The 72089-nt window shown below is 35.7% G+C and overlaps 2 protein-coding genes across 4 annotated transcripts; one reads left to right on the top strand and one right to left on the bottom strand.

The window, feature by feature from the left end:
- The first annotated feature begins 3426 nt into the window (after positions 1–3426).
- Positions 3427–22373, top strand: LOC121252565 (nuclear cap-binding protein subunit 2-like). Of its 3 annotated transcripts, none has more exons than XM_041152266.1 (9): positions 3427–3579; positions 3736–3861; positions 5227–5450; positions 15829–15967; positions 16047–16080; positions 17314–17424; positions 21211–21258; positions 21379–21485; positions 22015–22373. In XM_041152266.1, the coding sequence occupies exons 2-9, from the start codon at positions 3844–3846 to the stop codon at positions 22087–22089; spliced, it is 756 nt and encodes a 251-aa protein (XP_041008200.1). In that variant the 5' UTR covers positions 3427–3579; positions 3736–3843; the 3' UTR covers positions 22090–22373. The 3 variants fall into 3 exon arrangements, with proteins under 3 accessions (XP_041008200.1, XP_041008201.1, XP_041008202.1); XM_041152267.1 differs by having other exon boundaries at positions 3428–3579; positions 3723–3861; XM_041152268.1 differs by having other exon boundaries at positions 3428–3579; positions 3831–3861.
- Positions 22374–30245: 7872 nt separating this feature from the next.
- On the bottom strand, positions 30246–54325 carry LOC121251629 (26S proteasome non-ATPase regulatory subunit 2 homolog A). The gene is made up of 25 exons (XM_041150916.1): positions 54040–54325; positions 53691–53791; positions 46855–46975; positions 46671–46730; positions 46372–46439; positions 46072–46114; positions 45629–45694; positions 45511–45549; positions 45306–45388; positions 44528–44642; positions 44174–44248; positions 36383–36541; positions 35270–35377; positions 35092–35196; positions 34872–35012; positions 34682–34786; positions 34214–34435; positions 33890–34003; positions 33326–33541; positions 32746–32805; positions 32489–32602; positions 32307–32392; positions 32041–32149; positions 30621–30799; positions 30246–30492 (listed from the first exon to the last, which is right to left on the bottom strand). Exons 1-25 carry the CDS (start codon positions 54127–54129, stop codon positions 30417–30419), a joined length of 2655 nt encoding a protein of 884 aa, XP_041006850.1. The 5' UTR covers positions 54130–54325; the 3' UTR covers positions 30246–30416.
- Between the last annotated feature and the right edge of the window lie 17764 nt (positions 54326–72089).

Raw genomic sequence — 72089 nt, forward strand, 5'->3', positions numbered from 1 at the left:
AAATGATACTACTCTAAACGAAAATTGCTAAACACGAAAAATGTTGCAGCCAAAAATGCTAAAGATGCTAAACTGCTAAAGATGCAAAACTGCCGAGAACTAAAAAAATATGCTGAGCAAAAAATAAAAACTGCCTACGTCTCAAAACAAAATCCGCACTCCTGAAAAATTGGGCTCCTACCTTTTCGTTCTACGTCGCCCCTTACGTGCCCGCTTACCCAGCCAAAACTGACCCAGCTGAAATGAAGCCTCTGTTAAGCGTGACTCTGCTTTCCCCTTGCTGCCGAGTACACCCATGCCTCTTTTTGTTCCAACTTGTTGCATGTCCAGCTGCTTTTCGTGCGTTCCACTCTGCCACTAACCATCCGTTGGCTGTCTCACTCTCCATCCTTCATGCTTAGCACACTTCCTCTTCCAATAATGCCCTCTACTCTCATTCTTTTCAAAAATGCCCTACACATATAAGTATGACATGAGTGTTTAATTATTTTAGAGGCAAATATGAAACTTTTGTGTGCAAAATATTGGCATCAATTGATTTGGAGCCCGATACTAAAATTTGATGTGTAATTAAGTTGCTTAAATCTTATTTGATGAAACATATCATTCACTTAAATAAATTAAATATGCATTTCCAACACTTTATCACACTCCCCAACTAGCTTTTTGCTAGTCTCTAGCAAACAATACGACAAAAAGAAATGAAGGATGAAGCTGCCCTCTAGATTTACTGAACTCAAAATTCTCTACAAAAGATCAAATCCTATTGAAGTCTTGGGCATATGAATGTAGTCGTGATACCATGATGATGACCACATGGAACATATACCCGATCGCCTTGTGCAAGTGTGTGCAAACATGAAAAATATGTACAACATAAATATCACAGTGAAAAAATAGAAGGTAGTCAAACTAAGTACCATAAATTTTTAAACAACAGAACAACCAGAAATAAAGTCCTCCAAGAGGTTAAGACAGTCATCCGACTGAAATAAAGGGAAGGAAAACAAAAGTCCAATAACAAATAATGCAGAAAAGCCTGCCATCACTCCTCAGGTGAGCTGATCCCTCTGACTCATACCGTTATTCTGCATCAAAGTTTACAATTCTATGAAACGGAACCATAGGTAGGAATACAACAAGGAGATATCACAATCTCAATAAATAAATCAACAAAATAACAACTAAGAGATTCAAGTATGAAATTATATGAATAAACAATGCATAATAGTCATGGAAGCAAAACCCCAAAAATATCTATTTTTACAACTATCCCCAAAAATGCATTTATTAGAACCATTCATTCCAAAAATCTCATTTGTACCCAAACACAACCAGTTATTACTGTGTACACCATGGTCTCCCCTCAGGACCACCCGCACACCCTGGCTCCCTTGTCATACCACGGGTAACGACCGTACGTGTGACTTCGTTACTAGCGATGCCCAACTTCATGCCCGGCTCGTAACGTACCCAGGCATCCTCTAACCCTCACCAGTCGAGGGGCTCCAGAGTCGTACCAAGAGCGTTACCGTCTTGGTCGAGCTGTTGTCGCCCAGCGACAACCCATAGGACATCACTCAGTTTTACACACTCTTAAGTGACTAGAGGAGCTCCACCGAGATAATACCCTATCTCGGCTTGGGATCGTGACATGCATGCACCCACAAAAAATATATTTACCAAAAATCCATTTTTCAGATTTCGCAGCATAATATAGAACATAGCACAATTGAATAAATCATAGCAGATATCAATAACAATAATATGCAGATGCATGACATATAATTTATTGGATGGCATGGCATAGCACACAATAGTCACACACAACAACACAACAGTCACAAATTCACGGTTTTACAAATCCCAACTACACACGTTTCCCATCCTCCATCTGGCCTTTGGCCTAAATTCTGGCAACAACTACATCAAATAATCCCAAGGCCCTTCTCAAACACAACTAGATTGCAATAAAGTTAGTGATAATTTTACATTAGAAATTCAAGGGTCTTGCTAAATAGTTACTTACAATACGGAAGACAAATATTCTGGATGATCACTCGTGATGGTTTACAGGGTCCCAAGATAGATCGAGTACGGGCGTCGCTACGAGGACGGACAAAGTTGGTTAGATTAAAAACTGGTAATTTGATAAAATGAAACACAAGGCAATAAGCATAAAGGCTTATTGTCGTGGCATTTAGAGGGGCGGAGCAGTGGTAGCATGCGGTGGCAATGGTGAAACTAACTGAACAAAGGGGTTAAAAATGGGTTTCTTTTAACAAAGATGCCAGATCCGACGTGCTAGTGGGTGAAGGTGAGGATTTTCATGGTGGGGTGCGATGGAGCACTGCGGGACAACGGCTACGGTGAGCTTTAGCTCATGAGTTGGATGGAACCCAGGGAAGGTGACGATGGGAAAGGGAAGTGGGGTACACGGGGGTGGTTACGCGGCCACTAGAAGACTACTAGGAGTGGTAGCGCACGGTGGCGCACAACGTCGTTCGGGCAAAATTAACCCTAAGGGTTTTGTAAAGCAGATCAGAGGGTGGGGAAAAACTAGAACATGATTTTGAGGGTGGAGGAAGCCGTTTGAGGGGTAGCTTGAGGGATGAGGAGCTCGACCTATTTATAGGTCGAAAGGTGGTTCTCGGCAATCACAGCTGCGACTGTGATTGGGGGTGCAAGGTGACACGGGCTTCACAAACATCGAACGCGTGGTGTGCAACGAGTGGTAGGCAGTGGCGACAAGTAGTTGCCATGGCCGAGGCTACACGAGGCACTAGACGAGGAGGCGAATGGATTGGGTGAGGCATGCGGTGGAGGCAGACGGGAAGGATGGTTGCTGCGCGAGAACCACGTGGTGATGGAAGGAGTTGTTATAGTTCACAGGCGTGGGAGGAGGAAGGAAGAAGAAGAAGAAAAGAAAAAGGAAAGGAAATAAAGAAAGATAGGTGCGGCGTCAGTGGGGGAAAAAGAAAATGCTGGGGTTTTTCACCCTACATGCCAAAATGACATCATTCTAGGGGAAAATTTTTTTCACTTCCTCAAGCCACTAAACGACGCCGTTTTGACAGGGGGGGTTGGGCTCCTAGCTAGCCCACAAGCCGAGCCCAATTCTCCTCTTTTTTAGACCTAAAAATTGGCCCACAGCCCCTACACAACTCAAAAGCCCACAACTATCCAATTGGACTTATAAAAAAAATAAATCCTTAAAGAAAAGAATAAAACACAATAAAATAAGATAAAATAAAATAAAACACACTAAATATTGGGTCTCACATATGAATCTTCGATTGGCTGATAATGTTGAGCCAATTAGAAATGACAAATGACTTTCCTTAAGTTTTCTAATTGCGATTTTCTTGATATTTAAGTATTAATTTTATAATTAATCCTACGATTATAAGTATATGGTGCTATCCTTGTTTGTTAGGAACCAGCGTACTCCACTACTCCCAAGCAAAACAAACACGACCGGAATCGGGAATAAGGTATTCTCGACTGTCTCTGCGTGCCCTGGTCGTAGCCTATTATAACATCCGCAGGAAAGCTCGGAGTGGCGATAACTCGTCTTCCGACACCTCCTCCTCTCTCTCTCTCTCTCTCTTTGAGTGTGCTTCTTCATTAAAGATTGGTTTTTGTGAACCTTGGACTTTCTTTTCGTTCCTGAAACAATCCTCACGAAGTTCGATAGGGAATGATTATTCATAACAACTACAGTTAATTAGTGCAGATGGTTTGTGAAAATTATTAGGCAGATCGACAATTTGTGGAACTATCTTTCTATTTTCTAATTTTATTTTTTCAGTCGGAGCAATCTGCTTCAAGTTTCGGAGGGCGATGGCTTCCCTTTTCAAGGTAAACTCCCTGCCCTGCTTTTTTTGTTTTGTGTGTATTTAATGCAACTTCGTGAGCTTCATCTCTCTGTTTCTTAACATTAAAGATGATCATGCTCGTGAAATGTTCCAATAAAAAGTATGGAATTACATATGTTTTAGAGTTAGTTAGTAAGGCTAATTATCTCGCGTTGTTTGGGAATTTAAACGATAATTTGTCTGGGAGTATCAAAGAAGTCCTGTGAATTGAAGTGGGATGTATTAGTTGGAAGTTACAAGGATCCCAATGTCCTTGCACTTGTATTTCTTTTTTCCCCGAAGAGTAAGCAACATTCTTAGATTATGTTGTGCATGATTGCATTTGGAGAGGGCATGTGCCGTTCTTCCAAAAAACTTGGACCTTGTAACGATAGTATCTTTTTACGGAATCCATGATATGCTCTTATTTCTACCTTTTTATGATGATTGTCGCTACTGTTGAATTACTTCTAGGATCAGGCTTTTTCCAATTGTTCTATTTATTCTAATGGATTCCTCCGTTATATGCAGTGAAAAATATGAATGAGCCAATTCAGATTTAAAGGGCCAACCAAAACTAGCGCTTATGATTTATAGTGCATCTGCGTTAGGTTGCTTATTCAATATGCATGCCATATTTATTTTGCTCTGTGTGTGTGCATACAAATTGAGAATTTCCACCTCCCTCAATATCCCACTCCCTCCCCCATTTTATCCTTGGAAAGACAAATTATTCGTAAAAAATATAAAACATAGAAAACGCCCTTGAAAATTAAAGAAACTAATTTTTAAATGAAAATATTTAAAAAAAAAAAGAAAATTAAAAAAAAAATTGAAAAAATGTTTTTAGAAATAAAGACAGTTTAAAATATAAAATTATTTATCAAAATATAAAATTTTTAGAAATTAAAAATAACTATTGAAAAATATTTAAAAAACATTATTTTTTAGAAACAAGATTTTTGTCAATGATTTTTTTTTTCATATTTTAACGTTGTTAAAAGTTATTTTTTGAAAATAAATTATTCATCACATATTTTTTTAGTGTATTTATACTTTATAACTTTTTATTTTTTTTTTATTTTTTAAGGATATTTATGTCAAATTTCTAATGGAGGGGCTACATGGAGATTTTTTGGTAGTTCAGCGAATAATTGTCAACATTGATAGTTTAGGGGGTGATCGCAAATTAGGTGGTAGTTTGAGAGGGTTTTTGATTTTACCTACTTTTTTATTACCATACTATAATGTGCTTAAAAAAGACCATAATGACAAAACTGAAGTGCTATGTGCTCCAACTTACTAATCATTGTTTATTTATCTGCCTATGTGGCTGGCTTACTGATAATCTTATTTTACTTTATTTTAGGATCCATCAAAGCTTTCAGCATATAGGGATAGAAGATTTACTGGATCACAAGAGGAATTTGAACATGCACTTCAGACATCAACGACTGTGTATGTGGGTAATATGTCTTTCTATACTACGGAAGAGCAAGTTTATGAGATTTTCTCCCGAGCTGGGGAGATTAAGAAGATAATTATGGGTTTGGATAAGAACACGAAAACACCTTGCGGCTTTTGTTTTGTCCTGTAAGACTTCATTCTTCTTCATAATGTCCAAATTTTTGGATAAGAGTTTACATGGCAGGAGTTGTCAATCTTCCTTGAAGTGTTGCCTTTATTTTTCATCTGCTAAAACCATAGATTTCTTTGCTAGTTTTCTTTCTTTTGTGTCTTTTTTCTTTCTTTGGGTATATTTCTCTCTGTTGATCTGTACGCACACTGTTGATGCTTCAAACATGAGGATTAGGGAAAGCTCCCATTAAAGGAAAAAAAAGGTTGTCTTACTTATTTGAGATCATGGTTCTCTTGGAATATAACCATTTGAATTTGAATACATATTTTTAACCAAAGCTAATTGCAGAGATATGATAAATTTTTTTCAATCTTTATCTTACTTCTACAAAAACATATCAGTCTTCATGGTAAAATTATTGTGATACCCCGAATTGGATATCAATCTTCATGGTAAAAAGATGAACTGCATTCATCTTTACCTTCAAAATCATGTACACCTATAAAAAAAGAATATTGTGATACCCCGAATTGGTTGAGTATAGGAAGGCTGTGAATGGGGTCCCATATTGCTTGGGAGGGAGAAGTTCAAGTTCTTTATTATGATTCCAAGGGACTATAGTTGTAACCTTGACTAGCTCTTTTGGAGTATGGGCCTAGATGTGGCTTTGGGCATTGCTTGGGTTGTTACAAATATAAAATGAAGCCCTGTCATTCTTTTTACCATCCATAAAACTATTCTTTAAAAGTAGTCCTGCCTCTTGTAGATCCAATGCTGAAGCACTCCCTTTTAAAACTTAATTTTACACCCTATGCATAGATTGGCATTGGGTTGAAGCCAAGGTGCCATAAAATTTGAAGTTCTCTTGTATAAACTGTGGTAGTGCATCTTGAAACATGCTATTTTCTTGGGTTATACAGATTTTTCTGTTTCTTTTCCAAATCTGTACTTGTAAAAATATCACAAAGCTTGAGATCTTATACTGATGAGTCCTGAGATTAGAGTTGATGGTTATTCATATCTACTGTTTAGAATATTCTATATTGTATTTAAACTTATTTTAGTTCACTTCCCTAGCACCTCTTTATTATACTTATACTCTGCCTGTTTATGATTTCATAAGCTGTAATGGTGTGCTTTCTAAAATTTTCCAAGTTGCTATATGCTTGACCACTTCGAGTTTCCAAGTTAAACTTTTGTTGTTTACTGCCTGTCAACTCATTTAAGCCAATGTTCCTTAGAGTTGACGGTAGCATGAATGGAACAGTTAAACATGCAAATATGATTAGCTATAATCAACTTGATATTTACTTGAATTTGGCAAATAATCTCTTGAATATACTCCAATTTTAATATAATATTTATATATGTTTACCAGTTTGAATATAATATGTGCCTTTTCTAGTTGTTCAGGGCTGGTTTGTCTAAGTTATTAGCAAGCTATTTTTGTGTATGTCTAGTGTCTCAAAAAATATATATATATATATATATATATATATATATATATAGTTTGAGCATAAAGAATATTTCTGTTAGAACTTTTTTTTTTCTTTTGTATATATTTGCTATATCTCCTGTGTGGCGGTGTACTAGAGTTTTGTCCTGTTTGTTATCTTCATGGAGTTTTATTTCTCTGGTAAAGAAAATCAAATATAGCATTTCCTGCATGTGTCCCTACCTGTTTCATCAAACTTACTCAGGCATAACTCATTTATATGATGTGAATTTTCAACTGAAATTGTTCTTCTTTGGTGTTTTCCTTCATGTCCAACCTTTTAATGTTGGTTCTTTTTTCATGAATTGACCAAAATAAACTATTTTTCAAACTCATGTATGATGCATCCTTGTTTTTTTTTAATAGGTAAACGATTATATTATATTAACAAGAATAGGCTTAGCCCAAGTACATAGTATACAAGAGATAACACCTATTTAAGAAGAAGAAATAGACATTAAAATCTAAGCCATTGAAATCTACAGCTTTTTGTCTTCGAACGCTCTCTGTCTTCAAACGCCCAGTCATTTCACTCTTGCCAAATGCACCATAGAATACATATAGGAATCATCTTCCACACAACTGAAATTTGTGGAACACCTCCCAGATTCGACCAACATGCTAGAAGTTCGACTACTGTTGCAGGCATAACTTAGGCTAGCTCTACCTGTCTGAATACATTGACCCATAATGCTCTAGCAATCTCGCAATGAAGTATAAGATGGTCCACAGTCTCGTCACTTTGTTTACATATGCAACACCATTCCACCACTATCACCTCGCGTTTCTATAGATTATTCATCGTCAAAATCTTTCCTAGAGACGTTGTCCATGCAAAAAAATGCAGCCCTAGGAGGGGCATTATTTCTCCAAATTCTTCTCCATGGGAAGTGATTATTCTGCAGTTGTGTGAGGGCCTTACAGAAAGAACGAACTGAAAACATACCTTTTTTGGCAGGTATCCACCACAAAGTATCAGTTCGTTGAGTGCTCGGTCTCATGGAGTATAGAAGTTGGAAGAAATTTACAAAATTGCTGACTTCCCAATCTTGGGCCGCCCTAGTGAAGCTCACTTTTAGGGCTGTAAATGAGCCGAGTTCGAGTGAGTATGGGGTGTGCGAGCTCGGCTCGTTCACTACTCGAGTCGAGCTTGGGCTCGGCTCGTTTATCAGCCGGGCCTATAAGAACGTCCGAGCTCGGCTCGTGTACAAGGGAAATGAGCTCGAGCTCGAGCTCGGTTCTGTTAACGAGCCGAGCCCAAGCTCGACTCGAGCTCGGCTTGCTAATGCAAAATTTTAGTGAAAATAAAAAGAAACAATAAAGATCAACCAGAAAGGTAAAAAAAAAAAAAAAAAAAAACCACTGCGATCTGAATACGATCTCTTCAAATATATCAACATATGTTCGGATCTACAGGAGAATAAAACCAACAATCGAAATAAAAAGCTTTTAAAAAAAAGTACATTAACTCAGATCTATAGGAAATAAAATTTTCCTGCAGATCCACGATAGAAGAAAAATCAAACAAAAGAGAAAAAGAACAAAGAAAAGTTAACAACGCTGACATCTAACACAATCTCTCAAAATATATGAAGATCTGTTCGGATCTAGAGGGAAAAAAAGGCAACAGGAATAAAATGAAAAAATTGTTGACACTAATACCCACCCGTTTCCCAGCCGCTCCTCATGTCAAGCATGGCTTAACGCCATCATCACCAGCTGTGCAGATGAACTGCCGCACGATTTTCTCTCAATAACCTCTCTCTCTTCTCCCTCAAGACATGGCTCTCTGTTACAGTCGACGGCTTGAGAAGTAAGAAAGGCTAAGTCTTGGAGAATTCGGGAAGGAACAAGACGAAAGGGATGAATAATCTGGTCTGAAGTCTTTTGGTGAAAAAGGTTAAAGTGAAGTGCAGTGGGATCGTAGCCGTTGGATCATGCACTGGGAAAGAGATGGAAATCACACGTGGAAGCAGCAGCACTAGTCTTACCTATGTAGTGGAATGTGGAAACAGTGGTGTGGGGAGGCTAGACTCTAGAGTACTTGGCCTTTTAAAAAAATGTGGAACGAGACAAATATACTTAGTTTTAGGGGCGGTGCTACTCCCGGAGCTCCCGCTAGTAGTTTAGGAATTTTTATTTTATTTCTTTATATGTATTTTTTTAACACATTTAAATATTTTTTAAAAATAAAAAAATTTATAATATTATTAAAAAATATTTACTTAATCATTAAGTAAAAAATAAAAAAAAAATAAAAAACTTACAGTAATAAAAATTGACGGTAGAAACAAATGGTAAGAATAGTATTTTCTTAATTTTATAATATGACTTCGGTGGCATCTCATTGATTCGTATATATAATAAAGTATATAATATTCATGCTCTATATATTGGAATATTAAATAATAATCTATAAACTGATCGGAATAAATAATACATTAAAGCAACACTTGTGTGCAAAAAGCAGGAAAGAGTTTACTACTTTATCAGCATTTATATTTGTAATGTCTATTATATCCTTTTAATAGTTGTCATCATCCCATTGGTTGATAATTATATTTGTATATATTTATAATACATTTAATACATAGTTATAGACTATAGTGATTTAGTTATAGTGATTAGTATCACTATAATAATATATTGATACTAAATATGTATAGTTATAGACTATAGTAATTTAGTTATAATGATTAGTATAACCATATAATAGTATTAATATTAGAGTATAAGTATTAGTTATAGTGATTTAGTATAACTATAACTATAGTCTATATTAGACTATTAGTATTAGTTATATGTTAGTATTAGTTATGGTGATTTAGTATAACTAAGTATAACTATAGTCTATATTAGACTATTAGTATTAGTTATACTTTAGTATTAGTTATAGTGATTTAGTATAACTATATCAGTATAACTATAGTCTCTATTAGTATAACTACTAATGTCTTATGTACTTATCAAAATTTAGTAATAATATTTGAGTTATTTTCTTTCTTTTTATATATTATATATAAAACTTATATATATAAAATATTTTGTATAATATTATTTTTGTATAAAATTTATGTATTCATCATAACTTCTAGTTCTATAAGACTAGAAGTTAATATTATAAATTTATATATTGTATATGTAGTGGACTATAAGTAAGACTAAGTCTATATACATAATTATGAATATTATAAATTATATATATATATATCTAACTTTTGGCTATTATATATATTGTATTATATATGTATAAATATATACAAGTCGAGTCGAGCTTCATACGAGTTTGTTCACGAACATTAATCGAACCGGTCGAGCTTTATACGAGTTTGTATCGTTTAATAATTGAGCCTAATTCTATGTTTACGAACGACCCATTTAATATTTGATTCGAGTCAATTTCGAGTTTAATCGAGTCGAATTCGAGCTGCCTATCGAGTAGCCTGTTCATTTTACAGCCCTGCTCACATTCATTGAAATAAGTCACCATCCATCTCCATGAGGTCTGCCACTGAAGCTCCTTTCTCACGTGCAAGTATGAACATTGTATGAGTGCTTGAGAGCGTTATCTCCACAACATTTGTCATGCTAGAATTTAATTCTTAAGCCATCTCCCATCACAATTCTAGCATGACGGATAAACACTCCTCACCCTCGTCTAATGTGCTTCCATATACCCATGTCATAAACCCCACGTACCTCCCTAGAGCACCAACCCCTCCACAAGTCTCCATATTTGTAATTGATTACCGAATTCCATAAAGTTTCATGTTCCGTATTGTATCGATAGAACCATTTCCCAAGTAAAGCCCTGTTGAACACCCTTAGATTTCTAATTCTTTTTTTTTTTAAAAGTAAAAATATTGTATATATTAAAAGGAGAAACCAAATACACTGAATGTATGCAAGAAAACACCTTGCCCAAAATGACCCAAAAAACCCATAAAAAAAAAACTCAAAAAACACCAGACCCGACCCCAACCCCTTGTTTCCCATAGAATTAAAACTCTACCCGAACGCCAACCCCAACACTTTGATTCCCGTCTTCACAAATTTCCCTCGGATTTCTAATTCTCAAACCACAAGAATAGATTAGGGAGCATATCTTGTTCCACTTGATCAAATGGAATTTGAATTCATCCCCAAGTCCACTCTAAAGGAAATCACGTTGTAGTTTCTCAATACGTGTCGCCACACTCGCGGGGATTGGAAACAAGGATAAGAAATATGTAGGTATAATGGAAAGAGTGCTTTTGATTAGAGTAATCCTACCACCTTTCGATAGATACAATCTCTTCCAATTTGCTAATCTTCATTGTATCTTCTCAATTACTGCATCCCAAATAGTTTTAGCCCTGGAGGCGACCCCCAAGGGAAGGCCAAGATAATTCATAGGGAGAGAGGAGACCTTACAATCAAGGGTTAGCCATCTGGAACCAACTTTGACTTGGATAAATTTACTTTCAACCTAGATATAGTTTCAAAGCAAAGTAGAAGTGCCCTTAGTACTTGAATCTGGTTTAGATTTGTCCCGTAGAAAATAAGGGTGTTGTCTGCAAACAACAAATGAGAAATGTGAAGAGTACCTCGATATATATCACCAACCGAAAAATCAGCCAAGAACCCACTGTTAACCATCGCTGAAATCATTCTGCTACACGCCTCCATGACTATGACAAAGAGAAGTGGGGACAAGGGATCCCCTTGCCTTAGACCTTGGGAGCTGTTAAAAAAACCAATTGGGACTATAAAACTAAGAATCGTGCCGTTGATATGCACCACCTAATCCATGTGCACCATCTCTCTCCAAAGCCACACCTCCCAAGCAAATACAACAAGAAATTCCAGTTAACATGATTGTAGGCATTCTCCATATCAAACTTGCACAAGAGACCTAGATTACCGGATTTTAATCTACTATCTAGGCATCCATTGGCAATGAGTACTGAGTCCAAAATCTGTCTTCCCCGTACAAATGCGTTTTGGGGTTTCGTAATGATCTGCCCCAAAACTTCCCAGTTGATTTGCAAGCATCTTGGAAATAATCTTATACACCCCATTCACAAAGCTAATGGGCTGGTAGTCCTTAACTTCCGATGCCCCAATCTTCTTGGGAATAAGTGCAATAAAAGTGGCATAGAGACTTTTCTCAAATTTTCCAACTGATAAAAATTCATGAAATATCTTCATTAAGTCCTCCTTCACCATTTCTCAACAAGATTGGAAGAAGCCTATAGAAAATCCATCTAACCTGGTGTTTTGTCTTTTACCATCTTTCTCACCACTTCATGACTCTCGGTCTCCTCAAACGACCTCTCTAGCCAAATGGCATTCAACTGCTCAATGGACTCAAAAGCTAGCTCATCAATCTTTGGCCTCCACCCCACGGCCCGGTAAGCAACTGCTCAAAATAACCAGCAACATGTTCTTGAATCTCAGGGATATCCGTGCAAACAACTCTGTCAATATTCATCATCTCAATGGCATTAGTTCTCCTATAGGAATTTGCAACTCTATGAAAAAAATTTCGTGCACACGATCTCCTTTCAACCACAAAGCTCTAGAGTTTTGCTGCCAAGAGATCTCCTCTAATAGGGTAACCCTCTCTGGTTCTGAAACTAGTTCTGTCCTTTGAGCAAGTTCCTCCAAAGAAAGGGCCCGTCCCTCTTGTGCCCTCTCTAGCTCATGAAGCTCCTCCAATAGTGACTTCTTGCAGTTGCCTATATCTCCAAAATACTACATATTCCAAAGCTTTAAATCTTTTTTTAAACCTTTCAATTTACCTGCAAAATTGAAACTAGGGGGGTACCTTGAATCTGATTAACCCGTTCAACAAAGCTTTCAGTTTTTAACCACATATTCTCAAACTTAAAGTATCCCCTTCCACCTTGAATACCTCCACAATCCAACAAAATAAGGAAATGATCAGAACATAGGCAAGGCAGTCTTTTTTGACATACCTTCGGGCAATGAATTTCCTACTCCGAGGAGACTTAAGGCCTGGTTTGATTACACAAATCAAACCATCTTATTTTATCTCATCTCATATAATCATTACAACCCCAAACTCTCGTACAAAATATAATAAACAATTCAACTTTTTCAAATCCCAAAACAAAAATTATATTATAACAATATTTTATTCAACTTTCAATTTTTATCTCATCTCATATCATTTCATTTGTGTAATTAAACGAGGCCTAAGAATTTGTTCAATCTAGACTATGTCTGGTTATTGGACCATGTAAATGCACCACCTATAAGAGGAATGTCCACCAATCCCAACTCAAAAATACAATCCGAGAAACTCGATATTGCTGGCCGCTACTTGCTATCTCCCGATCTTTCACTTGGGAATCTGACAATATTAAAATCCCTTCCTATACACCAAGGAAGGTCCCACAAGTTGTGTAACCCGGCTAACTCTTCCCATAGAAAGTTTCGACTGCTGTCCAAGGTCGTCCATAAATTCCAGCAAAAGTTCATCTAAAACTATCCTTCACATTTTGAAAAGAACAAGCCATTGTGTATTCCCCTATATACTCCATTTTTTCCACCACCCTTCTATCCCACATAACTAGTATTCCACCAAACGTCCTAATCGAAGCAAGAAAGACCAAATCAACATACAGACAGCTCCACAAAATTCTAATGATGTCCCTTGGAATATTTTCCATCTTGGTTTCTTGCAAGCACACAATATCCGACTTCCACTCTCGGAGCAAGCTTTTTATCCGCAAGCGCTTATTAACCTCATTAAGCCCTCAAATGTTCCAGGAAATAATCTTAGGCTTCATAGAGACAATGTCAACCCCCTCTCTTTGGATCTTGCTCTACTTGAACTGCCCTCATAATTAATCGACCAAGTTAATCTCCTGAGCTCCCTCTATTTTTTTGAACAAAATTTCTTGATCTGAATATTTCCACTTTCAAATCTATCACACTTAATTCCCACACAATGCTGGATTTCCTGCACCTTATCCATAACCCAGTCCGAAACAGTATGCTGACACGGAGGTAGAGACTTCAGTGGTATAGGCTCTTCATCCATCTCAACCCTTTCCCTTGGTGCCCACGAGCATACTTGTCGCCTCCTCAGCAAAAGAAGACCTGCATTCCCACTCAAGAAATTCACGCACAGGGTCTGGTATTTGTAATGCTCCTTCATTAACATCCCCGATGCCCCCACCCATCGCAAGCTCTAGTTCCCCTTCATCTATGCTACCACTCAGCCCTTTCTGTCCAAAAATTGCAGGAAAACTATCAGCCGACAAGAAGGGAGGTGGATCTTCCGTGTTCAGTACTGTCGGCTCCACCACAACCATGCCTGCTAAATACCACTAGAAGCTCCACCCCCCTCATCTATGCTTCCCGTCGGTCCTTTTTGTGGACTCTGTGCCTGGAAACTGAACGGCCGACGGTGAGGGGGTTTGGAAACCCATGTCTGGTGCCCAAACTACCATCTCTATCGACTCCACCACTACCGTATCCTCCATCTCCTCCACCGCCGGTGGTGCCTCTGCTTGCGACAAGACCATTGGGATCCTCTCCGACGACATTGGCTGGTACCCAATTGACGATGGGCCTGTGTCACATATTTCCGGTCTCCTTTGTATAGGGCCCACCTCCATTGTGTCTCTGTAAGCCTACTAAACCAGTGGCACAACCTAACCTCACTGGACCAACAGCTCCTCTCAAGCTGGCCGACATGTCAGACCTTTCTCCCGGCTTGATATGTTCACGGGACGGCACTGGTGCTTGCGGTTGTTGGAGGACCTACCTGTACGAACGCATGTGAGGTTGGTTCAAAGCCACCGTCGTTACATGCGGTGGCGTATGAACATGTCCACCCTCTCTTCCAGCCTCCCTCATTGCCTCCATCAACTTCATCACTTTCCATCCCTCTCTAGAATGAAAATGAAATTCTGTCGACCGCCACCTCCATACTCCACCAGTGCCATGTAATAGCCGTGGGAGTCCAAACATCTCTGTGCAATGAAACCCGATGAGCAGTATAAAACTCTCTTCTTTCACCCTTCAAGTAGTCCTCCAATGCTTTGGTGAACTAGAGTACCATGGCTAACCCCAAGCTCATTCCTTTCACAACTCTCCAGCTCCTCTTAGTAATGTGCAGATATCTTCCATCCCTTATTACCTTAAATACCTTTGATTCAATTACTACCAGTTTCAGAAGACCCATGTTCCTTCCAAAATAACAATCTCGCCGTCGATCGCCCTTAGCCACCATTGAAATGTTAAGTGTATAGGGAGGAAAAGACTAAGTGTATGGAGTCAATATCATGTTTTCTACAAACACAAAAATAAAATGGAAGTCTATGCATCCTTGTTTTGGAATCAATATTTCAATTTGTCTATTTGATAATTTTGGATGGTGCTGTACCCAAATAAGCTTGTGTGCTGCCCATTTCTATAATTTTAGTCTATTATTGGGGAGTTGCTAGTATTATGTTTATTTCTCTGTCATTAGCTTTTATGTTAATGTTATTCTTTGTGCCATTTGTCATCAATTATATGGTTGATTAATTGGTTATGGGTGCAAACAATTTCTACTTGCCTAGGAGTTGGTTCAAGTGGTAAAGGGCCTTGGTCTTGGGGTTATGCTCCCCAGGGGTCTAAGGTTCGAACCCTAATCCTTGGGTGCTAAAAATTTCTAGGGGCCATGTCCTTTCTGTCTAAAGCCAATGATTTACTTGATCCTTGACGTGAGTGTGTTACACATATCTAGACTTTAATTGGGTAAAAGACATGTTGCGTTTGCATGGTCTCTGGGTTCCTCTTCATTTTAAAAAAATTGACCATAACCTGGTGGAGATGGATGCATGGAATGTTTGGTGATTACAACTAAAGTTCTTTTTAATCATTAAGCTGTCTATTAGGTACTATTCTCGAGATGACAGTGAGGATTCATGCAAGTATATAAGTGGGACAATTCTTGATGATCGCCCTATTCGTGTGGATTTTGATTGGGGATTCCAAGAAGGAAGGCAATGGGGCCGTGGTCGAAGTGGTGGACAGGTGAGCTGCTGTGGTTGCCATATATGCCCGAATTCTACCCTCAATTTCTTTAATTGAGTCATGATTTTTTTTTGTGCAGGTGCGCGATGAATATCGTACTGATTATGATCCTGATATCCTCCTGAAGTCTGATTTTAACATATTTTTATCATATTTATAATTTTCTACAATATGGTTTTAGGCCATGGTACTGCTGATCTTCCTGAAAGTGTTTAGGAACTTGTTTGTTTTGGTATACTTGAACACGTGATAGTTATTATATTCAGTCAATATATTTTGCTTTTGCTATTTGGTTTCTGATTCACATGACTTCCAAGTATGTGAGAAGTGGAAGATTCATTCAAATTTTAGCTCATATACACTTTGAAATATCTATCTTTGCGAATACATATTTGATATAGAGGCTAAATGAATGGATTGATAGACAAGCTGAAGGTTATGCTATTTTGTGAATAAGTCGTTTTGTTACCAAATAGGTTATGTCATGCTGTTATGTAAAAACAGGATGGAAATTAATTTTGGTTTTGTTCCAAACCTCTGATCCAAAGTTAATTAATAATTAAGGGAAGTGAAATATTTTGGAGGAGCTTAACCCATACACATTATACGGAGGGTAGTTAAAAAAATGGATAAATATTTTGAATGACCCGGTTACCCCAATGCACATTATACCATTTGCAGCAATAATGCTCCTTCCACTTCATCTTCTCTCATTCTGCCTCCTATTGTCCACCGGTGCTTTATTATGACATATTCCTAGCCCATGTAGTCTTTACCATCACCTAGATACTATTGTTGACTTTGCACCGGCCAAACCAGCTATAGTTCAAATTCTTGTTCCTTTTTGGTTAACCTTCGTTTTCCCCATTTCCCAACTGTTTTTTTTCCCATCATATTGAGGCAAAAGACTTGATCTTCAGAAGAAACTATTTGAGTATTGAATTTTGATCTGATTTTTAGCCTGGTGATAACAGATCAAAGATAATTGTTTCGATTTTGTTTCTATTAATTGGATATAATTGACTTTATAGGTAAGTTCTTCTTGTGCTGGAGATATCGTTAAAGTTTGGGATTCTTGGCCATTTGGATGTATGTACAAGTGGATGTTATCTCTTTCAACTAGAACATATTGAGTTCTTTTTCTGTACTTTGTTTGTTTGCATTTTTTATTATGCATGCCTTATGTCTTGCAACTAATTTTCATTTGATTGTGCTTTCAAAGAAAAATTGTTTCATAATGCTGATCAATTGATGCCTTTATATGTTTTTATTCTTAATCATTAACTGGATAAGTTTTGGACGATAAATTTTGGACAAGCTTGATCAGTTTCCTTAACATACCATACCTAGAGGCGGTTATGGAAAGTTAGTTCAGAGGGAGCTGGAAGCACAAAGGCAGCTTGTAGATTATGGTGGCGATTCATTGGGCTCTTTCCCACCAGTTATAACACCTCAGTGTAAGTTATTCAGAGCTAATCAATATATAAATGTGTTGCTTATAAACTACAACTATAGTTTATAGTTGATTGTCAGACTTTTTTTTGTTGGAACCATTGCGGTCTTTGGCTTGCTTAATTTCTGCATTTAGAACATTTTGGCCACAAGTGTATTTTGAATTAGCCAGCTTCATAATTCAATAGATGCTTAAGCACTGACTGGCTGGTTGGATGAAGTATTTGTTAAGGTGGTAGGATCACCTTGATCAAGAATACCCTCTCTAATATCCGTACATTTTCCTGTCCTTGTTTTTCCTACCAAGGAGCGTGGCTAATTAAATGGAGAAATTATAGCAAGATGTCTTATGGAGCGGGCTAGGTGAAGATTTCAAATTTCAGTTAGTAAACTAGGCCAAGGTGTGCTCTCCAATATTTTAGAGAGGTTTAGGAGTTCGGGACTTGCTTTTATTCAATCATGGCCTTATAGAAAAGTGGCTTTTACGTTGTATCCAACGTGAGATGGAGGCCTCATGCCAAGCTTTAGTGGGTAATAAATTCTGTTGTGCTTGAGGTGGGTGGTGTTTTTTTTTTTTTTTTTTGAAGAGGTAAATTGGCCAATATGGAGTGGGGGTATAAAGAAAAAATCAGTAGAGGATGTGGGATCCTTTCTAGTCCTAATAGACTTAAGATGGGTGATGGATATAGGACTAGATTGTGTGGTGACATGGTTCTCATAGAAGCTTTCCTATTGGTGTATAGTATTGCACGTTTAGCAGACTTCAGTGGCTAATCTATTGGAGTTCCCCAATGGCTCCCTTTTGTGGAATGTTAGTTTTTTCAAAGTTGGTCATCACTTAGTTTTTCAAGGTGGATCATCGCTGGGAGGTTGATGCATTCATAGAGTTCTTCAATCTCTTGTATTCTACTTGATTATGTCTTGAAGGTGCTATTAGATCCATTGGCCTCTTTCAAAAAAAAGAAGTTCATTGTTCCATCTTTCTCTAGGGCCTTTATATTTCATAATAGTAACTCCTTCCCTTGGAGGAATATTTGCCGAACATGGCACCTCTAAGAGCAGTGTCTTTTACCTGGACAGCCTATTTAGGAAGGTCCTCACCTTTGATAATCTAAGAAAGCATCATCATATTATTGTAATGGATGGGTGCTGCATGTGCAAGAAGAGCTGATCACAATTAACCTATCAACTCATCGCATCCAATTATATCTAAACTATTCCTGATTATTCTAATAAAACCTAAATCGATGAGAGATCTTTTATATCCTCAAGTCTCGTGCAGAATCTGTGCTGATTAATTACATCAAACCTGGAGTTTTGGTTCATATCTCTATCCTTGAATACCTAAGGTTATCCTAAACATGGAACCTTGATTTCATAAAGTCTCTACAAATTCATATGCCATTATCAATAGGGAAATATCTCCAAAGAATCATTTTCTACAGTCAAAAGATATACCTAATCTCTAAGCATTTAAATCTCAACCTCACTTGTGTTTAAGCTACTAATTATAAATATAAAACAACCTTTAAACCTAGCTTGAGTCATTTCTTTCTGAGACCTCGTAATAATCTCCTATCTAGTTATTCACAAATTGTAAGAATTTGCATCCTATCCTAGCAAATTTCTTTGCTGTCTTAAACCTTTAGTATGGCAAAACCTTGCATATGAGAGATCAAGCGTATTCTAAATCATACATGTACTTAGTTTGCTAGGTAACTTAAATTTAGTGTCATGAAAGATCAAATTTAACGTGCATTTCCTCGAGGGTATATTGATACCTATTCCTCGACATACACTTTATATATATATATATATATATATATAAAAGTAAATTCCTCAACATGCACTTATTGGACTACAACTTAATATACTTGTTCATGAATTTTGTCTACAGTTATAAAAAAATGCCGACAATCTTTAAGAGTAATGTTCTTCATCTGAAAGAAACACTAATGTTTATCCTCCACTTAACTAATAGGCTAGTGATAACCTATAGATCTTATGCTATATATTCACAAATCTAATAACCATTGGTGAATGCCGCAAAAGAAATGCACTTTTGCGGCAGCTTGGGCTTCCCTATTCCCTGGACACATCTGTTGTCCTCATGGTTAGAGCTGAGCACCGAACATGGTAATAATAGTATGATATTTACATATGTTAATACCATTATTAGTTAATTTATATTATAGAGTATATTATTTTATAATAATTAGCTCCTATTTACTCATAAAAAAAAATAATTAGCTCATACTATTTTTGAATTTAACTAACTATATAAGTTATAGTTGTATAGAATATATATGATGAATGTATAGAAAAATTCATATATTTTTATAACATATGTACAATATCGGAGTTGAAGGTAGAGGGAAAAGTAGGAGTTAGAGTCAGAGCAGAGTTGGTCAAACAACACCTCCGACTTTGACTTTCTTGCTAAAAACAAATCCTACAATGACTCTGACAAGACTTGTCGGAGTCGGAGTGGAGTCGGATTAGGAGTCAGATTTTCAGATTTTTGCTCGATTCCACTCATGGTAGAATTTGCATATTCTTTGCAATGAAGTGTATCTGTTACCCCAGGATTAGCACAATAAAAAATCAGCACTATAACATATCAGTATTACATTAACTATATACCTATATAAAATAATTATTACATTTAACTCTAATGTAGGCCAGTAAACATCCCAAGGAATATTTTACCCATAGCTATCTTTCCTTTTTTCTTAGTTGATCCTAGCTTTTGAGTCTACAGATCTCTTACACTTTGGCCTTGACACCAGTTTTGTAATACCCCTCCCAAGAAGGTTAGGAATGCTAATTTACAATTTCCGTATCAAAGATAGAAGCCTAGATTTAAAGGAAACATTAGTTTCCTTGAATAGAAACCCTAGAATTTTGGGTGTGATACAAATGAAGACAATCAAAGAGAGAGAGATACTGAGAGTGGTGTCCATCATGATCCAAGAGCTTGGCAAGAGTGACCAGCAAGAGAGAGATACTGAGAATGCTGAGTGGCAGCGAGGGGCTAGGGAGAGGGGGCTTTGAGAAACCTGGTGGGGGAAGAAAAAGAACCATAATTATAAACCGAGATAGCTGTTATAAATTTCATACAACCCGCCATCTGCCCGCCCTGGGTGGACTTTTTAAGTCTCCCCTACCTGCCTGGGTTAATGGGGAAAAATCTGCCCATTACCCTGTGGGCTGAGCACCACTGGATCAGCAAACTGAGCCTGCTAGTTGCAGCCACTGCCATTCACGGACTGGCCCCCAAGCTGCCTATATGGTTGTAAATGAAATACACATGGTCAAAATGAACTTTCTTAATTTGTTTCCATGTACGATTGGATTTGGATATATAAATTTGCAATTGTTATTGAAGAGAAGTGCGCAGTAGAAATTGGAGGTTCAAGCATTATGGACAAAAGGCTTACTGGATGTAGTGAAAAGCATCAGCCATGAAGAAAACAATTGTTCAAAATATTTTTTCAGTTGATAAATTATTTACCCTGGGTCACTTCACCCATCTGGATTAGTGCTGTTTACTTGATAACATACAATCACATATGCTTTCCAGTATTTTCTTTGGTCATACCATATGGTCACTTAGCTCTTAGAAACCATTGGTTTAACAAACTGTCATGGGTTTCTTTGGTATCCCAAGTCTTGCGCCAACTAGGTTTTGCATGTTGGACCCGTAGCAAAGCTTCATTGTTGGAATAAAATTCAATATATTATGCATATTAATTTCTACTCTAGCAACCACTGACTGTTTAGTCCTACAGATGGTAGACGCGGCGGAAGCTATGGTCATGGAGGTTCTTATCGTAGAGGTAAATCCTTTTTATGAGCGCCCCTATTATAACTATGCCACCATTTGTGTTTTCTTGTGTTTGTATTCCGTCAGACTTCTATACATGGCTAGAGATTCTTTAATGTCTTTTCTGAGGCAGATTACCAACGAAAGCGACAACGAGATGATGACCTCCACGGGCATGAGACCTCAAAGAGAACTTCAGATCATGAATCCCGGAGAAGCTCTGACTATGACTCCAGACCGGTAATTTCCACATGATGGTTTTAGGCCCCATTTGGTTGGCAAACTCAGCTGAGATTAACTCAGTTCAGTTTAATTTTAAGTTGAATCTAATATTCAAATACCCAATTCTCAAATTACTAAACTCATCTCAACTTAAAATCTCCTTATACGTGGGATTCACAACCTTTTTTTCAATTCAACATTTCTTTACGCGTGGGATCCATAATTTTTTTTAACTTTCCATAAATATATCTAAACTCATCTTAACATTCAAACATATTTAAACTCATCTTATGTGGACCCCACAAAACTCACTCTACCATCTTAACTCAGTACTATTCATAAAGAACTCAACTCAATATCTAAACGTACCCTTATGCACTCTGTTGCAGAATTTATTGAACTGAAAAAGAGGAAAACCTATGTTGCTAATCTGCTTCCATTTCATTGGATTGGCATCAAGGTGGCAGCGGCCACATGCCGCCGGATTTGGTTGCCAAATTCTGGCTATTATTGTTAAGCTTAATTTTACAATGTTTTGATTTGACAGGAGAAGAATCCTCGGTTTCGTGAGAGTGGTGACTCTGATGATGATGAGGAAGATGGCCTGAAGAGACGATCTTGATAAATAGCCAGATTCTTTCTACGGTATTTTGATAAATAGTGGTTTTTTATGGGCATTTCTGTGCTCATGTTGAAATTTTTCGAAATGTGGTTCAACCGTTTAATGTAATAGTGCTACTGTGTGATAACAACAGATCGTTCTGTTTTTTTTGTTAAGTATTTTTTTTTTAACCCTAAACTCAGATTCTGAAATATTTCTGGGCGGCAATTTATGCCGAAAGAATGAACGGTGCATGTACCTTAAGAAATTACGGGTTAAGTATAAAATTTAGGAAAATTCTAACTTGCCCCATGCCTCTTCATTTTGACTGCTAATATATATTTTTAATTTCTTTTTATTTAATGATTAAGGAAATGACTATTAGTGAATTTAGGTATTTTTTTTTTAAAAAAATATTTTAAAATATTTAAAGAATGTTTGAAAGAAAAAAAATTTGCACGAGCGGTACGCCAACTGTAAACACTGGACGATTGACTAACACTGCCCTAATATTAATCTATGAATTTCTTTTCTTTAAACCTTTTATTACATGTATTAAGAATGATTGACTTAGGAGTCATTTGTGCACTTAGAATATTTTAGAATGTGAATGGTAACAAAATGATTTGAGTTGAGATCTTTTATTGAATTTTGAAAAATGAAAGAGAAAAAAGTTAATTAAAAATATTATAAAGTTAAAAGATTTTTTTATCTTTGTTTTGTTTTGAAATTTGGGAAAAATTATATTGAGTTTTGTGTTTGGATAATGATATGTAATGATTAGATGAATACTTTGAAAATTTAAAATTTAAAAGTATTTTATATTTAAGTGATATTTGAGAATAAAATTATGAGAAGTTTTAAAAATATTTAAAAATACCTTGTTATCCAAACAAGACTTAGTCACTCCATGTGTGTTATCAGTAATAGAAATAAAGATAATATAAAAACAAAACAAATCAACAACCATAGGCACATTCACTTGTTCAATTTCCACGTCTTCTAATATCATATATTGGACATAACCTAGCTCTTTGAAAGTACTTTGTTGATCACCCGAAAGCAATTTTTGTTCTTTTTAATTATCTTCTTCAAAACTCGTTGACAATTTGGAAAATTCATTGACATTTGTCGAAGTTTATATAAACTTGTATGCACATTTCCAACTGATATAGCGTAAAAAAAATGGTATTTGGGATAAATTGAACCCTACCTATCTCCAATATTGTGGAAAAATCAAAGGGAGAGCTATGACAATTTTTACCATCTGAATAGTAGACTACCATAAGTGCATGTTTGAAATTGCAGTGAAAAATATAGTTTATAGCTTATAACTTAAGTAATAAGTTCTACTATTAAAAAGTTATTTACTATTTGGTAACTATATGTTTAAAGCACTTTCAAACATATTACATTTATTTGGAAACAGATTAAAAAAGTATTTTTTGTAGTTGAAATAACGATTATTTGATTTTTTTTTTTAAATTATGACCATATCCTTTGAAGTTTAACAATTGTAATTATTTGAAAGTTGTATGAGTATTCTCACCCATTGACAATTTTTTTAAAATTTGAATTCGAATGATGTTTTTTCTCAAACATACTTTTGATGTTTTTCCTCAAACATGTTTTTTCGAAAAATCCGGAATGTAATTCAAATTTTAAAAAGATTGTCAATTGGGAAAAATATTCATACAACTTGCAGATAATTAAAACTTTCAAATTTTTAAGGATATAGTCATAATTTTTAAAAAAATCAAATAATCTTTATTTCTACCTTAAAAGGATATGTTTAAAAGTTTTTAAACATATGGCTATCAAATAGTACATAACTTTATTTTTAATAGTAAAACTTATTACTTAAGCTATAAGTTATAAGCTCCAAAACTGTAAGCTTTATTTCTCATCGCAATCCTAACCAGGCACTTAATTTTTTACTAAAAACCTTTTAAGACTTTAAACAATTTTTAGGACTCACAAGCCCTAAATTGTGTAGAATCGCGTTTCGTTGCTCTGCACCATCCGAGAAAGAACCTCGTATTATCTTTCTTAAGATTATCGATTAGGGAAATCATTAACATATATAGTCAGATAGACAGTCAGAGACAGTCCATCTCGTTTGGTTACACAAATCATCTCATCATTACAACCTTTTCAAACTCTTATACAAAATACAATAAACAGATCAACTTTTTCAAATCTAAAAATCAAATAATATTAAAAAAATATATTTTAACAACGTTTTATTGAATTTTTAATTTTTCTTTTATCTCATCTGTATAACCAAATGAGGCCAAGTTGATACTGAAACTCAACTCTTTCATGGCCCACCTCCCGGAAGTGTTGGGATGGAGGTAGGGTGGGTAAAATCTGAAAAATTTGAGGATGTCAGATGCCAAATCCATTGGTGCTGCCCGTCGTCGATAGAGGCATGGGGACATGAAGGCACGCTAAGCTAGGCTGTGAGTGAGCCTTGGTGCGTATTGCTTATTTTATAGCGATTCTTCCAACTACAGGCAGATTGATGGCTTTGGACAACTATGGGGGCATTGTGTGTAGTAATACCTAAATTCGCATAACAGACCAGAGTGAAGAAAAAAATTATCCCCGGCCCACGATGGTGAGTCGGGCTTCGATAGGATGCTCTTCGCATTCGTTCATGCATGAAATAAATAGAAAATAAGTAAATAGAAATAAATAAAGAGAGACATAGAGATTTACATGATTCAGTATAAAAGTCTACGTTTACGGGTTGTGTAAAATCTACTATGATTAATGATTTTACAATCTTTCATGGCCTCACATATCACTCAAATCAATGGATGAATTTAGTTTAGGCGTAGAGAAGTCATCCCGAGCCTGTGGAGAGTCCGTCCTTCATTTGTAGATATATCCTCCTTTTATAGAGATCTATTTTATTCCTTAGCTTGTGAATCCTTTTTCTTTTAAGAGCCTCAGCCAACTTCATTTGATTTATCTCTTCTTTGTCTTGTTTCTTCCCTGCTTTATCTCTTCTCTTATTATTAATGATAGATTTTTAAAAGGCTGGACCCAATCAATTTAGTCTCTAACAATGTGTTTGAGTCTGGTCACCAAAAGAAGGTAGTAGATTGGGTCTTAGCAAAGTTATAGAGAAACTCAATTAAAAATAAAAAAAATCTATAAAAGCTTCTAAACATATGGGGGAGGGAGTCTCCTGCAAGGAAAAGGTGTAAAGGAGTTTTGTGGTGTTTCGGCACGAAGTTTGGACGAGAGAGGAGTAGATGCTAAATTTGATGGAGCTGAAGAAAATCCAACTATTCACATGCCAAACACTTGTTAATTAGTCACTCGTTGATCAATGGATAGTGATATAGTATTGTTGAGTTAAAGACAATCAATGTATTGATAAGTACATGAGTTTGAAGCTTTTATGGTACATTTCCATGACCAAGTTGTGGATGAGGAGACAGTAGCCACTCATGGGTGCAGCGTAGGACTGCAACCTAGCTAGGGAGACTTGAACTTTGAGGACCTATTGCCCAAAAAGTCTTGTATGTAGGCAATTGGTCTCTGCAAACAAAAGGAATTGGACGGCCGAATAAGAGGAAGTTGGAGTTTTCGGCCAATCGAATTGGACCGGCCATGTAGTCGATCGAGTGGCTAAGACACCCAACCTGTTGTGTTGGAGGATCGACTTGTCCAATCGAATTAGACTTGTCCAATATGCTACGTTTGATACTGTGAATACCTCAGCTATTTTCAGAATATTTAATTATTATTTATTATTTTATTATTATTTATTTTTTACTACTGTTCAATATTTTATTATTATTTTTTCATTACCTTTTTTTTACTATTCACAACTCTTCTCAACACTTCATAACTCTTCTCATTACTATTATAATAAACAATTCATCTCATTTCATCTCATCATTACAACTTTCTTAAATTTCTATACAAAAATATAATAAATAATTCAACTTTCTCAAATCTTAAAATTAAAAATAATACTAAAAATATTATATTTAACAATATTTTACTCAACTTTCAATAAAATATCTCATCTCATCTCATCTTACCTCATTGAACTCTTTATCCAAACCCACTCGGTTGTTTCTTGAATATTTCTAGAAAGCACTTGACTGTCTAATAGCGAGCCTTTGTTGGATTGTGCATGAATACTTCGACAATGTGAGGGATCAGATAATGGAGTGTTGCTAGTACAATCTTTTGCTTTGTGAGTCACAGGAGTTGGCATAGGTTATGATCTAATCATGATTATAAGGCATAATATTCAAAGTCATAGGAGTTGGTTTGTTGATACCAACTTTGGATTAAGTGAGCATGCGGTGGTGAGGGGCGATAGATATGGGGAAAACAGTGGTCGTACCTAACCCTATGTGTTTCCACTATCTTGAAGCCTCAACAGCACATCTTTCAAGTCCTAACGGGTTCCTAGATATATACTGCACTCCATTACGCAACCTCCAAACTAAATTCAATGAAACTTTTCTCCATCAACACTACAGAAATTTAAATTACTTTTCTTTTACAAATCTATACTAGTCCTTGTTATCTTTGTTGGTAGTGGGTAGTGGGTACCCATGACCCATATTGTGTTTACATGGGTGAGAAAATTATTATTTAACTCCCCACTACTAGAAGTTAATTAACTCTCCACCATTACTACTTAACTTCAAAAAAATTAATTAACCACCCATGAGAGTACATTAAAATAATAAAAGTAAAAGGTGAACATACAAAAAGAAAAGCTCTCCTCTCTCTTTACAATTTTCTAGAGAAACCATCTAGTGTGAATTTTTTTTTGGATGATTCTAGTAGCCTCCTAAGTGTTGTAAAGGTGCAATCACTACAATTTGACATGGACTGTAAGACGAGCAAAGATCCAAGCTTGTAGGAATTTCACTTCTTGAAGTAATTCGAATTAACTTTATGTAACATTAGTATCAGAGTCTATGCTGCTTGTTTTCACCCATATGAATATGATTACATGTTCTTTCATGCTTTGTAATGAGTTTAAGAGCATGTAATTGATGATATGTCATAATTGTTTGTGTTTTAAATTTTTTATTAGAGGCTACTGTATGACATGTTTAATGTTGAATTTTCTATATGAAAACATTCTTTATAATGTCATAAACATGTCCCTTAAATTTGATGAAATTTCGTTGCATGTAGAAGAAGAAATCCGAAATCCTAATTTTAAAATTCATGTTCGGACCATGAATTTGAGCCAACTTTTAATTAAACAAGTCCTATTTTTTGGAAACAAATTTTATATGGTTAGAAAGCTGGGTTCATAAAATTTAAATTGACATATCATACGCTTGATTTAGACATAATATGAGTAAGTTATGATCAATTGAAAATGGATGGTTGAAATTGAAAAAAATCAGAAAAATTGATTGAGGAAGAAGATGATGAACAATAATTTTTACCAGTCCCACTCTCAGTCTCGGAGAGTGTAATCCACCATTTTGATCTCACTTTATCGACACACATACGCATTAAGATGACTGAAATTTGTGTTTGGATATCAGAAACCATCGAGAATGACGGAGGTGATATACACTCTCTATCGCGACAAGTGAAACAAAAGCAAGACAGTCTCTAGGGCCAAAACGAAGCCCACACGTGTAGATGAAGCGTGGGGGCGCGTGCGGTGGCATCCAGTATCCAAATTTTGTCAAGTGTGGCAAGTGTACTATTGTATTGGTGTCTAAAGTTTATTCATAAATTTTTTTGTTGAGGTAGAGTCGGAAAAATATTTTTTAAATCATTTTCATTAAAATGCTTAAACTTTTTTTGATAATAATAAAAATCATTTTTTGGGACACTTGTCATACTTCCTCAAGTACAATTTTTCTATGTTATATGAACATTTATATAGATTATTTTTTTATGCATGTATTGAATTGATATTGTCAAATACATGTCCATAATGAATACGTGGCCCTAGATTTGATTACCTAATAAACTCTTCTCGTTAGTTGAGAATGTGGGTTCAATATCCATTGAACTATTGTGCATACATTTATGACTGGATGTTTGAGTTCATTATTTTGTAACTAAAATGGATAAAGTTGACATTGGTAATTTGTCGCGCTTATGTGTAATGTATATATTTATTTTTATGTAAATGGTTAAAGTATAGTTTATAAGTATATCGATGACGTGAAATCCCTATTTGTTTATTATTTTCCTAGAAGATTTGTAGTAGGAATTTATTTGAAAATCAAATATTCGGAATGTAATTTTATTATTGAAGCCATGTAAAGAGATGTGTTTCACATCTATCGATATACTTTAAACTCACCTTAACATGATATACCAAATTACCAATGAGGCTTTGGGTGGAGCTTATGCGCAATGTGTTTAATGCAATGATTATGGATTTTTCATATTTAATGAATGGATTATACGTGCATGAGTTTTGAGTGTTTTTTTTAACTCTTTTATAAATCTTATTCAAAATTAATTAAATGTGTTATTTTGACTTATATAGTGGAAGATGATTACTATCTTTTCACGAATTTTCGATCTCAATATGTAGGAAGGAATTCCATAGTCTAGTTAGATTTTAGAATTAAATAAAATATATATTAATGTGAATCTCGCACAATGAATGTATTGATAATGACTACTAAGAACGTAGTTGCTAACCTTACTAAAGGAAAGAAACTGGATGGGACCAATTATGACATGTGGTATAGAAAAATTCAATATTTGATTAATAAACAAGAGGTCCTAAGAAATCTGTTTCACTTTATGATACAACTTGAGAAAGGGAATACTTCTCAACATCGTCGTGGTATTGAAACCTATTAGGTTTGGAAAAAGAAAGATCGGTGCATGCGCTTTACCATACTTAATATCATGCACAATGATCTTATTGGGGAGTTTGAGAACTGCCCAAGATATGTAAAACCAGCTGAAAATTACCTAGGGGACATCATCTACTAGGCTCCGTGCTCTCACTTTAAGATTTGAGCAGTATGTTATAGATCCTAAACATATCATGACTGAGAATTTAAAGTTGATGTTTACCTTGACTCGTGATCTAAAGGCTGGTAGTAATAATGTCACTAATGAACAAGTTACCGCTGTGATATGATCTTTGATCGAGTCAATATGGGGGCAAATAAAACTTGTTTTGACACATAGTGCGAATATTAAGACTTTTGCTGATATACGTCGTCATTTGGAGTTAGAGATGAGTCCTATGGAAACAAATGAGTTTTAAAAATTAAGCGCCTGACAAATGGATCAATGGACAAGTAAAAAGCCCAACTTATGCCGAAGAGTTACACTCAAACAAAGGGTATATATTATGAAGAAACATTCTATTTAGTGAGATATGCTTCCATTCGCCTCATTCTAGTTATAGTTGAACATATAGATTTAGTACTTTTCCAAATGGATGTGAAAACTACATTTTTTAATGTAAAACTTATAACGGCCCAATAATTCAAAGATTGGAATATTGAAAAATTATATTGAGCCTAAATTGTATTCAATAAGCTATATTGGATAAGCCTACAAACTATAAATCTTTGATATTGATTAGGAGTTTTAGTTAAATTCAATAACTTGATTAAATCTCATTTATTATTTATTAAACAAGTTAGACTCCTTATAAAATTTAAAGGTCGGTTATTAAAAATTTATTTCAATTTAAATTCCTCGCTGAATCCCTGTAATTTTATGATGTGATCGATCCTACACCTTCTAGAAGGGGAGGTGTCATATTTATTATTATTATTATTATTTATTTTTAACGGGCAAATCTTTACACTCGTGAGTGAGAATCAATATCTCAATAGTTTGACTATTGGTATTAACAGACTTAATTGTATGTTTGAATGGAACTGAAGTTTAAGCCATAACTCAAATTCGAATTGAGGGAGCACCTGCAACTTTGTCATCCAACCCCTTCCTATCCAATTCCAGCAGCTACTGTATGCAACTTCCAGCAGCGACACATTCCTTTCAAAAAAAAGTGAATAAATATGAAGCCACAAGAAGCACATGCACCCCAAATGGACCAACGGTTCCATTAACTTTGATCTTAAGTAAATGAAAAAGAAAGGCCATACGTATCTCAATTCACTTAGAAACCTGCTGAGAGATTATCTTCTAACTGTCTTAACATTCAGAATTCGGGAAAAAGAGGGGAAATGAAAAGAACTTTTGAAAAGTAGAAAATAAAAAACGTCAATTATCGACAGCATTTTTGTATATAAATATATAAATATCATACAGAATAAAAGAGGATGCGCCTCAATTTTACCAATAAATCTGGTTATCAAATCTTCTCAGATCTCATGCACTTGTCCAAACCAACTCTAATGCTCTTCTCTGTAGTTTGGGTTCTCTTTTAAGATTACAAAGCCTTCAAGAATGGGCGACAGTGGTATGTATCTACAAAAACAAAAAAAAAAGCGTTTTAACTGTTAGTACGCAATTTAAATAGCAGAAAGGTTATAGAGCCACCTTCTTTCTTCTTTTACATATGAAAATCCCGAAGCCACTTTGAAAGGGTTGCTTACTTCTCAGTAGCCAGTTCTGCTCTATCACCAGCAGCCAAAAGAACAGGGGTTGAGTGTGTCTGGAAACCAGTTATTGTCTTGGGACGACCTGCCTGGCCAACAACGTCGACGGCTTGGCCCACCCGAACAGGTACAGAAAGAGTTTTGAGATTCTCATCCACAGTCAACAACATTCTTGGCTGTCACAGCATATGAATAATTAACCATGACAAAAACTACAAAATTCTTTTTATAAGAGAAAAACTAATAAATTACAGGCTGAGAGCCTGACACCTATATAATTTCTAAGGCAAAAGAATTGCTCCTATTGAGCCATATCATCCCATTTTTCTGATAATTTTGAAATCTTAATTCATTTTAAACATTTAATACATCTCAACTTTTCAGCTTCACATCATCCTATTCCTTCCATAATTTTAACATATAAAATAATATTAAACATTAAACTAAAAAAAGAAAAACAAAGCTTAAAATTCTCCCAACCTTTAGGTTGTCTCAATTTCTAATTCTAAAAAATAGCTCTTACCCTTTTAGTTCTTAAAAAAAAAAACAATATACTCTTTCCAAAACCACCTCCTTGAAGGCTTCACCAACAACATTTTAATGGATTGTTTTATTTCCAACTTTTAAGTTGAGAGGGAAAGCTTCTTTTCAACAATTATTTTTCTGATTTATTAATTTTAACCCTCTTTGTCCATCTTTACCCAAAAGAAAAAAAAAATCAATTTTCTCAATCCTTCGGTCTTCTCTCTGTCCAAATTCTCTTCCTTCAAAATTTCAACCACATTTTAGTGATACTTTTATTACAAGTTTCTATTGGGTAAATATTTCATTTTTCTCCATTTGATTTAATTCTGAGTCTTATTTGGTCAAAATTTAAGTCCCATTGGCGCTTTGTTTCAATAATAGTCCATTTCCTCGATAATCTAGGATCAAGGATTTGCAATGCTTTCCTAAACACCCAACCACCCCCCGCGGGTGGGTTTCTTCACTATGATTCCCAGGTTTAGACTACACTGTAAAAGTAGAAATCTCAATATTTATTTCAATTGCTTGGCCTTAAAAGTTTTGGCATCTATGAATATTCGAGAGCTTACAAGCCAAGAAACAATTAGCCAATGTTGCTATGTTGGCTTTATTATTCCTTTTCAATCTTGATTCTTTCTCATGTTTTTTTCACGAGGTTAAATCTTGAATTTTCCTGGCAGTTCTACCTGTTCCTTCTTATGTTCAATTTTGTACAACCTACATCCACAAACAACCTTTTTGTGTTTGGAAATATGGAATCAATAGTCACCACATGAGAAAATTACATTTTAGAATCAGTTCTATTCTCATGCATTGCACTACTCTACGACTAGTTTAAAATAAAAGGCATCCACCAAATTGAAGAAAAAGAGGAAGCACAACTAGAACCAACCTGCATCGCCAAAACAATGTAGTAGAGGACATAATGATATTTTCCCAAGATGATGGCTTTCATATCAAGGCATGCATGCAGCATGGTTATTATTCCAGCGAGTGCCGTCCTGTCAGATGAGAAGAAATTATTTATACCTGTAATGGAACAAAAGGCTAGGGAAATCGGAAATCCACCCTCAGCGACTCAATAATTGATCACTTACAGAAGTGAAGGTAAGATATTTAAAATGAATTGCAAGGTTTCCCAGTAGAAGGATTACTTACGGGGATAGCAGGAACCGTTCAGAATGATATGGATTGAGAGTCAATAAGCCCTTCCCTAAATGTACAAGACCTTGAGCAATTCGAACCTGCAAAATTAGCAAGTGTACCAATCATTCTCAATGCCATCGAATAATGTAGGGACAAGTAACCAAAGAATCATAAAAAGAAAAAAAAAACATTACACAGAAAAGAAGGCTGGCATCTTTGTAGTAATAGCTTGAAAGATTGCGAAGCATGCCAGCTATTCTAGCATTGTTGGTTCCTGCACCTATTAAACCTAAGGAGATTACAGCAGCCTGTGGCATCCAAATAAATATTTTTCTTTTTATCAGCAGCATCCAAATAAATATATTAGCCTCAAACATTAACCAGAAAAATAACAATTTAAATAGATTAATAAATAGTTCTAATGACCAATTAACTAGTTCAAGGATATTACCATTGCTACTTCTGAATCTGTATCATGGCTAAGTCTGCTTAATGTATCCATAACATTGACCTGACCAGACAAGCCAATCAACAAATTGGTAAGCAACTAAAAATCATGAAATAAGACTTATCTTCAGCAGCAAGCCAATTCAGCGCAATATGAGATCACTGACTACACTTAACGTAAGCATTTAAAAGAGATTCAAACAGCTAGCACATATCAAAGTCATATTTCCTTGAAGTTGATGAATAGTAGATCACAAACTTAAGGCAGAAAGCAACACTTAGAAGCATTTTAACGAGTCAATTGAATTGAATTACAATCTACCAAACGAGTTCTATTGATTTACTAGTTCAACACTTAGAAAGCATTTTAATAGCCAGTTATACATAGTCAAACCAGTTAACTGGACTGATGAGTATGCTTATCTTTTTTCCTTCTTGATAAGCAGTGAGTAAGCTTTTTTATTCACACAACCAGCTATTAAGTTATCCCATTCTGAAGGGACAATGCAAAACACCTCCGCTTTAGAAGAGGACTCAGTTGACCAGACCGAAGGGTAATCAGCTGGAGCTAAAAGCATAAATACCTTAGGGTTTGATATGCAAAGGAGCCCAAGAGCCAAAGGAACAGCATGACGGATGTTCTGCTCGCCATATTGTAAAAGATGCTCTAATGAACGAATTGCCATCTCAATCCCTAATTCTTCAGCCATTGCTACCATAGCAATTCCAAGCACAGCAGGACCCTGGTGGGTTTCAGCCTTGTCAAGATGTTGTGAGCAATGACCCAGAAGGTTTTGAACCTTTAAAGAAACAAGAATCAGTTACATCGTGCATGTAAGAGAAACTCATATATTATATAATTGAAAAAGGAAAAGAGCAGTGCTAGGCTGCCGCCCAGCATTGACCGCTGGGCGTGCCGCCTAGCACAAATTCATCTTCTCATTTTTTTTCTAATTTTTTTATTCATATTTTTTTATCATTTTAAAACATTTTAAAAAAATATAAAAAAAATATCAATACACTAATAGCTACTTCCTTAACTATTAAGTAAAGAAAAATTAAAAAAAAATTAAAATATATGGGGTGTCAAAATGAGGTGTCAAAGTAGTATTTTCCAAAGGAAAATTGTACACAGTACAATAGAATACCTTGAGAACATTCCCCGTTCCAGCATAGGCACATGAAAGTAGTGTCATGTCACAGTATTTTCTAATCTTTTCATTAAAGGTCTTGGAAACTTCAGCCGTTGCCTCCACACGTTCCTGTTAGACACCAAAGAATGATTGTAAATTTGTAAATAATCAGAATGCTAGAACTGTTCGTCCAATATTCTCACATTGTATGGCATTTTCTATCACTGAAAAAGTTACCATGGGATAACAAAAAATATTCAAACAAAGCCATGATCTTAGATATATTAGAATATCATCAAGAATAAGTAAATAAAAGCCTCTCAAGGACTAGCAAGTTACCTGCTTCCCAAGGTATAGAAGACCAAGGCCAAGAGGCAAAAGTCGAGTAAGTGGCTCCCCCAACTCTGACTCACTTCGGTCCATCAATGCAAATATAATTGCCTGAGCAACCTCTTCATTGCAGGAACCCACATATACCAAGCCCAAAGAGATTGCAGTGAACGCAATTACATCAAGGGGAGCTTTGGCATCATTGAGTATGGGAGCCAATTTACTGCGTATCTGTAAGAAGTGTAAATAAGTTACATTTCATTTGAAACACATTATAAACCAGATAACAACACTTTACGGTCCCAAAGTTTACAACTGACAACATCTTTCACCCAAAAAAAAAGACAAAATAGTTTTCAACTACTCATCATTTCATTAACCCATTACTATAACCAGCTTGCTGTGTCCAAACATATATATATTTTTGGAGTATGCCGTGTCCTAAAATATCTATTGATAAAAACCAAGCTACTACACCTGCTCATTTTGGGAACCAGCATATGCAATGCCAAGGCCCATAATTGCACCAATTCGAGTGGATGGATCTTCTTTATCTACGTAATCACCTAGAAGTGCCAGAGCCTGATAAAAGAAATAGAGTAAAAAAGGAGATACAATTCAAGATCATGTGTTCTCTGTGCAAAGGAAGATATTTAATGGAACTCACAGGATCACAATCATTCTTGATACCACAATTCACAATCCCAACTCCTAATAATGCACCGGAAATAACATGGTTGTCACTTAGGTGGAAGTACTTGTCAATTTGGGCAAGTCCAGCGTCAACATCCCACAGTAAAATCATACTCTGTTATGACGAGGAAATGAGAATCCAACTTACAGGTTAAGGTAGTAAGAAGAGATAAACTGGGCAGCAAAAGACATACAAGACTTGCTGCAGCACTAGTCTTTCCATGTTCTTTATTTTTGAAAAGCCAGTTGGCAGAAGAGCCACCACTAGAATTGTCTGATGGGACTGTCATTAACTTATCCTGCAACAACAACAACAATCAATATCACAAAAATTCGCACCATATATTATTTCTCAAGCCTATAGCACATTACCTGACCAAAGCCAGCATTTACAAAAGCATTAACAAAGGTGGCAGCAAGGTTCTGTCTAGCCGAGTCAACACTTGCACCAGCACTAGCACGGCCATCAAGCAAGTGTGCCTGAGAGAATACAAGAGAGCACATTATCAAAAGGGAACTCACATTTATCTTAACACATAATGAGCACCTAGAACATTTCTCTCTCTCTCTCTCTCTCTCTCTCTCTCTCTCCTTTTGCTCTTCTTTTCTTTTATATATACTAGGGGATGATGTCACATCAGGAGATGATGAAATGATGATATTCAAAGACTTGCAAATAGGATTTCTATGCAATTAGATATTAATAATAAATGAGTTTATTAAGAAAAAAATTACATATGTAATGCGCAAGAAGGAACAAGGAGACCACCAAAACAATAAATCTATTGTACACGGGCTATGCCTATTTCATTCGTATCAATAAATTTACTCTTACTTATCCAAAAATAAATAAATCTATAGGCAGCAACCACTTCTAGATGGTGCCATAGCGTATTGGAAGAATCATAATTGACCAAAATACATCACCAGATACATAGAAGAACTACTCAATGAAGATGCTTTTTCAACAAGGTCTTCAAACAGAGAAATCACAGCAATCACCTACTAGCTTTCATCTTAACCTATAAGCAGACACGTGGTTTTCACTAAAATGTATGTGGACCTCTTAAAGAAAGAGCTCCACATAGCATGAGCTTCTTTATTTAATAACTACCCTTAAAAGTATATCTCCAAATAGAACGATGACGCCATACAAGATGAACTCAAGATGGAACTTTCAGCAACAGTTTAGTACTTTCTACAAGATTTCTTCGCCCAAAAAGAATTCCTTAGCAGATCATAAGCACTTTCGCCAAAATACACAAAGTACAATAAAAACCAGTGGAAATCACATGTGAGTATCAAAGTTTAATAATCCCACTTGATGGAATTCCTCTTTGAATAAAACACTAAAGGAACATTGCAAGAGTAGTTACATAAAAAATACATAAGCATAACCAGACTCTAGATAACCCAAGTAAAGACTGAACTCAAGAAGAACCAAATCATATCCAGCATTATTGATTATACAGATCAAGTCCAGACCTTATAGATATCTTCAGGAGATTTAGGTTCCATAACCTCAATATCACGAGCAAGTGTAAGATAACCTTCGCTTAACTTGGTGTTGTTTATTATATCCTGTAACGCCTCCCGATCATCATCATCTGCAGCCATCTCATCGTCTAGCTCAAATGTAATACCCTGCATCAAAGAACAACAATACGCAACAACTACTAAGTGCAAAAATTTGACATGTATGAGTAGCTAATTGATGTCTTCCAAACAGAGGGCAGGCCAAAACAATGTTGGTAAAAGCAGGCTTGAACACCATGAACGAAGCACTTACCACAAGTGAAGCCCATTATGTGCTTTTTTAGTAAGCTTAAATAACAAAAAGCACACTACTATAGTTTTTTGAAGAAAAATATAAAAACATCAGTTTTAAGTATTCTGGACCATTTATTTGTGGTACAAATAAGACCATACAGTATTCTACACAATAAACAATATAATGAGGAAAAAAAATCACTTTTGCCTCTCTGAACTGCACAGCAGCACAACAGCACAACAATCAAACAGTCTCTTGGACCCTCCCTCCCTCTGTGTGTGTGGGTGTGGGTGTGGGTGCGGGTGCGGGTGCGGGCATCTGTTGAGGTTCCATTGTCTCCAAGATACCCATTCCTTCTTTTTCCCAAGTGGAGAAGTGTTATAAGCTTTGAATGGAAGCCCCGGTAAACGTCGGCACTAACTCTAACTGACCTAAGGTAGCAAAATTCCTTGGCTCCCCATTCCCAAAACTCATTCCACCTCCCTTTTCTTTCAAGAAAATCATTCTCTTTCTTCCCATAGGCTTGATCGCACGCTATAGCTCCCTCAAGCCCATCCCTTCCATTTCCTTTGTTCTCTCCCTATTTGGTTACTGCAAAAATGATTACTTGAAATCGGGTACAGTTGCTAGAGCTGCTAGAGTTGAAGAAATATTCAACATAAGATCAAGAGTGAGGTCACCAAGGAGGGAAAAGAGTTCCAGTTTTAGTTCACAACATACTCCTAAATTCCTAATGAAGGGGAGGACGGCTTAATTTAGATGAAGTCGATGAGAAAGAAAACGAGGTTTACAAATCTTTTTGATGCCGAGGAATCCTGTAAACTGTGTGCATACACATGATGTCTTTTACCCAGTTTTTTTTTTTTTTGATAAGTATGTCTTTTACCCAGTTAAACCCCGTACCTGTATAATGCATCCCCATTACACAGATAAGGCATCATCGGCTTTCTCACCGATTGGGCGTGACCCCTAGAAATTGTTTGCACCCAAGGGTCCAAACTTTAGATCTGGGAGAAGCATACCACTAAGACAAAAGCCCTTACCAATTGAGCCAACCCTAGGGTTTACGAGGATTACAAATCTTTTGATTACAATAACGATGATCCTATGCTTAATGATGAGGAACATTATATGCCTTGGGATTTCGTTGCATTGTTCTTACTATTTGTCAATATCTACAATTCTCGTACTTTGGTATTGCCTTTGGGGCATATTTTGATTCTTTTATGTACTTTATTTTGATTATGACCATGTCATGGTTGTGTATATTTTATAAAACACAAGATAATTATATAAATTCAATGTTTAAATGATATGTAATTAGTTTATCACTTGATTGTCATATTGCATGAGACTACCAAATTGAGTTTATAGGCTAAACGGATTCCTTTCTTCTTGTTTGTGTATCAAAAAAAGTTAACTTGTACTATCGACTTTTCTTTAGTGGCTAACTCAAAATTTTCTCTCCGTACGCTTTAGACTTTTCTTGTTGTCAATGGTCGTTGGTGGTTGTTGATGGGGATTATCTGTTAGCAAAATGAACTCTTTTAGTTGTTTAGCTATAGAGTCAAAGGTTTTTGAGGTGAGAAGACTTGGGGGTAGGGTGTCCATTACTGAGAAAGGTTGGAAAGGAGTGAGCTGCATATGGCTGGGTTTAGAGACTATCGGTTGGGTGGCTAACTCATTGGAGGCTTGTTTGAAGGCTGAGAACAAAGGCTACTACTCAGCTCGACGGGAAGGTGACAGAGGCCATACAGCCCTGCGTTGCTCTAACTCTTGGGGCTCATATATGGCTTTGGCTGTGTATGGGGGGGGAGGGCGCAGGAGCTACATACTCATACCTGAAGACAAGGAAGGAATGGGGTGGAGGAAGATGGTGGCAGTGTTGAAGGACATGGGCAAAGTAGGTGTCCAAGGGAGAAACCCATCGCCTGAGATGGTGGAAACTTGGCCAACCAAGTCATACAAGGAGGTTCTGGAGGTGCCTCGAGCTGTGCAGCGTAAGGTGATGGGAGGCTTGCAAAAGGGATTACCTCCCTTTTCGGCAGATACTCAGTGTGGAGGTGGTGTTGGCAGAGGGGTGATGGGACCGAAAGAAGAAAAAATTCCGATGGAGTTACGTGAAGTATAGGAATCGTTGGGGGAGCTAACTAATAGAGTTGGGGAGTTAATATGGTGCGTTGAGGGTTATGATCTGGAAGGAGTGGGCTCGGGTTGCCATGTGGGCCTTGGGGACACGGGTGGTGGGCTTAAGGGCCAAGGGAAGGGCTTAAGGGCCTTGGGGACACGGGTTGCCATCTGGAGGAAGAAGATGCAGACTGTAGGTGGCCCGTCGACGAGTGGGCGTGAGCCACCGTCGCCGGAAACGACGCAATCGACTCCGTCGAAGGTCGCAGAGGCCACGATGGACGTTACATCGCCGGCGAGTACAGAACCAAAGCAAGTAGAAGAGATTTACGACTGCCTCTGTGCTTACGATGGACCGAATGTTACACAGACTGTCACGATGAAGGGTATCGGCTCACAGACTACGTCGCCGACGTCAGAGGAGCCGTCGGCGAGCAGCGATAAGGTCATAGAAGGTTCGGGACTTATACGTGAAGTTGCTCTGGCTACTGTATTTGAGCCTATGCCTTCGAACCAGACACAGACAGCCCCGATGATGTGTTTGGAGCATGCTGAACCAGTCACAGGTAGCCCCGATGATGTGGTTGAATCAGACTCAGCTATGGGTGGGTCAAGACTCACTATCTTGGCCGGAGCAGATTCTGTTGCTGGAAAGGAGATGGGTACCAGTCAGCTGAGCATTTATGGGGACTCTGGGGCAGAGAAGAGGAGGAGATGGGTAGCCCATCACCCTTACAGATGCTCCCACCTCATATTGCACCTCGAGCATCAGATTGGGTACTAAAAAAAGTAGATGAGCTTCATGGTTGGGTGGGGATTTCCTGTGAAGGGTACGAAGACCAATTCTTGGCTCTCCTAGTAGCCATGGAAGCTGGTCGCTCCACGGTACTGAAGTCGGCTGCTAAAAAGGAGAGAGAATTGAAAAGATTGCAATGCTCCATTAACTATGATAATAAGGAAGGAACCTCGGGGAGAGATAGAGCAAAAGGGAGGGACATCTCTCTTGTTAATGAAGCCTAAAATCTTATCTTGGAACGTGAGAGGGATCAATGACGTGAATAAACGACTACTTATTAGGTCCCTTCTCCGTAGTTGGAAAGTAGACATTGTTTGCCTACAAGAAACTAAACTGACAGTTATTTCTCTTCGTACTATTAGGAGTTTGTGGGGCGGTTTGCATGTGGGATGGCTGTATTTACCGTCCAATGGAGCTTCCGGGGGCATACTAGTTATGTGGGACAAAAGAGTGGTGGAAAAAATGGAAGATTGCATGGGGGATCATGTGGTGGCATGCTCTTTTAAGAACATAAGGGATGGTTATCAGTGGGCTTTTGCAGGCGTCTATGGGCCTAATCTTGACCGGTCTCGAAGGCTACTATGGGATGAGTTGGCCGGAATTAACAGTTTATGGGACTTACCTTGGTGTATTGGAGGTGATTTTAACGTCACCCGTTTCCCGAGCGAGAGATCAGGTGGCTCGGGTTTCAACTCACCAATGGTAGATTTTTCTAACTTCATTTCCGAACAGAATTTACTAGATATTCCTCTTGCAGGTGGTTCATTCACTTGGTCTAGCAACCGAGAACTTCCATCTTGGTCGAGGATAGATAGATTTTTAATCTCTCCGGAATGGGAGGCACAATATCCAAATCTCATTCAGAAGAGACTTCCCAGGTTGTATTCAGATCATTTCCCCATTCTTGTGAATTGTGGGGGCATCAGAAGAGGCCCAAGGTATTTCAAATTTGAGAACATGTGGTTGAAGTCAGAGGGTTTTCTGGACAGAATAAGACATGGTGGTCTTCTTACCATTTTAATGGTAATGCTAGCCATAAGATGGCTTGCAAGTTAAAGTCTTTGAAAAAGGACCTGAAGGAGTGGAATATACAAGAGTTTGGTAGTGTGGACAGTCAGAAATCTGTTCTAATGGAGGAGCTTAAGAATATGGAGGGTGTGGAAGAGGAGAGGGTTAGCACTGAAACCGAGCGGGCCCGCAAATCCCAAGTGATTGCGGACATTGAACGGTTATCTCTTTTGGAAGAAATATCGTGGCGTCAGAAATCACGAGCTTTATGGTTAAAGGAAGAGGATAGATGCACCAAGTTTTTTCACCAAGTGGCCAACTCACATAGGCGGTACAATACTATAGATACTTTGTTGATAGATGGGGCAGTCTCTTCCAACCATACCGAGATCTCAGACCACATTGTCAATTACTATGATAAGTTGTTTTCGGAACAATTTGAGTGGAGACCGAGACTTGACGGTTTGGTGTTTGATGTTCTTGACCCGCAGGTTGCGGAACGACTCGAGAGGCCATTTGATGAGGTAGAGGTCAGGTCGGTGATTAGGGGTATGGCGGGTGATAAAGCCCCAGGTCCCGATGGCTTCTCCATGGCTTTCTTCCAGACATGTTGGGATGTGCTTAAAGATGACATTATGGAGGTTTTTCATGAATTTCATAGAAGCGGGCGGTTTGAGAGAAGCCTTAATAGTACATTCTTAGCACTCATTCCTAAAAAGCCCGGTGCTGTAGAAGTGAAAGATTTTCGACCCATTAGTTTGGTGGGTGGGCTATACAAAATTTTATCCAAAGTATTGGCGAACAGACTGAGTAAGGTGATGGAAGGCTTGATTTCGAAGCCTCAAAATGCATTTGTTCAAGGTAGGCAAATCCTTGACTCGGTGCTTATAGCCAACGAATGTCTGGAGAGTCGTATTAAATCGGGAGAGCCGGGACTCCTTTGTAAGTTAGACATGGAGAAAGCTTACGATCACGTTAACTGGAGTTTCTTAATTTATATGATGGAAAGATGCGGTTTTGGCTCTAAATGGTGTTCTTGGATCCTTCATTGTATTTCCACGCCTTGTTTCTCTGTTTTGGTGAATGGCACATCCAAAGGTTTTTTTAAGAGCTCCCGAGGTTTGCGACAAGGAGACCCTCTTTCTCCTCTTCTCTTTGTTTTTGTAATGGAAGCTTTCAGCAAGATGATTTCAGGGGCGGTAGAGGGAGGATTCATATCAGGATTCTCAGTGAGAGAGGCAAGGTCAGGTTTGCTTAACATCACTCACCTTTTGTTTGCTGATGATACACTAATCTTTTGTGAGGCCAGACGGGAGCAAATCCGAGCTTTGAGAGCTCTTTTATTATGCTTTGAAGCCGTGTCAGGCTTGAAGGTGAACTTGGCTAAATCAGAGGTAGTGCCAGTAGGACATGTACCCAATGTGGAGAGTCTGGCATCCATCTTGGAGGGTAAGATAACTCAGCTGCCCATGAAATATCTTGGCCTTCCATTAGGTGCGGCGTTCAAATCGAAATCTATTTGGGATGTTGTAATAGAAAAAATGGAGAGGAAACTAGCTGGTTGGAAGAGGATGTACTTATCTAAAGGGGGCCGGGTGACTCTCATAAAAAGTACTCTGTCTAACTTACCAACATATTTCCTTTCCTTATTTCCGCTCCCTGCTAAGGTGGCTCATCGCATGGAGAAAATTCAACGGGATTTCCTATGGGGAGGGATCAAAGATGAGTTTAAATTTCACTTGGTGAAATGGGCCACAATTTGTTCCCCTATCAAAGAAGGAGGTTTGGGTATACGGAATTTGAGAACTTTCAATCAAGCCTTGCTTGGCAAATGGTTATGGAGATATCACCAAGAACGGGAGGCCTTGTGGCGAACCGTTATTGCTTTGAAGCACGGGGAATCTTGGGGAGGGTGGTGTTCTAATGCGGTGAGTGGACCTCATGGAGTTGGGCTTTGGAAACACATTAGAAGAGGGTGGGACGCATATGCAGCACTTACTTGCTTCAAAGTCGGCAACGGATCTAAGGTGAAGTTTTGGCATGACTTATGGTGTGGTGATCGGGCGCTCAAGGATGTTTATCCACAAGTTTATAGCCTAGCAAGAAGGAAAGAAGCTTCTATCGCAGATCTGATAATCTCTTCCAATGGCTCTTCCCAATGGAACCTTACTTTTCATAGAGATGCACAAGATTGGGAGATGGACGACCTTTCGGCTTTTTTTGATTTTGTGTATTCCACTAGTGTGTTGGGGGAAGGAGAAGACAAGATATGTTGGCGTCCATCAATGAAGGGAGTGTTCACGGCTCGCTCTTTCTACCATTCCTTAAACTTGCACAACTCAGTCCCGTTCGCATGGAAAAGCATTTGGAAGACAAAGGCACCTCTAAAGGCAGCTTTTTTTGTATGTACAACATCTTTGGGGAAGATTCTTACCATAGATAACCTAAGGAAACGTGGCATTATTGCTATAAATTGGTGTTACATGTGTAAGAAGAGTGGTGAGTCCGTTGACCATCTATTACTACATTGTGAGGTTGCCATGACTTTATGGACAGATGTCTTAGCACGGGTGGGGTTAGCGTGGGTGATGCCGGAAAGGGTGTGTGATTTTTTAGCCTCTTGGAGAGGTATTAGGGGCAACACTCAAATTGCATCCATATGGAAGATGCTACCTATTTGTCTATGGTGGTGCATTTGGAGGGAGCGGAATGCAAGATGCTTTGAAGATCAAGAAAGATCAATGGAAGAGCTTAGAATTTTCTTTTTCAATACTTTACTCCATTGGTCGATTGTAATTGATTTTCATGGCAGGTCTTTTCACGAGTTTCTTGTATCTCTAAGATAGACATTGTGATCGTGTTCATGTATATGTCCCGTGTACTTGGACACTCTATGTCTCCCTTTTGATCAATAAAAATTTGTTTACCGATCAAAAAAAAGTTTGTGTATCTTTTTTGTTGCTTTTATGAATATTTTTTATAATACCCTTTTTCTTAAATGTTTGTTTTACTTCAATCAAATGCACACTTGCACTTTGCACTTAGGGCCCGGGATCTAGCTGATGTTTGCACTTAACTGCACCCGAGGCTTTTACCAAGAATGGGCCCAAACCATCTAATCAGTCAAGGCATCTAATTTCCATGTCTTGATCATGGGTATACCAGTCATACCCTCTTATTATTAACTATCTACAGTAAACTCATTTACCCATATCAAAGTAACATTAACCAACAAGAAATTACCATAGTCCCCTAAAATAGTCTAACAAAAAGCAAAAAAATTAAAACAAAACACCAACTAAAGTGCTCAACATTGTCCAAAAGTATTAACTCCATACAAAAACCATTAGCTTTCAATTATTTTTGACATTAATATCACCCGAGAAGTACCAGAAGCTGGAAGTTACTTTAAACCAACATGGGACACGGAAAACATTGGAAATTCCCTTCTATGTACTTCTAAATAAAACAATAGTGCAAATTAAATATTCATTTTATAAATAATGCTAGACGCAATGAATCCGTCATAAATGTAAACTAAATGGGTCAAAACCATATAAATGTCAATACTTACATGTCGAGCAAGAATGTAACAGAATTGCTTCTTTCGTAGCAGATCATCACATAACGTAAACACCTGCTTCACATACTGCAGAGAGATACTTTGAGCTATTAGAACCAAACCATACCGATAATTTCGAGTATTGCATAACATATTTGGTCGAGCGTGCAATAATATTTGCTAGTAATGTGTAGCTTTAAAACTCCAATCAATGAATAAGCCTAAATCCTCCAGCCACTCTTCAAATAAATGCACAGAAACATCATTCACAATCATATAGTCAAGAAAGGATGGATTAAAATGCATTGAAGTCGTTTTTTTTTTCTTTAATAAGTAATGCATATTTAATTCTGACAAAGTACAGACCTGCATGTTATCCAGATAGAGGGCAATCTGAAGCGCATTTGGATACTCTTCAAATTTTACATAGATCGTGTAGGCAATATCGAGAACCAACATATCATCAGGGCCAGGGAGGTATCTGCAATATGTTGCAATGTTAAATGTCATCATAGCAGAGAGACAGAGAGATCAATACAAAAAAACCCCCAAGGAAAAAGCTAGTGATTTATTTAGCATATGTGATAATAAATCTAGAGGGTTGGTGTAGCATTTGATATATGACAGAAGCATTTGATAAGTGCAATTTTTTTGTAACCTGTTCCTTCTTGATCTTTAATGAGCAGCGAAATAGTTAAATGGGAGCAAGGACTCATCAGATGTCAATTGTTTAGACAATAAGCATGTATCTTATGTCTATACCAGTTGATCGCTTCAAAGACTACACTAATACAAAACATTGCACTTATCAATGTTCTTTTCAGTCCAAATGCAAGTATATATTCTCTTTTTTCATGATGTGGAACCTCACCAAACAAGACCCTTCAGAACCACCCCAGGGCAATAAACTCCAAAACCACCGTGTATTAGGTAATCCAAGGGAACTTTCTTCTGAAAGTTAAAATAAAATTTTATTGAATCTTAAATAGGCATGACCCAAGTACACAGGAAGTACACAAGAGAGAACACCTAGTTACAAGTTAGGAACTAGAAATGGATACAAGAAATTCATGAAAACTAGCCCCATTAAATGGTGAATTTGCAGGATCAATATCTCCAAAAAATTATGAAAAATCCCACTTACCTTGCTGAACTTGTGAGGTAGAGACATGTCCTTTTGAAATTCGTATTGTCAACATGCTCAATTAAAAGATCAAGGTCTTCAACCTGGCAATCATCAGATATTACATATTCCAAGTTTGGATAATCACCAACAAGAGAAAAAACTAAAAGAGGGAGTGGAAGGTGCAACTAAAGAAGAAGATCAAAAGAGCAACTCTGCTTAGTACCTCCATTAGAAGATCAACAGCTTCAGGTTCCGCATTGTGCTGCAGAGCAACAAAATTTATTAAAAAAGAAAAAACAATCCCTATAGCAATATAACATGCTACTGAATGTGAATCATACCTTCATGTGAAAAGCAACTATTTGTTGAACAAGTTCCATAAGATCATCGATTGGAGCTTCTTCAATCTGTTAGTGTAAAAAAAACAAATAAATATAATCATACTTAAAAACAAGCTCTTGAAAATCCAATATGAACCAAAATACTTGAAAAAGTATTTATCAATGCATATCCCACTACAATCCACAGATACTAGGAAAAAAGGTGGAATGAACACCAACGATGTAATACAACTCCAACACCATGCCACATAATACATAACATCAAAGTCATGGAAAAATGCATATTAGTGCATGATCTTATAGAAGAAAGTCAAGAACTTAATGTTGCTGTAAATGCAAATGATTAGAGAGCACTTGTTACCAATTAAACGAGAAGACTGAGAACAATCCCAGGACCGGAAACCAGAAACTTATCCTTGCATTTAATAAAACTGATTCCTTACCTGTCGTTTAGCATACTCTTGCGCAATTTCTCCAGCTAAGTTCCTGATTACAAAAACATCAAACACTAGTGAGGATAACACTTAATTATATAGATTGTACTTCAATGGCTACTAATTAAAAAAAAGAGTTCTAGAACCTAACTCATAATGAAAGCACACCAAATCTAATTAATAATGAGCTATGTCCACCTTAACACCCAATGCTGACCAACATTTTTTTTAATCAGATGTTTTGTGCATGTGCATTACATAGTGGGTATAAATTATAACAATCGATATAAAAATTCTGTGATGCCTCACCTCACATACTCATGGCCCCATGAGCCAATCTCGCCTTCTGAACCCAACAATCTGTACTTTAGGCTCTCCTGAAAGGGTGGCAGCACATGAGCATACAATTAAAAAATACAGAGATATTCTTTTCTTGACAAGAGATAATCATGTCATTAAAAACACTAAAATGTGAAACATGCATGACAAATGAAGCAGCCCATACAAGATGAAAAAAAAAAAAAAAAAAAAAATGGAAGAAGAAGATAAAAGAAATCAATCACCAAAGACAAAATACTAATCTTAAACCCCAAAACAACTATGCATACCCTTTCACCCTCTGCAGACATGGTGAGCGCCAAAACTGATAGTATATCTGCCAAGTACTTCTGTAGTCAACAAGAATTTATAAGATTATATATTTTTTATAGGTAATCAAGAATAGTGCAATTCAATTTATAAGATTAGACATGAAATGATGCTAAATGGACAGTGTCTAACCAAATAGGTTACCTTCAAATCTGAATCCTGCATTGTCTCATAATATGCTTTCAAAGTTCCATAGTGTGGACGAAGAAACTTCAATGGCTTTGGCACTGAGGTCATGGAGCTAGTAGAGGTTCGAATTTCCTGTCTACAAGATAAAATTTTACACGCAGTTAAGCCACTCCATATGACATACATAATGCAAGCATTGCTACTCGCAATTCCCACACAGATTGTCAAAAGGATTACTGCTATCCAAAGGGCTGCTGGAGAAGGGAACAACTAAAACCAGCTTGCTGCAACTTAGACCATCCATCTCAAGTGTCCTTGATTTGCCACTCACAAATGCATTTTTCTCATGACAGATAAAATATTACTAAAATTTGGGAAAAATATATAAGCCCCTTAAACCACCACACCATTTGCAATCACTTCCAAACTATCAATTTTTGCAATCATCCGCTGAAACTACAAAATAGTTGTAATGTACACCATTTTCCTTTTAGAAGTCCATTTCGCCTAACAATTTTCAAAATACAATACAAACCTACTAACTAAAAAAATTAAAAACGAAGAAAGAGAAATAAAAGGTTGTATCTTTTTTCTATTGTTTTATGAATTTTCTAATTAGTGATTGAGGGAATATATTTTTACATAAGGGATATATTGCAATATTTTTGTAGTTGGTGGGTGACTGTTGAAATTTATAGCTTGGGAGAATGATTGCATATTGGGTGGTAGTTTGAGTCAGTTTTGCATATTATCCCTTAGAAATTTAGAAAGTGGCCTTTAAAAATTTCAAAAGGGGCCACTTTCTAAATTTCTAACTTCGTCAATGGAAGGGAGATATAATTTGCTTACAGGAGACATAGCTAGAATATATTACAAGAGGGTTAATTCGGAGTATGTGGAGATGTCAAGATGTTGGATGGTCATACCTACAATCAAAAGGGGCATCCAGGAGTGTTATCTAGAGATTTCTTGAAAGTGAAGGAGATTTCTTGGAGACAAAAATCAAGGGCACTATAGTTGAGGGAGGGGGACAAGTGCACAAAGTTCTTCCATCGGGTGGCTAATTTGCATAGAATTATACAATTGAGACGATGGTGGTGGATGGAGTAATTTCCTCCGACCAATTAGCCACCAAGAATCACATTGTATAGTGTTTCGAGCACCTTCTATCTGAACAATATGCATGGAGACCAAGAGTGGATGGCTTAATTTTTGAGATTATAGACCTACAAGGTTCAAGGTGGCTTGAGAGACCAATAAGAGGTTCGCAAAGTATTCCAAAGCATGGTCAGTGACAAGGCTCTTGATCCTGATGATTTCACTTTGGCGTTCTTTCAAGTTTGATGTGGAGTGATTAACGATGATCTAATGAAGTTGTTTCAAGAGTTTCACACAAATGAAAGGTTTGATAAAAGTCTTAACGCTACTTTTCATGGCTCTTGTTTCAAAAAAGGTTGGGATAGTGGATGTTAAAGATGATTGCACTATTAGACTTGTGAATGAGGTGTATAATATCTCGTCCAAAGTTTCGGCGAACCTATTGAGCATGGTGGTAGAAAACCTAATATCAACACCCCAAATTGCATTTTTGTCAAAGGTATACAAATTCTAGACTAAGTATTAATTGCGAATGAATGCTTGGATGATAGACACAAGTCTAGAGAACCTGAGATACATTGAAAGTTAGACATAGAGAAAGCCTATGATCATGTCAATTGGAATTTCTTGCTTTATCTGCTTTCGAGAAGTGGCTTCGGGGAGAAATGACGTTCTTGGATGGCGTTTTGTATTTCTATTGTTTGCTTTTCTATCTTGGTGAATGGTCTCCGATGGGTTTCTTTGACCAGTCCCGAGGTCTAAGACAAGGGGATCCACTCTTTCCACTACTTTTTATAATTGTCATGGAAGCTCATAGTAAGATGATTTCAGGTCATGCAGATGGTGGCTTTCTCTTAACTACTGTTTGGATATTGAGTTGAGATGAGATAAAAATTAAAAATTGAATAAAATATTGTTAGAATATTATTTTTTAATATTATTATTGTTTTGAGATTTGAAAAAGTTGAATTATTTATTATATTTTGTGTAAAAATTTGGGAAAGTTGTAATAATGAGATGAGATTAAACACTTCTTGTATCCAAACAGGGCCTTAGCCTTCTCGATGGGCTCTCTTGTTATCTCTCAGGTATTAGTTCTCGATAATACTCTCATTTTTCGTGGGGCACAATCTCAGCGGGCACTTCTTCTATGCTTTAAAGTTGTCTCTGTTTTTATACTAAGGCTTCGTTTGGTTACCAAACATCTCTCAACTCATCTCAACTCATCATTATAATTTTTTCAAATCCCAACATAAAATATAATAAACAATTCAACTTTTTCAAATCTCAAAATAATAATAATATTAAAAAATAATATTCTAACAATATTTTATCATCTCAACTCAACTCAACTCAACTCACTTCAACATCCAAACACAACCTAAATCTATCAAAGTTTGGATTAGTCCTGGAGTGAGATGTTACTAATGTGGCGAACTTGGCTAGTCTTTTGGGATGTAGGGTGTCTTCCTTATCCATGAAATACCTTGGCTTACCGTCGGGTGCCACCTTTTAGTCAATGGGTATTTGGGATGTTGTGATTGAAAGGGTGGAATGTAGGCTGGCTACAAAGGATGAAAGCAACTTTCTTGATCTTAACAACTTCTTTAGGAAAGATCTTACTATAAATAACCTAACAAAACGTTGGATCATGGTGTTGGGTTGGTGTTAAATGTGTAAGAAAAATGAGGAAACAGTAGATCAATTGTGCCACGATACAATTGAGGTGGGTGTCATGACACATTTTTTTTTTTTTTTTTTGACAAGTAATAATATTATTCAAAGAAATAGGCATAAGCACAAGTACACAGGACGTATACAAAGGAAACACCTACAACTTCAAAAAACGAAAAGAAACTAACACCAAAAAACTAAAACAAATGCAGAAAATTATCCTTGATTACAAAAGCTTTAACCCAAGAACTCAAAAGTACTCAAGAAGAAATCCCTAAGCTCTCCTAATGAGCGTTCTTTATCTTCAAAGCATCTCCTATTTCTTTCAAGCCAAATGCACCACATAAGACAAGGAGGAATTATCTTCCAAACTCTCGCTGCCTTCTTACAGCCCTTCAAACCCTTCCACCCTACCAATAGATCCACCACATCTCTAGGCATTACCCAATGTAATCTTGTCCAACTCAAAACCTCATTCCACAAGAATCTTGTCACTTCGCAGTGAAGAAACAAATGATTTACTGATTCTCCGTCCCTTTTACAAATAACACACCAATCAGCAATAAACATACCTCTCATTCTAAGATTATCAGTAGTCAATACTTTACCCAAAGATGCCACCCAACAGAAAAAAGCAACCTTAGAGGGAACTTTCACTTTCCAAATGCTTTTCCAAGGAAACACACAACTACTAAAGCTTGACAAAATTCTGTAATAAGTTGAGACTGAAAACTTAGCATTTCCAGCAGGAATCCACACCATGATATCTTCTCTTTTAAGCACCAACTTTGAACTGTAGAGTTTAACCAGCAGAGCCTTAACTTCATCCACTTCCCAGTCATTAACGTCCCTTGTAAAAATGATATTCCATTCAACCTTGTTGTTACTACTGTAGTAAGAATCATAAATAGTTGCATTATGATCCCTAGCAATTCTGAAAAGGGTAGGAAATTCCAGCTTGAGAGCAGTGTCCCCACACCATAGATCATGCCAAAAGAGAATCCTCTTACCATCTCCCACCTTCAATCTGAAATTATTGGAGAAGGAATCCCATCCTTTTCTAATAAATTTCCACAAACTAACCCCATAAGCTCCACTAGCTGCATTAGTACACCAACCTCCCCACAAACTTCCATATTTCACTTCTATCACATTTTTTTAAAGAGCTTTACTCTCCAATTGATATCTCCAAAGCCATTTCCCAAGTAAAGCTCTATTAAAAACCCTTAAATCTTTAATCCCCAATCCACCGCGATCCAGTGGTTGACAAACCTTCTTCCAACTAACCAAGTGAAACTTCTTATCCAATCCATTGCCTCCCTATAAGAAATTTCTAAATAAACTCCCAATCCTCTTTTCAACTCTTGCTAGAAGAGGAAAAAGATAAAGGAAATAGGTGGGCAGGTTGGACAAAGTGCTCTTTATAAGAGTTAGTCTTCCCCCCTTAGACAAGTAGATCCTCTTCCAACCCGCTAACCTCTTTTCAATTTTTTCAATCACCCCATCCCATATGTTGACAGCTTTAAAAGAGGCTCCCAAAGGAAGCCCAAGATACCTCAAAGGCATAGAAGAAATTTTGCACCCCAGTAAATTAGCCAAGTCTGATAAATTCTGAACATCACCCACAGGAACAATTTCAGACTTCGATAAATTAACTCTTAACCCCGAAACAGCTTCAAAACATAGCAAAAGTGCTCTTAAAGCACGAATATTATCCAAATTAGGCTCATTAAAAATCAAGGTGTCATCAGAAAATAACAAATGAGAGATCTTTAAACTATTCCTAGTCTCATTACCCACCACAAAACTGGACAGGAAATTACCCTCCACAGCCTTCTCAATCATTCTACTCAGGGCGTCCATAATCATAACAAAAAGAAAAGGGGAAATGGGATCGCCTTGCCTCAAACCACGAGAACTACAAAAGAAACCAGCCGGTTCTCCATTCACCAAAATAGAAAATTTTGAAGTCGAAACACAATGCTTAATCCACGAGCACCATTTAACACCAAAACCAAATCTCCTCAATAAATAATCAAGAAAATCCCAGCTTACATGATCATAAGCATTTTCCATATCCAATTTAATAAGAATACTAGCATTCTCCACCTTCAATCTACTCTCTAAACATTCACTAGCAATTAAAATAGAATCTAAAATCTGCCTACCCCTCACAAAATCATTTTGAGATGGTGAAATTATCCTCTCCATCACCCTACTCAAACGATTTGCCAGCACCTTTGAGATAATTTTATAAATTCCATTCACCAAACTAATAGGCCTAAAATCTCTAATCTCCACGGCCCCTGCCTTCTTCGGAATTTACCTTGGTGGAATTTAATTACCTTTGTGATGATCGAAGCCTCAGAGACACATTTTCAGAGTTATTTGATATCCCACGAGCGAAGGATGCTTCAGTAGCTGAGCTCTTGGATTGCCCTAGCAGCTCCCCTCAATGGATAGCACAAGATTGGGGGTTGGATGTCATCATTGTGTTCTTTGCTTTATTGTATTCCACAGGAGTGACACAATGGGAACTATGGACAAGATCAGTTGGAGTCCCTCTAAAAAAGGTAGATTCACTATTCGATCATAATTTGACTAGCCAAAGCATGAATGCCTTTCGATGCTAGAAGATATGGAAGACTAAAGCTCCTCTGAATGTCGCTTTCTTCATCTTAACAACTTCTTTAGGGAAGATCCTTACCATAAATAACTTAACAAAACGTTGGATGTGTGAGAAAAATGAGGAAAGTAGATCAATTGTGTCTACATTGTGAGGTGGACAGAACCATGTGGAATATTTTTTTGTGGGAATGGGCTTAACATGGGGGTCATGCCAAGAAGGCAAGTGGATTTCCTAGCAAGTTGGAGTGGTCTCCAAGGCAATCCACAAGTAATTGCAATTTGGAAGATGGTCCGTATGTATGTCCCGGTGTATTTGGAGGTAGAGAAATCATAGAAGCTTTGACGACCAAAAGAGGACAATGGATGAATTGAAAGCTTTCTTTTTAAAAGCCTTGTTCCTTTGGGTGAGGACAATAGGTTTTAATGGGCTTAATTTCCAAGAGTTTCTTATTTCGGTTGTATATCTTAGTTAGGTACTACTCATGTATTCGTCCTGTAGACTTGGCTATGCCTATTATTATGAATAAACTTCTTGTTACCTATCTAAAAATATTCTAACAACAATTTAATAATCATGGTCAACTGCTAATTTCTTTTTGTAGCCTTCTTGCATGACAAGGACCTTGCAAATACCTTTCCACTTTCCATTGTATGTTAACCATGAATAGGAACATGGGGTAGAAAGCTCAAGTTTGGTGCTTCTATTGTGCATATAATGCATTATAGCTCTAAGTTCTTATGTTCTCCTCTATAAACAGATGTTAATCGGTCGATAATTTAAAAAGAATATAAATGTGCTGAGGAAGAAGATTATAGAGTAAGATCCCTATAATTCTTGCCCAAACTCTAGGGCCTAGAGTGAAAAAGAGATACATGAAATGGGTCCCACAAAATATCTCCCAAAGTTTTAAATGGTCAATAAATGTTATGTCTATCTCTCTTTTCACTCTAGGTCCTACGGTTCGGACAGAAATTATAGGGAACCTAAATCCAAAGATCTTAAGGATTTTTCTTTTCAGCTTAAATCTAGGTAATTCACTTGGTGGTCCATTGCTTTAATCATTTACTTAATTACACTCTGCTTTCAACATTAAATGTAGTACAAAATTTGAAAAGAAACTTGAGCTTTATCATATTTCACCTCAACACCAATTCTCACCCTCTAGGATTATGTATGCCACATCGAACAAACCAAACTGATCAACCTAAATGACTGCCATCGGACACAAGATTTCATATGCATTTAGAAAGATTCTTTTCTCATACAATGAGCGATTCTTCTCCTTTCAAGGTTCCAAGTTAATATAAATCTCAAAAGGTAAGCCCCAGAACCAAAATAACAGATAAAATATAACGAATTACAAAAACAGGGGAAAAAGCACGAACCATAACAAAATGGATAAAAAAAATATATTAAATAATTTAACCCTAACCAAGAAGATAGGGATTACCTCATGCTCTCAAGCGCAACCTTCTGCAACCCAGGATCGGGATCCTGAACCCTTTCCACATACAGCTCTAATTGCTGTTTCAATGCCAAGTCCTCATCCGACTGCATCAGCCAACACATGATTAAGGTTTTTGAGACTCGAAAAATAATAATAAAAACTAAAAACCCCACAAAAAATGCCCAAGACTACAACTCTAAGGTGAACTTTTTAACCAAAATAAAATTCAAACAGCCCAAGTCTGAGGCTAACCAAAAGAAAATTCAAGCAGCCCAAGCCTGAGGCATAACAAGAAAGGACACTGTAAAACCTTAGCAAGAACAATTCGTGAATCTAAAAATATCAAACACACCAGATCTTCCTCCTTCTTGTCATCCTTCTTCCTCTTGGGTTCCTTCGACGGAACCGAGCCGCTACCGCTGGCATTAGGATCCGGCGCCATGCTCCACAACGAAGTCTAACCTTGGGAACCGAGCTGAAGTTTGTTTGTGTGCAGGATTTTTAGTTCTCTGATTTTAAACGAACTGAATGAAGATGGTCTGATGGAGTGACCCTCTGCACAAGAAAAAGCAGCTGGCTCCCCGTTCCGTATTTATACGGCGAATAGTGTACAAGAAAAGTGTTTTTTCATTTCCTCTCTCCCACGTGTTTAGAGCTCGATTGGATGTCTTATCACGTCTCATATTATTATTATAATTTTATTAAATTTATATACAAAATATAATAAATAATTTAATTTTTTTAAATTTTAAAATAATAATAATATTATTATTAAAAAATAATATTCTAACAATATTTTATTTAACTTTCAATTTATATCTAAAATTATATCATCTTATCTCTGAATCCAAACGAACCATTAGCAATTTAGAGTTGATTTAGGAAGTGAGATGAAATAAGAATTTTATAAATAGTAATAAAATAGTTTGTGAATAGTAGTGATAGTTTGAAAAATTTGAATAAAAAATATTATAAAATTAAAATATTATTAGAATATAGTTTTATAATATTATTTCTATTTTGATATTTGAAAAAGTTATATTATTATTATTTTTTTGAAAGTTTGTAAAAGTTGTTTTGATTAATTTGAAAAAATTATAATGATTAGTTTGAAAATATTTGTATTTAATTATATATGAGAAAGAGATAAGATGAGATGAGATAAAAAATTTTGAGATGGGATCTATTTCCAAACAAGTCCCTGTTAATCCTATCTCACTCAAACTTTAATATCATGACAAATTATTTATCTAACTTCTATATAATTATAAAATATTATTAATTTATGACATTTTAAATATTTTTATCTAATTTATTTTCTTCATATTTTACTGATTTACTGGTCATATTTTAATTTTTTTCAAATAAAATATATTTTGTATTAATTTTCATAATTTATAATATGTACTTTTTCTATGATTTTTATATTTGATAACATAATAGTTATTTTGTTCATCTAATTAAATTATTTTTTTTACTTATATTTTCAATAGTTTGGTTGGATGAAATAACCATATTTTCAATAGTTTGGATTCACAACCCTCTCAATTCATCTCACTACTATTCATCAATTTTAACTCACAAATCTCACTACTATTCACAACCTATCTCACTACTATTTATAACTCATCTCAACTCATCTTCGAATCCAAACGAGATGGATCCTACACATCATATTTGTTGATCACCTCTATATTACTATAGCTTAGAAGTTAGATGGCTTTATAATGCCTAATTCTGGTTATGTTTGGGTATCAAACATATCTCAATCTATCTTAAACTAATCACTAATGGAATTCATTATTTTTTTAACTTTTTATAAAAAACTAAACATATCTCAACCTGTTTCATATATTGAAAACACATATCTTAACATATTTCATATACTCAAATATATTTCAATGAGATTTACAAAATATTACTATTTACAGATTAAATCAAATTATCTGAGATCACCTCAACACCCAAATGCTGCCTCAATGTTCTCTAGTTTAAGCCACATTAGCAAATTTAGGAGCTCCAATGGCCTAATCTATTTAGCCTATTTTCATGTTTAAACTATTTGTATGATTTTTTATCTAGATATTTAACGATAAAAATGCACGAATAGTTATTTTAGCTTTTTCTAGTATATCTATAAAAGTTTATCTATTATTTCATTATTAAATATAAATATTTTTTAATTTCTTTACTTCTTTTAGAAAATAATATGATTGTCAGAAATATAAAGAAAAAAAGAAAAAATAAAGAAAAACAAATAAATTCTATCCAAATATATAATGATTGACAACTTTGGACTAAACAAAAATTTGAAAATCCGACTACGGTCCGATTTCAACAAAATGGAATTGGAGTCATTTTTTTTTTAAATTTTTAGTCGAAGTTGGAGGTGTGCCAAACCAACTCCAAGTCTGATTTTATGCTCCGACTTCGACTCTAACTTTGTCCTTAAACTCCGAATCTAACTTTGATATTGTGCATATGTTATAAACTATGTATTTATCTATATATTGATCATATATACTAGTATAGTTATATAGTTATGTAACTAGAATTTATATACTAGTATGAGCTAATTATTATAAAATAATATACTTATAATATAATATAAATAGATTAATAATAGTTTAGTATATATAAACATCATAGTATTACTACCATGCATAATCAAGTATAGAAATAAGTTAGGCACTAATATTGGAATAAGTATAATATAATAAGATAAAAATACAAAATACTAATTTACTAAAATACAATAACATGTAATTAGATATTAGAAATAAGTTTAATATAGAAATAAGTTATAAATAAGTATAGAAATTTGAAAGCCCACAAATAAGTCTAGTTTAGTATAAAAATAATTATAGAAATTTAAAAGCCTACAAAAAAGTCTTGTTTATAAATGGACTAAATATGAAACTAAAAACAAAAAAAAGTTCAAATCCGACTCCACTTCCGCAAGTCGGAGTCGAAGTCGAAGTCGGATCGAAATCCACACAAGTTAGAGTTTGGATTCGAACGAACTCCGACAAAGTCGTAGTTGGAGTTTGATTTAGAAGATTCCGACTGAGATTAAGTCGGTGCTCACCCCTAACTATTGTTAACTATTTTATGCAAAATAACTAAACCATTGGAAATGCTCTAAAGTCACTGGATTTAAAAAAAAGCTTATAACATGCTTAGAGCACTAGCATTGGACTCATCAAATGAGTCTAATTTTCAAAATTTGATGAGTTTAGGTTTAAAATCTTGGCATTGGATTCACCATATGCTCAAATGTCAAGCTTTTAGCTACAGTAAATTTTCCTTCATCTTCAAATTTGAAGACTCACTATTCACACTCTATAACCATTATTTTATTTATTTAAATTATTGTTTCCTAATTTTAAGCCACAATATATTTAAGTTGGGAAATAATAATTTAGGTATCAAATTAAATTATTAATTAACGTATAGTTAGTGTAATTGTAAAATATGAAAAAAATAAATTAAAAATGTTATTATTAACAAAATAATATTATATTATTATTTTGATGAATATAATAGCTAATCCAATGTGGGGTTATAGATAGAGAGATTTTGAATTTATGAAAAATATATATTTTTCATCAAATTTTAAAGATGAAAATGATGAATCTAATACTAATGCTCTTACATAAGCTAAACAAGCTTTTCACATAGCACTAAGATATCCACTCTACAATCAAGGAGAATTTAATAGTGTTCGAAAAGCTCATTGCAAACTAAAAAGAAAAAAAAAAAAAAAAAAAATAGGCAACATATAAGCTGCCTTGCCTAAAGAATAGTTGAACAAACAGCTAAAATTCAACTCATAAATCAATCTTGTCAAATAGAAAAACTGGGATAATGAGAGAAAGTTCCCAAAACTGAAAAGTTTCTCAACATGATAGAATCAGATATATAACTAGAAAGTGAGAATCTAACCCCTTAACTAGATATGGTTAGAAGAATGTTTTTACTGGAGGAGGCAAAATAATTGATACCTCAAGATGTAAATAGTATTCTTTAACAAAAGATTGAAAATGATGAACGAATTAAAATTAAACAAATGTTACTCCAAATTATTGAAAATGTCAATCTTTCAAACAAAGTCTACTTCAGCAATGAATATCTTCTACTATATAATCCGAAGTAGGACTGTAAAATAAACAAAGTTACTCGACATGTAGCTCAAACTCGACTCGATTAAACTCATACTCGACTCGAATCGAATATTAAATTGGTTGTTTGCAAACAAAGAATTAAACCCGATTATTAAATTATGCAAACTCATATAAAACTCGACCACTCGATTAATGTTCATGAACAAACTCGTATGAAGCTCGACTTGTATATGTTTAGAACTTAATGTTGTTGTAATATTAAAAAGTTTTGTCCATGCCTGTTGTTAAGTCAAAAAAAAATTTGATGGTCAGCCTGTGAATGCTATGAAACTTTAATAGTAGTCTCGGTGTTGTTAACTCAAGGATCTTAATTTATCTAATCTCTAGAAGATAGACTGTATTTGTCTAAATTTTTGAACGATGAATTTCTTATCTAGAACATATTCAATTAGGTCTTCTACAAGTATACCTGTAAAACCAGATTACATTAATCAAGAAGATTATAATATAATACATATAGAAAGAAATTTACAAGATTGAAAAATTTCTCATGTCCTAAAAGATCAAATATATAAACAATTCACTTATTCTTCTAAATTATCATTCCTTACAAATTATTCAATTAAAACTGTGGAAAAAACTACGAGTTAAAATAATGATTATGAATCAATACAGTTAATAATCAAAGATCACATGGTAAAAAAGATCACATCCTTTAGCTATAGTATTTTAAAAATATATATATATAAGGGATCGGTCCGGTCCAGTCTGGTCCAAAATTTGTAGACTCCAAGACCGGACCGAATGTCATTGGTCCACATATTTTGGGATCGAGACCGACAAGTGCAGAATTTGGTCCGGACCTAAAATTTCGGTCTGTTGGTTTTGCCATTATGGTCCTATTTATACATTATGAATAGAATGTTATGCCATGTGAATTAAAACAATACTCCGAGTGAATTTCAAAATATTATGAATGATATATTTACTCATTTTACCCACTTCTCAATTGCTTATATAGATGATATATTAATATATTGTTCATCTATTGAATAACATTGGAAACACTTAAATACTTTTGTTCAAATTATTTCAATACAAAATTAGATTTCTTGGACATGATATTTACCAATAAACCATCACACTCATTAGTAGAGTAATAGAATTTGCTAATAAATTTTTCGATTACAAAGGTTTCTTGGAAGCCTTAATAATGTGGTAGAGTTTTATCCATCTCTAAGACCATTACACAAACCATTATTTAAAAGACTAATGCAAAATCTACCACCGTGGACTGAAAAACATACAGGTATTATAAAATAAATTAAGTCTCATGTTAAATAATTACCATGTTTAGGACTTCCGTCCTCATATACATTTAAAATTGTGGAAATAGATGCTTCTGATCTCGGCTATGGAGGAATATTAAAGCAACGATTATCATCTAACCCTGAACAAATTATTCGCTTTCATTCAGGATATTGGAATCCTGCTCAAAAGAATTATAATACTATAAAGAAATAAATTTTAACTATCGTATGATGTCTTTCAAAGTTTCAAGATGATTTGTTAAATCAAAAGTTTTTACTTATAATTGACTGCAAATCAGCCAGAGAAGTTTTGATTAAAGATGTAAAGAACTTAGCAGCAAAACAAATATTTGCTAGATGACAAGTTATATTAAGTATTTTTATTTTTATTTTGATATTGAACATATTAAATGAGATTCTAATTCTCTTCTTTATTTTCTTTCTCGAGAATTCTTACAGGGAAAATCATGTCATCTTCCAAATCTTCCTATGCCAGACCACCATCTCCTCCTTATCCTTCACTATGTCCTTCTGCAACTCTAAAACTGTATACGGTGTTGGTAACATTACCTTCATCAATTAATTTCCACCATTAATTTCATCAAAATTACCCACCTATTCAAAAGCTATCTTTTTTTCCTCCTCGACTCCTTCTCAAATTATTAATCCTCCATTCCTTTCGCAACCTTCTACAGGTTCCATCATTATTAAACCTTATTGGCATCTAGTTTTCCCAATCGAATTTGAAATCCAACATTTAAATGAACCCTATCGATTATTAGATGATTTTCTTTTACCAGACTGACATTATATCCAACATGATATTAAAGACCCAATATTTTTATGAGTTTATTCTAGTGGACACATATTCAATTATCATCTCTGAAATTCCTTGTAGTTTACAGCCCTAGCCTTCTCCTCATGCACCCCCCATTATTGCCTATCATAAAGTTAATATTAAACAAGTTAGTTCAATTACTATTTTCTCAACCTTATGACCCTCTATATTTCAATTACTATGATTACCAACAGGCATGGACAAAAAATTTTTACAAATAAAACAAAAATTTGCGTCAATCTTAGTTCCTCCATTTTGATAAAATACAGAAAATTACAACACTCCCACAATGGTTTCTACAGTGGTGGGAATACTATGGACCTGCATTTTCCATTCTTCCTATACCACTCCAAGAAAGCTTTAAGATTTTCTCATCCCAAGAAGATTATCCTCTCACATTAAAACATTGTCATTCTCTTCTCTTATTCTTTTTTAAAACAAAGATAAATTAGATTATGAAATGAGAATACATTATAAGCTCACATCCTTCTTCCAACAACATAAGTTTTTAGCCCGCCAAGTATCCATCAAATGGTGGGAAAAGTACAATTATGACCATATTGTGAAAATTTTTTCTCAAATTACCAAGGCTCCTGAAGTATTGGTTCAACAACGCATATTTCAAGTACAATTAGCTTTAATAACTAGTAAGAAAGAGTTAAAGAAATTAGCTAAGGCCATGTCACAGGTTTCAAATAGTGACGATGAAGAAGACCCATCACTAAGTCAGTCTCACGTCAGATTATCTCCAGCACAACATGCCTCTCCATCACAGTAGGCCAGATTATCTCCAGCTCAACATGCCTCTCATTTCCATACATCTTCTTTCCAACCCATCCAATTAATTCAAGACTCTCAAGATCCATTTGATTTAGATCTCTCAGATTATGATCCCCAGATTATACTATAAAGACAATGTAAATATTATCTAAATCTTGTACAAGATTATTTTTGTAAAAGAATATTTCAGCCAGCTAACGCTCCAGGACAAACCAAAGCACCAGGACAAATTACTTTTGTCAAAAGAAAGAATCATTACTAACATCATCAACTTTTATTGTTCCACTCGAACAGACAAAAGGCTCCAACATTATCCTTATCCTCGCTGACGGATGTAGACAAAAACTTTGAAGCATCCATTATTACATTACTGTATAAAGTTACTATTTAGGTGTCTATAAAAGTAGAGTTTGCAATCTAAGGAGGGCATTCGAAAAAATATCATCTATTCTCTTCCCTTCTCCATCATTTTGAAAAACATCTCTTCCTAGTAATTTGTTACCATCATGCATTCCACTCCTAACTTTGTGAATCAACCTCCTTTGTAAGTATGATTTCAATAAAACCAAGAATGTTTATTAATTGCTTTAGATTTTATTTATTTATGGCTATGACTAGTTATACCACCTATTATCTTTATCTTCAATTCCTGGTTTCCGATTATTTTTCTCTTATTCTTTCTTAAAACAATGTTAAATTAGATTATGAAATGAGAATATGTTATAAGCTCATATCCTTCTTCCAACAACATTAAGTTCTTAGCCGCCAAGTCTCCATCAAATGGTGGAATAAGTACAATTATGACCATATTGTGAAAATATTTTCTCAAATTGTTGATTTGCAGTCAATTATAAGTAAAAACATTTGATTTAACAAATCATCTTGAAACTTTGAAATACATAATACAATAGCTAAAATTTCTTTTATTTATAGTATTATAATTATTTTGAATAGGATTCCAACATCCTGAATGAAAGCAAATAATTTGTTCAGGGTTAGATGATGATCGTTAATGTAATATTCCTCAATAGCCAAGATCGGAAGTATCTATTTCCACAATTTTAAATGTATACGGAGAAAATTTACACCATAAACACACACACACACACACATATATATATATATATATATTAATGTATGGTAATACTGTATTATATGTATCTTACTTAACTACAGTCTAGCTCCCCTAAGGTCCCATCGTATTTTGTTTGGTAAATCAGAATGGCAAAATGCTAGCCCTTGGATCTCATTTATTAGAGCTTAGTTGTTTATTGAGAAGTCCATATTACACGATTTGCAAACTTGAAGGTTTTCTACCGTTTATTGAGGAGTCCATTTCAACTAAAGACCCTAGGCTTACGCAATTTGCAAACTTGAAGGCTTGCCACCGTCAAGAACCAGAGGGATTGAGAGAGTGATACAGGCTACGAGAAACCCTAGTAGATGTAGCTGACGACCATATTTTCAGGGAGCCATGCAGGCCTCTTAGTCTCAGAGATGGCAGTAAGTAGATGGGTTATTAAATGCTAGCGTTTATGAGTCTCAACCAACTTGATCCCTAATTCCCTAGTTCGTGGTCCTGTCGTTCATCAAATCGTCTGTCTCTCAGTCGGTTAGTAGTTTCTTTTCTAGTTTCTAAGCATTTGGTTGGGAGATTTGGAACTAGCTATCGCCTTTGGTTCTTTCCTAAATCTTTCTAAATTGTAGTCTTGTCTAATATGAGTATGCCAAAGTGGTGTGACTGGTGTCGTCCATTTTGCAAATTTCGTTGCCCCATAGCCCCTATGCTGCCATACATCAATAGTCAAAACTCTTAACATGCTTCTGTGACTTGTTTATCACTTTGAATGATATGAAAATGGTTTTTTTTTTTTTTTTTGTAATGCCAGAAAATGGACTTTTCCTATCTTGATCTTACTATTCTTTGCACTATATTTTACTGGCACAAGTTTATTATTATTAATTTTGAAAAGTTTGGGAAAAAACTTTGTGAAAAAAGCAAAATACCAAATTTGTCCTTGAAGCAAAATTTCTAGACCATAGTGCTGTGAGATTTTTTGTATTGTAACGACCTGATCAAAGTTATTAGATCAGATGCAAGCAATCTCGAGATTTAGAAAGGATGATAGGGATTCTTCGACTATTCGAACTTGATGTCTCTTTTTGTTCTTGCTTTGAATGGGAGATGTGGCCATCACGACTCGAAGACTGAATCATATATGGATAATTTTATTGGACCTAAACTAGATTTAATGACGTGATCCTATCTTATATCCTACCTTAAATGAACTTCTGATTCTATCTGAAACTCTCTTGTTTCTTAAACTCTTAAGTTGCATTTGAGTAATGAGGTGATCTCAGATATTTTGTGAATAATAGTAAAAAAGTAATGAAAAAGTAATAATAAAATATTAAATAGTAGTGAATAGTAATGAAAATAGGTAAAAAATAATAAGCACAAGTGGAGACTAGCCCTTAATCACGGACCGAACAAATGTTTACATCAAATAGATTAGTAATCCTTACACAATTATCATTTCCACAGTTTCAGACCTTTTTTAAAAAAAACCCGTCCGTCACCCTTCGTCTTTTCTCGGTGAGCATGGCTGATCTTCACTCTACGACAGTCGTAAACAAAATTCCAATCAAACACATCGAATACTCTCTCCCATCTATATATACACCTCCCTTCCTCTACAAATTCAAAACACAATAACCCACTCTTGCACAGTACCGTAATACTCTTAACATTACAAATTTCTCCAAGCTAAACAAAGCATTGACAAAGCACCACAAACCAGACACCCATTGAATTTTCCAGCCAAACCACCTTGCCAGAAACAGCCAAGAAATACCCAGGAGACACCGTGAGCTAAGAGTGCTCAAATAGCCCAGAACCTACCAGTCAGCATTCTCCCATTGACTTTGCACCGCACTGGTGAGCACACGACCACCCTTCCTCTCTTGAACCATCGTGAGCACCTCATCATTGGGGTCTTTGCCTCAGCCCTAGATCTGTTCCATTGCCTCTACCCCGTCGTAGCCTTCGATTTGAAACCCAGCTAGTTGCACGTTTCCATTCTCTTGGCAAGCTCTGATCTCTCTCTCTCTCTCTTACAACCAAGTTTTAAATTTCGTACCGTACTGGCCGGTACGGCTGAAATATAGTGTATCAGAACAGTTGACGGTCTAGATAAAATACCAATCGTACCAAGGTGTTTCAGTAGGTACCGACCGATATTTCAGATTTCGGCCGAAATTTTCATTTCGGTCGGTATGGATATAGGGGCTGATTGACCTGGGCATTTTGTAATTTCGGTAAAATGGCAGGGGCATTTATCACAACAATAGAAAAGTAAAAAGGAGTCGACTGCAAAAAAGTAACTTAATACACCTCGTTTTGCGAATACTTTCTTAGTTTTCTTAATTAATTTAAAATAGATATGGATATTGTCTATTCTAAACAAAATGATAAAAAAAATATATTATGTCTTTTATTAAAATGATCATTTCTCCTCGCTTGAAATTTCAGAATTGTATTATTGTTTTATGTGATCTCAATGAATTTTTTTTATTATTTATTTTAGTTGGTAGTATTATTTTTTATGTGATCTCAAGATGAGTGATTTTATTTTAGTAGCTAGATTGAAACTTATTTTGTTTTACAAATGTGTGTGTTGTTAAAACTTTTGTATTGAGAAGTATTATTGAGTTTATGACTTATTTTATTATTATTTTGGAATATAATTTATGTGTATATATGTGAATAATTTATCTATGTATAGATTATTCTGAAACGGTATACGAAACGGTACAGGTATCAAAATATTTTGTTCTAGCCTTGACCGAAACGACCACCAAAACGGTATTCAAAACTTTGCTCTCGACACTGAAATCTTATGGGTTTCAACTAATTCCTCTGAAAAAGAAAAAGAGCCAGTAGCCTTCATAATTGCATAGATTCCTTTTTAACTAAATTACATTATGACCCTAGCCTCATTTTAATCTTAAACTTAGGATTAACACACGTTAGCTAGTTAGATATATTATTATAAGTAATACTAGGTATAAATCTCAAATAGGCAAGCCCCACACATGCCTTTGGTAAAAAGGTGGGTCCTACTAAAAAAGAAAGATTTTTTACACTTTTCCATTTTTTTATAAGGTCTATGCGAGACTTGTACAAATTATTTCTCTATAATTATTAAAGCCAATTCTTTGAAAGTCAATGTTTATGTACCACACATGTCATGATATTTGCAAGCGCGTCATTCATCATAATTCATATCATGTTTCATTCCGCATATTATAGTTATGTATGTCGTAACACTCAAACCCAGTCAAGCTCATTTTTTTTTCACACATTAACTTTCCCGCACGTTTTTTTTTTTTTTCCGTCTATTTTCTTTTTTGCCCCTAAGTCTTGCTCTCATCCACGGCATGCATAGTCTTGCACGTCTCTCGTGTATTTTTTTTTTATTCACTCCATGCCCACACACGACTCTATTTTCCAACTCTCTCCACACGCACGTCTCCCTCATACCTCTAGGGTTTTCTTTTTTTTTGTTCAACTACCAATATAAATACACACATACTTCCAGCACGAAGAAACCTCACGCCGCTGCCCTGCCACGCAAAACCGTAGCCAACAACTCCTCTTTGCAAGCAGCACCACCCTCCAGCCCGGTCCTCACCCACTCGGAAAAACACCACCCCAACCTCACGGGAAGCCCCTTTCACGCCAGCATCATTTCTCATTGGAGTAGTCCCACCATGAGCAGACTTTGTTCCGCCGTACGCCACTGCCAGTGCACCACCCACGTGAAACTGTAGCTTCCCCTTGCTCAGCCACTGCGCAGCTCCTTAAACCATCGTGCTTGACCCGCGCCACTACAAACATCCATCGGAAGCAACGCTGCAGTAGGAAACTGCCCACAGCCACGACAAACATGAAAACCACTGTGATTGCCGCTGCTCTGCCCTGCACCTTCGTACCAAGCCGCTGATACACTTTAGGACGTGAAGGATTCTGTTTTTACAAGCCGAAACAGGGGAGGCATCCCCACCGTGAGCCATGTCGTCAGCCCCCTCAACTCTAATGCCACTGCTATCAAAAGACACCAGAGGACAAGCCTCCACTTTTGGACACTGCCCTGGTCGACGCCCAGCCCCCAGATCGTCGCAAGCCTCGCTGCCCCACGGTGAGTTTCTGTTCTCTTTCACGCCGAGCTCTATCTTCGTCCCTCTCTCTTTCTACGTGAGGTCTCTCGCTCATCTCTCTCTCTCGCTTCTAGTGCTTCGCCGTCTGCCTAGCCCTCGCTACGTCGCCCGCTGCCGCGTGTTTTCTCCTTGGGTAAGCCCTGCCATGCACGTTTTGTGTTTTACGTAGGTTTGCCATTTTGTTGGTTTTCAAAGAATGGGGAAATTACATTAATACCCTTTACTACCTATTATTTAGATATGGAATTACAGTTTTGCCCTTATTATTAGATGGTTTCAATTTGAAATTTTGTTTATGTTAAATCTGTTTTTACATGGTTTATGCGGGAAGTATAAGAAATTTTACAGAAAATAAATAGGGTTTTCAAATTGTAGTAATAGTAGCATATTATATTTTACAGTAAGTGTGAAATTTTATTTTGAACATTTTAATTATGATTACAGAAAATTACTTAAGTATTGTAACATGTTATTAAGTAAAGTTTTTATTTTTAGAGTAAACAATATTGGCATAATGTTATTTTTACATTTTAGATATGATTTAGTTTATTTAAAAATAGTTATGGTTTATTTTAAAATATTTTGGGATAATTATATTATCTAGTATTAAACTTTATAGTTTGTTTTCATTAATAAATAGGCCAGACTTTTAAATGTTTTAGTCAAGTTATTAAATCAATAATGATGATTTTAGAAAGTGATGATTTGTAAATTTTAGGTTTTGAGGAATTAAATAGATTATTTTAGAAGCTTAGGATTAAATATCGAAACACATGATTAATTAGAAATTTACGAGAATTACGTGGTTATTTTATAGGTGACACTTAATTATTGTTCGACATTTTTTAGGAAAATTTTGAAAAAAAGCTAAGAAGTCCAGGTAAGCGGGGTTCCTATGCTAGACCTTACACGAATTATTGAGACGTGGTTGACTTTCTGAAAACTTTGCATATTTTTGTGATGAAATGAGAACTTGGAAAAAACCAACCTCGGTCACTTATTTGCATTACTCATGAAATCTGTATGAAAAAGAGAAAATATTTTCTGACATGCATTGTGTAGACATGAGCTAAATTTTGTCATGTTGTCTCCGAAATCTAAAAAAGAGCGATATTGAGAATCTGAAAAATTATGCATTGATTTAGAAAGATGCTCTGACTTTTGTTTTCGGAATGTGAGAATGATCTGATTATGATTTGGTACTCTGTTTTATTTTGATATGGCATCTGAAAACTTTTGGCATGGTGTACTGATTTTGTATCTGACTCTGTCTCTGCTCTGCTCTGTTATGCTCTGCTCTGTTTGGGTTGATACCAACTTCACTGTCTCTGAGTGCACCCACTTTGGAAATAAGATGGTTTTATTGTGGTCTTTCCTGTGTGCACACTCGGGACTCCGAGAAGAATAAGGGAAATATTTCACATCTGTCTCTGCCCGGTTTGGCCACCGGGGATAGCACAACCCTACCACGGGGGTGAAACATGGTCTCTGCTCTGTAAGATGCTCTAGTTTGATGTGACGATGATGCTTAGGTTATGTTATGCCAAAGTACTCTGTATTTTATTGGTCTTAAAACCATCGCTCTGTTACTTTTGAAAAACATATTTTGTTCTGCATGATAACTTTGGAAAAATATTTTGTGTTGCATACTGTATTTTGTAAATGTTCATGTTTGCACGCTAGTATATGTTCTCTGCTTACTGAGTTGTTGATAACTCACCGCTTATCTCCAAACATTTTTCAGATGATTTGAATATTTTAGCTGAGGATCAAGAATATGGAGCATGGGTGAGATGAGTTAAGAATGATGGATTAAGCATAGAAGGTTTATATGAGTATTGAGGAGTTTTATTTAGTAAGCTTGTTGTGCTCTGATGATGTGATTTGTTGGGAGGTTGATGTTTATATTAAGGTTTTTGTATTATCTTAGAATATTTATATTGGAGTAATTGATGTGAATTAATGAGTATTTTGCGCGATAGAGAAAAATTGGAGTATATACTATGTGATATTGGAGATGATTTTAGGTGATAAGAGCTAACACTCTGAACCTCCGGGATCGAGGCGTTACATATGTATTATGCATGTCATGTATTTCATGTTGCACAAGACACGTAAGCTTTCATAAGACAAGTATAAGAGACATTAATATTTGTAAGATGACCATTCAGATGCATGGTACAAATGCAATTAGTGTGGATGTGCAAGCCACATACTCAAGTATGGTCCACTACAGAATATTATCATATCAGATTAGCAGTTTCCCTTATGACCACATGATGTGGGACATGTGCATAACCTTGCACACATGGTTAAGTATGTTGGCCGGTTAGATTAGATATATAATCTAGATAATTCAGGTTAGTCAATTAGATAAATAAGATAATTCAAGATAAGTCATCCATGTCATAAGTATATGTATGAATAATCATGATTTTAAATTCTTAGCATGAAATATTTAATGTAAAACCTTACATTTAGTATGTTTACGTTATGATGAGTTTCTTATTGAGTTTTTGACTCATTTTAGTTTTTTTTTTTTGTGTTTTTAAAACCACCCAAGTTAGAATATTTATGAAGCTAGAGCTATAGGACAAGACTTGATCCAGAAAGGCGTGGCAGAGGATTAAATCATGCACAAAGCTTTTAAGTTATGATTTTGATGGTAATAAGGTTTTGGAAAAATTTTAATAAATGATTCTACATTGTCTCTTTTTATATTTTTAGTATTTTTGATAAAGAATAATTTTATTTAATAAAAATAATTTTTGAACCTAATGCTTCTTTTAGAAGAAAGAAAATATTTTTAAGTCAAGGTCAGTAACAGCACACCAGTTCCCTAGATTTTTGAAATGACGTTTTTCATAACCCTAGAGATTGGGGTGTTACATTTATCCTCCTCCTTGATTTGCCATTTATATTTTTGTATTATAGATTTTAATTTTTTTTCTTTGAACTATATGCCTCTCTCGATTTGTTGTGTATATTGTTGACGAAGGAATTTGTAGTTGATTAATATAAACTATCTGGTGCTTTATTTATAGAGGTGTTCTGATTTGGTGAGTATCGAGTACAACTGTATGAGTTTAAACATGTTTGGGTTGATTATTATAAACTATCTGGTTCTATGTTTATGTTCTTCCTTGAAGTTTCTAGAGGTGCTTTGTTTGTGGAAGCACATAGAGGTGCTATGCTTTGATGAGTATCAAGTAACAGTTGTTTGAGTTTAACATGTTTGGATTGATTAATATAAACTATATGGTTCTATGTTTATATATTCTTGCTAGAATTTTATGGAGGTGCTTTGCTTCTGTAGGCACATCGAATCAAGGTTGTTTTGACAAGTATCAAGTCAAATTTGTTTGACTCTAACTTATTTTAGTTGATTTATATGAATTGTTTGGTTCTATGTTTATATTCTTGTTGGAAGTTTATGGAGGTGCTTTGCTTTTAGAGACACATCGAGTCAAGGTTGTTTTGACAAGTATTGAGTCAAATCTGTTTGACTTTAATTTATTTTAGTTTATTAATATAAACTGCATGTTTCTATATTTATGTTATTTCTTGGAGTTTCTAAGGTGCTGTGTAACTACTTGCCAGAAATTCAGTGGATTGATTTTTTTAGACCTTAGGAGTGTCAATAAATTCCAAAAGATTTCACGAATTAATCAACACTTAGGTTTAAGCCTACCAGCATAATCAGTTTTCTAGCCACCACTACAAGGAAAAGGCCCTATATTCACTACAAAAATTATTTTTGACAATTTTCTATCGCTGGAACGTTGTCTCAATTGTCTAGCCAAGTAAACGAATTTCTGGCCTTTTTTGCGATAGTCGCAAAGTATTGAGTTTTTCCGGCGAATACAAGTTGCGGCAATTTTTCGCTGCAAGTTATTGTAAAACCATGGTTAATTGTCGCCGGGAGAACCTTTTGCGGCAATTTGTTTAGCGGGAAATACACATTTGCCGCTATTTCAAGCGTGGCAAATAAGCGTGGCAAATAGTCTCATATTGCAAAAAAATTATATCTGACATGTTTATCTCACCGGAAAAGGTCCCTAACAAAAAAAAAAAAAAAAAAAACACACTACATAGGATGCATGAAAAATATAATACATGTTCATATTATAGGCTTCCTATAAAAGTAATGTGAAAACTGCCTCCCAGTGTTTGCCCCAAGCATATACATTCTTTTTAGTGCCTCTGAAGTTGGAAGATTTATCAACAAACAAGTGACAACCACCACGTTAACCATGAGTAATTTGTATAAGTGATTCATTAATTAATGGCCTTACTACTGGATGCTGGAGGTATCTAAATGCAATTTTGAAACAATGTTTTAAACCTGAACATATGTTTTAGACCAAGAAAAAAACTTGACAATAATCTAGAAGACTAGAAACATGGTCAATGGGATTCTTGATCAAGTCCCTACTGTGATTAGGCATATATTTTTCAGTGTCCCAGAACCAAAAATAGCCAGTATGGCCACCCTTAAACGTTACATAACTATGTCAAGTAATGATTAGGCATATTCAAGTGATGATTACGCATGTTGTCATCAGGTCCTACACTGTTGATTATGCATATTCAAGTAATGATCTTTATAAGAGTACATAAGAAAAAAACCAATATATCAGGGCACAAACCAATATATCAGCTACCAAACCCAGCAAGCAAGTCACCTGAACAATGTAAATAGGAACTGTTAAAATCAATATAAGCCTGAAAAGAGAATCTAAGCTGGAAAAAAGTACCAAAGAGTGGGTCTAAATCAGTATGTGTGTAAACTTTTGTCTACATATTTCTAACTACTCCAAAAGAGAATGGAAATCCAATGTACCTCATAGATCAATAACACGAGATAGCTTCTGGATCCGATTTAATAGGAAGTCCCTGTAATGCCTGTTCTCGTGGTGGGACTTTTAGAAAATAGTTTTTAAGAAAAGGATACGGAAATTACTGATCCTTTTAAAACCTTTTCATTTCCTTTACAGGATATGAAAGGTTCTAAGTTTAGAACTAAAACAATCTACTCTATAAATATAAGAGTAGGTTGATTTTTGGGCTGCACTCTGATGTTGGGCTGATTTAGTCGTTAAAACACAAAACTATTTTTAAGTTGGGTAATCTATTTAAAGTCAGCCCAAAAACATTATTTTAAGGAACTAGCCCAGAAATCTTATTCTTTTTTAGAAAATATGTAGGAGCTAAATTATGTCATTTAGTATTATTTTTTTATAAACCAGATTACAACATTATTTTATGAGAATTCAAATTTTATTTATTAATCATTTTGAATGCAATTAAACCTATGTCATAAGTGAATTTTCTGTTACTTGTCTAGAAATTTGTAGTAAGTTTAAATTATGCTACTAAGTATAATTAGAATATTAAATATGATATTAGTGTTTAAACAATTCTATGATATTAGTGTACATAACCAAATATTTTAAATTGTTTTCCCTAGAATGTGGTTAATTTAGTGGAATGCGATGACATGTTTTTCTAGAAAATTAGTGACAACTAGTGCTTCATATAGGTAACGAACTACAAAGTGAGATTGTGAAAGCAGCGCTAAGAGGTAAGTAATTTGATCACAAATTAGGATTAGCATAAATTTAGACTATTACTATTAAAACCAGTTCTTTGATAGCTATTCTTTTTATGTACCATGCATGTTATGACCTAGGTAAGCCTTGAATTAGACCTCTAATAGTCTCGTCACGTATTGATAGAAAAAAATATACACTAGGTGTTAAATGACCAATGACACAACTTCGATCTAAATAATTAAAACCCATAATTCCAAACCATATTTCAGCAAAATAACTCAACTCAAATAGCCATATAATAATTTGGACAGCCCACACTTCAACCCAAAATACCATATACCAATTTCAATATTGACCTATACACCCACCAAAGCCAACATCAAACTCAAATAATCAATATATCAACCCCACTTCAGTGGCCCCTGACTCCAAGCAACCACTAACAACTCAATCAAAACAACAATAATATACCTCCAAAATAATTTAACCTCCACTCCAACGGTTGTATAAAACCTGAATAGTATAAAAACAACCACTATTCAACCCCAAGTATCCATTTAATTCACTACACGTCC

The sequence above is a fragment of the Juglans microcarpa x Juglans regia genome, chromosome 2S (assembly GCF_004785595.1).
Source record: "Juglans microcarpa x Juglans regia isolate MS1-56 chromosome 2S, Jm3101_v1.0, whole genome shotgun sequence".
NCBI classification, from domain to species: Eukaryota; Viridiplantae; Streptophyta; class Magnoliopsida; order Fagales; family Juglandaceae; genus Juglans; species Juglans microcarpa x Juglans regia.

Excerpts from the sequence above, each read along its gene's own strand:
- LOC121252565 (XM_041152266.1), top strand. Across the intron at positions 5,451-15,828 it reads TGCGGCTTTTGTTTTGTCCT|GTACTATTCTCGAGATGACA; the intron begins GTAAGACTTCAT and ends GCTGTCTATTAG. Across the intron at positions 16,081-17,313 it reads TCGTACTGATTATGATCCTG|CTAGAGGCGGTTATGGAAAG; the intron begins ATATCCTCCTGA and ends AACATACCATAC.
- LOC121251629 (XM_041150916.1), bottom strand. The coding sequence starts at position 54,129 with ATGGCGCCGGATCCTAATGCCAGCGGTAGCGGCTCGGTTCCGTCGAAG. Across the intron at positions 35,378-36,382 it reads CTCCTGAAGATATCTATAAG|GCACACTTGCTTGATGGCCG; the intron begins GTCTGGACTTGA and ends GTATTCTCTCAG. Across the intron at positions 35,013-35,091 it reads CTAGTGCTGCAGCAAGTCTT|AGTATGATTTTACTGTGGGA; the intron begins GTATGTCTTTTG and ends TCGTCATAACAG.